Source organism: Lithobates pipiens, unplaced genomic scaffold (genome assembly GCF_037356315.1).
Source record: "Lithobates pipiens isolate NorthernLeopardFrog02 unplaced genomic scaffold, aLitPip1_a1.2 Scaffold_27, whole genome shotgun sequence".
NCBI classification, from domain to species: domain Eukaryota; kingdom Metazoa; phylum Chordata; class Amphibia; order Anura; family Ranidae; genus Lithobates; species Lithobates pipiens.
In genome coordinates, this window is record NW_027507788.1 from 104,501,834 (window position 1) to 104,573,922 (window position 72,089).

The 72,089-nt window shown below is 43.2% G+C and overlaps 1 protein-coding gene across 1 annotated transcript; it reads left to right on the top strand.

Annotated features, from left to right (window-relative positions):
* Nucleotides 1-8,265: 8,265 nt before the first annotated feature.
* Nucleotides 8,266-47,930, top strand: LOC143934039 (uncharacterized). Its single transcript, XM_077457292.1, has 2 exons — nt 8,266-8,575; nt 38,241-47,930. Exon 2 carries the CDS (start codon nt 38,293-38,295, stop codon nt 39,724-39,726), a length of 1,434 nt encoding a protein of 477 aa, XP_077313418.1. The 5' UTR covers nt 8,266-8,575; nt 38,241-38,292; the 3' UTR covers nt 39,727-47,930.
* Nucleotides 47,931-72,089: the final 24,159 nt, after the last annotated feature.

Here is a 72,089-nt window from a genome sequence, read left to right on the forward strand (position 1 = left end):
ATGGAAGAAGAAGAGGAGGGGGTGGAGGAGAGAGGTGTGTCACAACCAGTAGTAGCATTTTGGAGGCATGGTGGCAGAACAACCTCCAACACTACTGCACCTTGTCCTGCATCCTTCCCAGCTGCCAGAAGAGTGACCCAATGGGCCGTGAAAGACAGGTAACGTCCCTGTCCATGCCTGCTGGACCATGAGTCAGCGGTAATATGCTCCTTACCGCTGACCGCCCTGTCCAGTGAGGCATGGACATTGCCTTTTACATGCCGGCAGAGAGCCGGAATCGCCTTCCATGAGAAAAAGTGGCATTTGGGGACCTGCCACTGAGGAACCGCACATTGCAGAAACTCACAGAAGGGGGCCGAGTCTACCAACTGAAAAGGCAGCAGTTGACGTGCTAGCAATTTAGCCAAGCTAGCATTCAACCTCTGGGCATGTGGATGGCTGGGAGTGAACTTCTTTTGACGGTCCAGCAGCTGGGGCAGGGAAATTTGCCTGCTACAATCGGACATCGGTGTACTGCTAGCAGAGTGCCCGCAAGTACTTGGCTGTGACACACCTAATTCTACACCTTCATTCCTCTCAGTGCAGGTTTCAGAATGGACTGAAGGGCTAGTGGGGTTGGAGATCCCAGCTGATGAGGAGCAAGGAGAGGTCTGCTTTGTTCTTTGGTGTGGGTCTTTTAAGGTACGCTTGCCCATGAGCTGCATGACAGGTCAACATATGTCTGGTCAAGCATGTGGTGCCCAAGCGGCTGATGTTTTGGCCATGCGAGATACGCTTGAGACATATGTTGCATATAACAGCGGTGCGATCTGATGCACTTGTCTCAAAAGGCCCACACGAAAGAACTTTTGGAATAACGCGCAGAGGAAGCGCCCTGCACAGGCGGAGGGCATCCTGCCTCGTTGATGTGCCTCCTCCTCCTCTCTCCTATCAGGCACCCACGTGGAGTCAGTGGCCTCATCATCTCCTCCCTCTTCATCACTGGAGAAAATCTGGCACTATGCTGCAGCTGGTGGAACATGACTGCCAGATTGCTGTCCTTCTTGAGCATCTCTGCGCTCACGCTACTGCCTTCCTCTAGCTGGGTATCATCAGAGCCTTCAAAACACTGGGCATCCTCCTGGAGCATGTACCCAACACTGTGCTCAGTTGAGGGGACTCCTCAGGAGGACATGGTAGGTCTAGGAAAGGAGTGATTGATGACATTGAGACAAGGGAAGAGGATGCGTTGGCAGCTGCTTTGCTAGTACCCTGAGCCTGGGTGAGAGAAGATGAGGGGGGCACTCTACCAAGTCTTCGGCATAATGCGGCTCAACACATCCAGCTGCCGAAAATAAGGACAAGCGTGTCCCATGGCCACGTGCTGATGAGGATCCACCGCGTCCACGACCAGCACTGTTGTCTCTAGACACAGAGCCTGCTTGCCCTCTTTTATTGGCTTGTGACTGGGTAGCACTTTAACTCCTGCAGATGCCTGTATTAGAGAACACCAGCAATAAAGGGTAGCTACAGGTGTATACTATGCTCGAGGCACACAACACCTACATTAACTCCTGCAGATGCACAAGAAAAGAACACTGTCCCTGCCTATCCTTCTTCTCTCCCTGCACGCCGGAACACACTACACAAGGCCGTCATGCTGGCGGCCTTATATAGTGTGGGGCGTGTACTAAACCCCCTGAGTTATAATTGGCCATAGGCATCCTGCTGCCAGTGCTGTGATTGGCCAAGCATGCGGGGTCACAATGCATGCTTGGCCAATGAGCCAGCAATGCACTGCTATTGCACAGTGCATTGTGGGCTGTGAGCGCCACACAAATTTGGCGCGAACGACCCATAACGTTCAGAATTCGAACGGGCGAACAGCCGGTGTTCGAGTCAAACATGCGTTTGACTCGAACACCAAGCTCATCCCTATTCCCCAGCTCAAGAAGCAGAGCTCCATGTTTTAGCCTGTGAGCTATAAAAAGAGTATTTATTTATATAGCTAGTCAAGATATAGAGAGCTTTTGGTTCCATTTGAAGGGCCAGTAGTTTGTTTTTACTTCTGCAGGTAAACCAATCAAGCATGCTAAGTTAATTTGATCGGCTGTTTTTCAGCCTTCCCGGTTCTTGCTGAGGTAGCCATCCTAACATTAAAACTCACACATGGAAGCAGACCAGGCGACTAAGGATGCTGCATTTACAGCCCTGGACACTTCCTGGGTCTGTGCAACTCACAAATTCCACCCTAGTTCTGGCCCAGTATAGCTGGGATTAATAATTCAACTTTAAGGACCCCAGAACGAGAACAACAAATGGTCCACAGGGGGCAACTTCTTACGAAACAAGACTTTGGAAAAGGTGATCATTTATGTCTGCCAGACACTCTTTTCCCTCCAGCTTGACACATGGACAGTGTCATCAGTCACAAGCAGTTATGGCTGCCTTAGTAAATGAGTGTGGGATAGAGCCAGGGTCCACCACAGTTGTGTTTTTTATAACATACCACTTCTTGTTTTACCTGTTACCAAAAGCTGAACATCCCTTCCAGAGATTACAAAAAGATATATCCAGATGCATAAATCAGGATCTTGCAAGTATGTATTTTGTTTGTATGGACATGTTTTCTGGATGTCCAATGGCAAATGCTACTGCAAAGGCCACAGTAAAAAGTGTTATCAGAAGTAGTTTGTAAGTACAGAAGGCAGAATCTACAGAAAGTAACAGAGGAAATCATTTTTATATGAGAGTCCTTAGAAGTTTTGAGGTTTTATTTTTTACAACCCCTACTGTCTATAATGTAGCTGAAAAAGAAAATAAAATATAAGAAAACATTCAGGCAAAAGTTTATCAAGCCCCGAATGGGATGTTGGACTCTATCCCTATGGGATTTGGTTTGGGAGTGTGTTACTCACTTGCTTATATTTTGTCTAATCAGCTGAAGTCCTCCATTTGGATCTCACCGAGAATGTTGCTGATCTTTTAAGGTTTTTGACAAACTCATTTATGTGTTTTCTCCCCAATTCCAGATCCTAAAAGTTTATAAGGATTTAAAACTAAAGTCAGGTGACTTGTGGATTGTTAAAGAGGAAGTAAACCCTGATGAGTTTACTTCCGCTTTCATTCCCTGCAAAGGTAAAGCATAATGGACTACCATGCATCGCATAGTAGTCCATTATGTGTCACTTACCTGACACAGGAGCCAGCGATGTCACCGATGTCCCCTGTAGTCCGGCGCATCCATCTTCTCGGTGGGTCTCGCTGCTCCGCCGCTGTCATTTGGCGAAGCCGCGATGTCAGTCCCGCGCATGCGCACGGGAGCCGCCACACGCGGCATATTTGCTGTTGACGGTGCCGCGCTCAGTGCGCCTGCGCTACACAGTAGTTTCGCCATGTTGAAGTCATATTTGTATTTTGTACCTCTTCCATTTTATGTAGAATTGTCTGTGTTTACATGTGCTGATAAGTCAGCATACCAACAATTAAGCTAGAAGGCCATTCTGGCCACATGAGTGTACAGCCAGTACTCTCTAAATATGTCTTATTTGTTTTTAACATTGAAAAGTAATTTTGTAATGAAAAAGCTGCTCAGCTATTATTTTCTACACAATTAAGTTTTTGCCTCTTTGGCCAAGACTAGCTCCCCTTAAACGTGTGGAGGTTCCAGGTTAAAGCAGGTATGGTTAGTGATCAAAATATTGATCAAAAGAGAGGAGACTGTAATGGAAATTTTTAAGTTCTGTATATAATTGTATTCTATTTTATATGTATTGCACAATGCCCTCACTGTGCACATGGCACTAATAAGGTTTTCAGTACATATTTTGCATTCTTTTGAGTCCTGATTAGAATTAGCCTGCCTATGTAACGCCTCTAGTTACCATAAACCTACAATTGTAATATTAATGTGATACCTACGTAATAATGTGTATAAAAAAAACTTTATATGCATCATAATAAAGGAGAACAGTTATTAGGAAAGATGCTGAGCGTATCTTTTGTCTGTTCCCTACTGCAGTAGTTATTAATTTGGAACCACTAATCAATATGAGGCTAGGAGTTACCTATCTATATCTAAGTCAGAAACATCAACCTCAAAGAGAAAAGATAATGTAGAATCAGGATGTGCCAACACAGGAGCAGAAACAAAGGCAGCCTTGAGACTCTCAAAGGATTTAATGGACTCCGGAGACCAACTCTGTGGGTTACCGTCCTTTCTGGTCACCATAATCAGTCAGAAGCTTGACCAGAGACGAGAAGATACGAATAAATTTCTGATAATTGTTGGCAAAGCCAAGAAAATGCTGCAGAGGATGTAAACCCATGGGTTGGACCCACTGTAGGACTGCTGAAAGTTTCTCCGGGTCCATCGAAAAACCAGCAGTGGAAATGACATAACCCAGGAATTTAACCTGTTCATGATGGAATTTGCACTTTTCCAATTTACAATAGAGATTGTTCTTAGTTTCTGAAGCACACGACAGATGTGTGTGGTGACTCTCCAGGGACTTTCGAAAATATGAGGATATCGTTGAGATAAACCACCACACATAACTGCAACAAATCTGGGAGGATATAGTTAATAAATTCCTGGAAAACTGCTGGGGAGTTACAAAGGCCAAATGGCATTATGAGGTACTCATAATGGCCTGTTCTGGTATTAAATGCAGTTTTCAACTCCTCACCCTCCTTAATCCTCACAAGATTGTATGCTTCTCTCTAAATCAAGCTTTGTGAAAACCATTGCTGCCTTGAGGTTGTCAAATAATTCCGTAATCAATGGGAATGGATAAGCATTCTTAAACGTGAAAGGATTGCGACCCCTATAATCAATACAAGGTCTTAGTTCACCACTCTTCTTCTCAAGGAAACCAGCACCCGCAGGAGGCGAGGATTTGTGGATGAAACCTCAAGAGTGCGTCTGCAACATACTTCTCCATGACCTTATCCTCCAAGACTGACAAAGGGTAAACCCGGCCACGAGGGGGTATGGCACCAGGTTGAAGGTTCAATTGCACAATCATACGATCGGTGTAGAGGAAAACTACTGGCTTGAACTTTGTCAAAGACATCACTAAAATCATGGTACTCCTCCAGCAGGGAGGAGAGTGAAGAGGTGCACAGGACCTTGGCTACCTTCTGGAAGCATGTGACGACCAGGAGAGAACCTCAGCACAGAGCCAATCAAAATAGTGGTTGTGCCTCTGTAACCAACCAATAACCAGCAGAAACTTAGGTGAGGAAATAACTAGGAATGGGATTATCTCATGGTGAAGAGCCCCTATGGCCATGGACAACGGAACAGTCTCATGAGTCACATAGGCAGGCTGTAGAGGTCTCCCGTCAAGAGCCTCAATGGCAAATGGAATCACACACAGCTGCAGTGGAATCGGGTGCTTCGATACAAAGGCAGCATCAATGAACAGGCCTGCAGCCCCAGAGTCAATTAGAGCCTGTATATCGATGGACGGTATAGCCCAAGAAAGGGTAACTGGAACAAGGGGCTTATCCTTCTGGATAACTGGGGATGAAACAACTCCACCTAAGGTCTGTCCATGACCTTAAGAGTCGGGTGTTCCCTGGATGGGTAGGACAAGACTTCATAAAGTGACCTGCCTGGCCACAATAAAGGCACAATCTCTCCCTCCTCCTAAGGGCTCTCTCATCCGCAGAGAGACACATCAAGCCCAAGTGCATGGGTTCACCTTCACTGACCTTCGGGACCAGGAGGCATGGGAGGCGAGGGAGGCAAGGATGGGACTGCACAGCTTGGAGACAAATTTACAGGAGGCTTCCGCAAGCGCTCCTTAAGAGTCTTTCTCTGAGTCTGGAGTCAATGAGGATGGCAAACGTGATCAAATTCTCCAGCTCAGTGGGTATATCTCGGGCTGCTATCTCATCCTTGATGATATCTGAGAGACCATGAGAAAAAGCAGCCACGAGGGCCTCATTGTTCCAAGCAACCTCTGCTGCCAGAGTACGGTAGTCAGCAACAGTTCTCGTACTCTGTTTGATGGACATGAGGCACTTGGCAGCAGAAGCTCAGCTTGCGGGAACATCAAAAACCCTTTTAAAGGAGGCCACAAATTGAGTGTAACTCAAGACAACAGGTTTTTGCGTCTCCCATAGAGGGTTGGCTCAGGCCAAGGCTCTCTCAGAAAGCAAAGTTATCACAAAAGCTACTTTGCTTCTGTCCGTGGGAAACTCCTGGGGCAGCACCTCAAAGTATATCTCAACCTGTTTGTGAAACCCTCTGCATTGGACTGGATTGGCCCCAAATCGATAGGGGAAGTGAAGCAGAACCAGACATACCTCTTACAGAGGTAATACTAGAGGCAGGTGCCTACACAGAGACTGGAGTAGCAGTAGGGATAGCCTGCAACACAGATTGTACTGGATCTGCCACAGTGGGGGATTCCAGGTGAGCCGTGCGACCGATGAGTATTTGTAACGCCATGGCAAACTGATCCATGTGGTGATCCTGCTCATCCAATCTGGAAAAAATATTAGACAAGTGGATTGACTGCATCTTCTGAATTCATGGCCTTAACCTACCTAACCTGGTCAGAAACCATGAATCATACTGAGACAGAAGTACAGTTAAATCACACTTGCTTAATAATAAAAGTAAATAGAACAAATGTAGTCAAAACATAGCCAAAATTCGGTAACCGGAACGGATAGTCAGACAAGCCAGAAAGTCATAAAGCCAGGAATCAGCAAGCAGGATCTGGAGCCAGAAAGAATGTAATCAGTGTCCATAAGTGTCACCTCATCAGTGCGCTTCCCCATTGAAAACATCACGTATGACGAAACGCGTATAGGAGGGAACGCTGTGACGTCACCACGTGTTACGAGAGGAGGACGGGCTCTCGTTTTTTGCCACCCGGCTTGTTTTTACATGCGGAAATCGTTCGTTTTTATGTAAGTGCATTTCTATTAATTAAAAGAGCATTGAAGTTTTTTACACTATGGGAGGCTTCTTTTCTTTTTACATTATGAACGTGAAACTGGGTTACTAATAAAAATGTGGAGCGGCTTCAGTGTATGGATCGTTCGTTCCTGAGAGACAAAGTGTTTGGTGAAGGCGAGGAGCTGTCGGTGGCTTGGTACTCTAAACGCTCCTTGTGCTTTTACCATCTGGTAAGCGCACTTTTTTGTCGGTGGTGGGACACTATAGTGATAAGGAAGTGTGGAATCACTGTGGTGCGATCGTCTTCCTTCTTTGAACAGCATAAAGCTTCCATGGACTTTTCTTTATAGTTGTATGGTTTACTGATAAATATTATTTGGCGCAGCTCTCTTCCCTTATTTTCTATCTACGTTTATGTGTGTGTATCCCACAGTGGAGCAGCAGCCTTATATCTTGTGAACATTCATTTGTAATCCCCTTTTTTTGTGATCATTTGTATTTATTTTTAAGATTCATTTCTTTGATTTTTTTTGAGAAGGAAAAAAAATTTTTTTTGCTTGATATTTTTCTTCTTGCTTGATAAGTAAGGAAGAAATTTCCCTTTTTGGGGTCTCAGCGCGGTTTTATTTTCTTTTGCCATCAGTGCAGCCTATCAGTGCCGCCTCATCAGCGCCCATCAGTGAAGTAGAAAAATTACTTATTTACAAAATTTACTGACAGAAACTAAGAAAAACATTTTTTTTTCCAAATTTTTGATCTTATTTTTTATTTTATTTTTGAAAAAAATAAAAAATAAAAAAAAAACACAAGTGATTAAATACCACCAAAAGGAAGCTCTATTTGTGTGAAGAAAATGATAACAATTTCACATGGTTACAGTGTAGCATGATGACACAATTGTCATGCAAACTGTGACAACGCTGAAAAATGGCCTGGGCAGGAAGAGGGTGTAAGTGCCCGGTATTGAGGTGGTTAATGACACCCCCTGTTTGCAGATCGCAGTGTGAACTGTGAAATGGTACAAGTATTGGATCGCATAGATGAGAACACCCATGTCATCCAATTCCAGCGTGGACCAAAAAAGGGTCCTGCACCATTCTGGTTCGAACAGACATTGCATATGATCTGCACAGCAATGTGATGAGAATTACATGCAATGCCAGTGTGAGCCCAATGTTAAAAAATAAAATAAAAATTTGGCCAATTTGAGCCACAAATCTACCATATGTGAGTCTGTCCCTGGAAATCGCATTCATAAGACTGGAGCCGACAGGACCTGGAGCAGCTGTGCATAGCAACCAGTCAGCTTCTAGCTTTCATTTTCAAAACTTAACTGAACACTCTGAAGCTAGAAGCTGATTGGTTCCTATGCACAGCTGGGCCAGTGTCAGTGACTGTACACAGGAGTCATAGAGTGTGCAGAGACCGGCACTGGGGTTCCCTTCCCCCATCCAGGGACGGCCAGCATGACTCCAGCCTGTGTGTACACCATCCCACCCCGCCACCCCGCCACCCCCAGGACACGCACTGCCCGGGAACCGAAGTACGACTTCTTCTTTCCACTTGGCTTGTGTTTCCATCAGGACAGATTCCAGTGAAGCACCCTTCTCTTCCTATGTAGAATACACACTCCCCCGACCACTCTCCAGACAGCCAGCCGAGGGAGGAGGCGACAGACAGGTAAGGAACGAGGGGAGACTGGTGTGTGAGAGACAGGGAGCGACATGAGAGCCGGACACCCCGGAACACCGAGGAGGAGGAGGGGGAGGAGGGGGGCATACTGCATGGAGTATACCAGGAGGAGGCTTCACTCCATCCCCTCATTAATACAATCCATCTCCTCAGAGATCATATACAATCCTCCTCCTCATAGAGATCATATACAATCCATCTCCTCAGAGATCATATACAATCCTTCTCCTCACAGAGATCATATACAATCCTCCTCCTCATAGAGATCATATATAATCCTTCTCCTCATAGAAATCATATACAATCCTCCTCAGAGATCATATACAATCCTTCTCCCCATAGAGATCATATACAATCCTTCTCCTCATAGAGATCATATCATATACAATCTATCTCCCCATAGAGATCATATACCACCCTTCTCCTCATAGAGATCATATGCAATCCATCTCCTCATAGAGATCATATACAATCCTCCTCATAGAGATCATATATAATCCTTCTCCTCATAGAAATCATATAAAATCCATCTCCTCAGAGAGATCATATACAATCCATCTCCTCAGAGAGATCATATACAATCCATCTCCTCAGAGAGATCATATACAATCCATCTCCTCAGAGAGATCATATAGCACCCTTCTCCTCATAGAGATCATATAGCACCCTTCTCCTCATAGAGATCATATACAATCCATCTCCTCATAGAGCTCATATACAATCCTTCTCAGAGAGATCATATACAATCCATCTCCTCAGAGAGATCATATACAATCCTTCTGCTCATAGAGCTCATATACAGGTGATACTTGAAAAAATTGAATAAAATCGAGCAAAGGTTCATTTATTTCACTAATGCAAATTAAAAGGTGAAACTAGTATGCCCTGTTTCCCCAAAAATAAGACCTAGCGTGATTGTTGATGGTGGCTGCAATGTAAGCCCTACCCCCCAAATAAGCTCTATTTAAAGTCCTTGTAGGTCTTATTTTCAGGGTAGGGCTTATTTTTTGGGGAAACAGGGTAGGGATTATTTGGGAGGTAGGGCTTATATTGCAGCCATCACAGACAATCACGCTAGGTCTTATTTTCGGGGAAACAGGGTATGAGATAAACTCATTACATGCAAAGCAAGATATTTCAAGGCATGATTTGTCATAATTGGGATGGTTATGGCTTACAGCTCATGAAAACCTCAAATCCACAATCTCAGAAAATTAGAATATTACATGCAATCAATAAAACAAGGATTGTACATAGAACAATATTGGACCTCTGAAAAGTATACTCATACATATGTACTCAGTACTTGGTTTGGGCCCCTTTTGCAGCAATTCTTGCCCCAATGCAGCGTGGCATGGAAGCTGTGGCACTGCTGAGGTGTTATGGAAGACCAGGATGCTTTAATAGCGGCCTTCAGATCTTCTGCATTGTTCGGTCTCATGTCTCCCATCTTTCTCTTGGCAATGCCCCACAGATTCTCTATGGGGTTCAGGTCAGACAAGTTTTCAGGCCATCTCCTCATAGAGATCACATCATATATAATCCTTCTCCTCATAGAGATCATATATAATCCTTCTCCTCATAGAGATCACATCATATATAATCCACCTCCTCATAGAGATCATATAAAACCATTCGCCTCATAGAGATTACATCATATATGATCCTTCTCATCATAGAGATCATATAGAATCCTTCTCATAGAGATCACATCATATAGAATCCATCTCCTCATAGAGATCATATTTAATCCATCTCCTCATAGCGCTCACATCATATTTATAATCCTTCTCCTCTTAGAGAGCACACCATCTATTCTTATACAGTGCCTTGAAAAAGTATTCATACCCCTTGAAACGTCCCTCTCTAGATGTGCAAAGCTGATAGAGACATCCCCAAAAAGACTTGCAATTGTAGCGGAAGGTGGTTCTACAGAGTATTGATTCTGGGGGCTGAATACAAATGCATCCAATACTATTCAGATATTTATTTGTAAAAAAAAAGGTTGAAAACCATTTATTTTCTTTCCACTTCACAATTATGTGCCACTTTGTGTTGGTCTATCACATAAAAGCACAATAAAATACATTTACATTTTTAGTTGTAACATGACAAAAGGTGTAAAATTTCAAGGGTTATGAATACCTTTTCAAGACACTGCATGTCTTCACAGAGATCACAGCATCTCATCATATATAATTTCATATCCTCGGAAATCACAGACTATATATATATATATATATATATATATATATATATCAGTACATGGAGATCACAGTGTCTGATTTATGGGAGTGCGGTGAGATTAGGACTCTGGTACTCCCCAGGGGAGCAGTGTAGATCAGTGTTGGTTGTGCAGTGATGATAACACTACCAGAGATCACACAGGGCTCTATGTGAGTGGCTTCCCCTGCCATACAGGAGATGAGAAGATCCCCTGCACACAGTGCATTGTAGGAGGATTACTTATCTCCAGATTGTTGCCAGTGTTGTCATAGGACAGACCACACATGCTGCAATTCTCTTTCAAGGCTCATTCACAAACACAGTAGGTGTAGAAAAATGCATTGACACACAGAGCAGAATGTGCCATTGTGAATGGCACCGTGACGCACACATATGAACAATCTGTGTGTGGCAATGTGCTGCATTGCGGGGCATTTCCAGCCTTTTGAGGGGGTGTTGGACTGTGGGAGAGCTGGGCCATTTCTTTCTTTGAGAGAGACGTGGTCTGACTCTCCTGATTGCACCGACAGAGGGTATTTTAACCCTTACTGTTACACTTACCTGTTAAGGCTGAACTCTAGGAAACTTAAAAATGCTGCCTTGCAGTGGGGCTGCACCCATACTGCAATGGTTAGTCGATTATTTAGTCTAGGGGCATGGAATCTACTTGCCTGATCCTCAGTGCTGTCAGACTGGTCCCCGCAGGGCCTTCTTATCCTACGTTTCAGTGATCTTAGGTCCTGATGTCATCCAAACCAGTGAGCCCTGCATTGGACACAAAGATGCTGAGAACAGTCCATTGCCGAAGCATGGGGGAGTGCCGTCTCCTGGAGGAGCAGAGGATTAGGTAAGTAAAAGTACTTTTACTCTCCTCTACACTAAGAAAACCATTAGCCCTTGCAGTTCGGACACAGCCTGTAAGGGAGAATTTTCAGATTTCCCTGATTTGAGCTTTAAAAATGAAATTTTTACCATCGCTCCTTACAAATCGCCTCTAACCAATTATGTTAGGTAATTTTTCTGCCGTATCTGCTAAAATAAAATAAACTCGGCTAATGCCAATCATAAAATCGGATGAAAAATACAGCTTTCAGAGCGATCATAAGATAATCTGATCGTTAGTACACAGCTTTCAAGAGCCGATTACGACAATTCATGCAAAATTATCTCAAGGGACAAACACATACATTTTTCTCAGACAATACCAGAACAAATGAGTTTTGTTTAATCAGTACAATATTCGCCAAAATAATTGGAAGAGCAAGACCACGTATGCTCGGAAACAAAAGAATCCATTGCAATACAATACAACACATGACCTCATTTCCGAAGGTGTATTCTTTCGTATGAGAATTTTCATAAATTTAGTAACCTCTTCATCTTCGATATGAGACTAGCATGCAAAAAAAAAAAAAAAAAACAGATGATCATTCGATATTCTCATTGTGTGTACAAAGCTTAAAATGTTATTAAAGGCAACAGTTCTGTGCGGTGTTTTTTCACAAAGTAGGCCCGATCCTCCCATTCTGGCCCCTCCCTTCATCCAAGTGCCCCCAGAGCAACCAGTTTGCTGTGGGGGCACCCTAGCAAGCTCGCTCCTGAGCTGCTGCGCTGCAAGTCTATTCAGACACAGAGCCGCGGCTCAACCCTACCCCTTTTCTCTTGCTCGCTGGCATGCTCGATGCCATGACGCAGCCAATGGCTCCTGCTGCTGTCTCAGCCAATGAGGAGGGAGAGTTCCCAGAGAGCTCAGGCTCTGGTGCACTTCGCTGGTTTGAAATGAGGCTCAGTTGAGTGTGGGGTGGGGGAGGGGGGTGGCTGTTGCACGCAGAAGGTTTTTTACATCTGTTGCTGTCCCCTACTCTACCTTTTGTGAAGAGTCAATCCTCTTCTGGATGGATCCTGAGAAAACTCTCTGCTTGACATCCAATAAAAAGTGTCCACATCATGCAGGCAGTCATGTGGACACCTGGAGAAGGACCCTTCCAGAAGAAGACCCAACGTGGAGTGAAGGAATGGGAACCAAAAGTCATGTGACCTAATTTTTAGATAAGTAAAAGGGCTATATGGATATGTTTTATTTTAATTCCAGCGATTAGCTATAGGGTTGTGGGAAGGAGGGATTGAAGTTGGGCTTTAAATAAAGTGTAAAGTACGACTTGATTTATTACTGTAGATGCAGCCTGGCTGCTTTACAGGAATAAATCACAGGGATTCAATTGGGCATTAAAACATATTTCTTGTGTCCAGAAAAATCAAGGTCTCTGCCCAGTTGCATAGCTTGCACCTTCTGTTCGACAGCTTGCCATAGCAGACTCCTAAAAAAACAAAAACACCCTTTCCTATCTCACAATCCCTTGGTACCTTAGTTGCCTATTCTTATAAAGGGCTGTTATTAACCATACGCAAATACTTTCCAAAACATCAGTATACAAATAGGATTCTTGGGGAGCTACTGCAGTGACTAGGATGTCTGGAGGGAATTATTGGGACTGAAAGGTGTGGGGACGCAGTGGTGGATTTATTTTGATAATTTTCTGTGCATTATAAAAAGTAGTATCTCGAATAGCCCCCCCCCCCCCCATAAGGGATAATATTTTTACAATATTCATACTCTACCTTAGAATTGTAGTAAATATCTTATAGTAAACCTTTGGGGGAAAACTAATCAAAATAAAGTGGTTGTAAACCCTTACAGACCACTTTGACCTGCTGGTAAGCCTAGATTAAGGCTTACCTGCAGATCCAAGAAATATCTCCTATATCTACACGGTTTAGGAGATGTTTGCAAAAAGACAGGCACCGCTGTCTACGGCGCATGCACCATAGACAGCGGTGCACAGGCGCACTGAGCATGCCGCTGCTAACGGCAATATGCCGTTCTTGGCGGCTCCTGTGCGCATGCACTGGATTGACGTCATCATGGCTCCGGCCAATCCCAATCGCTATGATTGGCCAGAGCCACGATACCTGGAAAGAAGCTGGACGCTCCGTGGAAGAGGGGACAGCGGTGACATCGCTGGCTCCTGTGTCAGGTAAGTGACACGTTATGCGCTACTATGTGATGCATAGTAGCCCATTATGCTTTACCTTTGCAGGGAAACAAAGATGAAGTAAACCCATCAGGGTTTACTTCCTCTTTAAGAGCTATAGCAGATTGCTAATGGCTTAGGCCACATACACACTACAGTATACAACTTTTGTTGTCTGATTACCTTTATATTTACTAAAACCATGTAGTGCAAGGGCCTGTCTTATTGCACACAAAGTTAAACTCTTAAGGTTTGACCTTTATATTATATGGTTTTGGTAAATCTGAAGGAAAAAAATCTACAGAAAATTGTATAGTGTGTATCCAGCTTTACACACATCAAACGTGGCTGTTCGTGGAAAGAGGCACATCTTCCACATCCCATGTGTTCATGCCATGGCCTGCTAATGTCACTTAAGGCATCAAGCATTACAAGTGCATACTTTGCAAAGTGCTCTGTGCTTCTTTGGTGTATAAACACCTGCCCCACTCATCACCAGTGCATGGTAGACAACAGTACAGGGGATAAATCTTTTCTGTCACTCATTGGATGCTCAGCACCTTCTCTACCCATTCAGCAACTAGTGTAGACACTCTGATTTATTGTGAATACCAGCTGGTTTGTATGGAATGATAAAATTTAAGAAAGCCTGTATCTAAATTATTTTATTAAAGTGGTATAAAATAAAATCTTTCTGGCCCCCTGCAATGTAACGGCATTATGTGCTAGTATGCACTGCATACTAGCACATTATGAAAGACTTACCTGTAAAACAAAACCCTCCAGTGGTGCACTGTCACTGTCAGAGCTTCTATCTTCACCCGGTCTTCCTGACAGGTTTGTGGGCTTACCCGTTTGGTCAAATCGTGGCTGTGGTTCAGCTCCCATCTCATGCCATCCATTGAGACCACAGTGCCTTGTGATAGTGATGTCACCGGCTCCTACTGATTTGAATATCTCCTAAACGTGCACTGTTACATAGTTAGGTTGAAAAAAAGACACCAAGGCCATCCAGTTCAACCAATAAAAAAAAAAAAAAAAATAATCATACAATCTCATATACGCAATCCTATACCCATAGTTGATCCAGAGGAATGCAAAAAAAACAAAACAATAAAGCATGATGCAGTTTGCTACAGCAGGGGAAAAAATTACTTCCTGATCCTCTGAGAGGCAATTGGATATTCCCTGGACTTTACCTATAAATATTAATATCCAGTTATATTATGTACATTTAGGAAAGAATTCAGAGTCCGCCGGACAATCTGCCCGTGTGTGGGCTCCGGCGAACTTTTTCTTTCCAAAAGTCCGGCGGACTTAGAAAGAAGTTTTGACTCAAAATTGTCCGCCGGACTCGGCAGTCCGGCGGACAATCCGGCCATCTGTACGCTAGTCCGCCGGACTTTTGAAATGAACGGACTTGCCCATACACGGAGGAAAGTCCATTCATTTTGAACGCGGCTCCAGGTAGACGGGGCTAGCAAAGGAACTCAATGTCGCTGCCTTCGGCGTTTTAAAATAATTTATTGCACAACTTCCGTCTTGGGGGGGTCTTCTCGCTGGACTCCTCCGCTATCTTCTGCTAGCTCTTTTACTAGCGGAGGAGCCCGGCTTTCTTCTTCGTCGCCGCCGTCCAGGGGTCTTCTTCTGACTTTGTCGGTCTTGTCCCCCTCTTGGAGTCTTCGCGCCGGGCCCTCCCCTTTCTTCTTCTAGCTCTTTTACTAGCGGTGGCCCGGTTTTCTGTCGTCGTCGCCGCCTTCTCTTCTTCTTCTTCTTCTTCTTCTTCTTCTTCTTCTTCTCTTCTTCCTTGAGATGTTGACTCAACGCTGTCTCTGGCCGCAATGACAGGGACGCGTTGTGCAGCGACTTATATAGGGACAATGGGCGGGGTCACCGGGTGATGTCCCTGCCCCTTATGAAGTCACAGTCCTGGAGGTTCCTGGGACTGTGACATCATAAGGGGTAGGCCCATCACCCGGTGACCCCGCCCATTGTCCCTATATAATAAGTCACCACACAAAGCTTCCCTGTCATTGCGGCCAGAGACAGCGTCGAGTCAACATCTCAAGGAAGAAGAAAAGAGAAGGTGGCGACACAAGACCGGGCCACCGCTAGTAAAAGAGCTGGGAGAAGAAAGCGGAGGGCCTGGCAAGAAGACCCCAAGAGGGGGAAAAAGACCCCCGAAGTGGAAGAAGACCCCCGGACGGTGGCGGCAACGAAGAAGAAAGCCTGGCTCCTCCGCTAGTAAAAGAGCTAGCAGAAGATAGCGGAGGAGTCTGGCGAGAAGACTCCCCAAGACGGAAGAAGACCCCCGGAGCTGTGCAATAAATTATTTTAAAACCTTGTGTTGTGTTTTATTTACATTTTTTTCACCAGGTGAATGAGTAGGGGTACATTGTTCTCACATAGGGTGGGGGGCCGGTATCTGGGGACCCCCTTATTAAAGGGGGCTCCCGGATTCTGATAAGCCCCCCAACAACCAACGGCCAGGGTTGTCGGGGAGAGGCCGCAGTCCCCCCCCCCTTACCCAAAGCACCCCCCCATGTTGAGGGCACGCAGCCTGTTACGGCTCAGGAGGGGGGGTGCTCGCTCGTCCCCACCCCCTTTCCTGACCCGCCGGTTGCGTGCTCGGATAAGGGTCTGCTTTGGACTTTGGGGGGGACCCCCACGCTGTTTTTTCGGCGTAGGGCTTCCCCTTTAAGTCCATACCAGGTGACGGGGCTAGCAAGATGTCAATCTTGCCGCCGAAGGCGGTGACATTGGCTTCCTTCGCTAGTCCCGTCTACCTGGAGCCACGTTCAAAATGAACGGATTTTCCTCTGTGTGTGGGCAAGTCCGTTCATTTCAAAAGTTCGGTGGACTCCCGCCATAGTCCGGCGGTTTGTCCGCCACACCTAGTCCGCCGGAAAAGTCTGGTCGTGTGTGAGCAGGTCCGCTCATTCGGAAAGTCCGGCCGGACCTCCGCTTCAAAGTCCGGCGGTTTGTCCGCTGGATAGTCCAATAATTTGTACGTGGCATTACTGTGAAGAAGCCTTTCCGTATTTCCTCCAGACGTAAAGTGTCCCTTGTGATGACCTTAAAGCGAATAACTCGACACCAAGTTCACTATATGGACCCCTTATGCATTTTATATATGTTGATCATATCCACCTTAACCACTTCAGCCCCAGAAGAATTTACCCCTTTCCTGACCGGGCCATTTTTTGCGATACGGCACTGCGTTATTTTAACTGACAATTGCGAATTTGTGCGACGCTGTACCCTAACACAATTTTTTCCCTTTCAAGCTTTCTTTTGTTGGTATTTGATCACCTCTGCAGTTTTTATTTTTTGCGCTATAAACAAAAGAAGAGCAACAATTTTGAAAAAAACTCAATATTTTTTACTTTTTGCTATAATAAATATCCCAATTTTATTTAAAAAAAAAACATTTTTTTTTCCTCAGTTTAAGCTGATATGTTTTCTTCTATATAATTTTGGTAAAAAAATAAATCGCAATAAGCGTATATTGAGTAGTTTGCACAAAAGTTATATCGTCTACAAAATAGGGGATAGATTTTAGGCATTTATTTTTATTTTTTTACTAGTAATGACAGCTGTAGCCGAGACCCTCCTCTATAAATGTGTGGAGTTTGGAGGTCCCAGCTCCAAAGGAAAGGGGGCAAAACCGTGCCAAGCTGACCCATGTTTTGACCAAATTGGCTACTTTGCGAACTTCAGCAACCGATTTCGGGCACTTCCCATGGGTCTACGGCCACCAAAATCGGTGTGCTTGTAGAACTCAGAGTCTACTACAACTCAAAACTTAAGTTTATGATCTACTAAAACCCCCAGATCCTTCTCCACTATAGATTCCCCCAGTTGTACTCCCCCTAGTATGTATGATGCATGCATATTCTTAGCCTCCAAGTGCATAACTCAACATCAAACCTCATTTGCCACATAGTTGCACAATTAAACAGTGCATTAAGGTCAGCGTGTAAGTTGGAGAAATCCTGTAAGGACGTTCGTTATTCCACTGCATAGGTTGGTGTCATCTGCAAAGATTGAGACAGTACTTTTAATCCCAGACTCTATATAATTTATAAAGATATTAAAAAGAATGGATCCCAACACTGAACCTTGGAGTACACCACTTGATAACCTTAAATCATGGGTTGGCAACCTAAATATCCGGCCCGTCAGTGCATACACGTACATTGAATCAGGCCCTTAAGTGTAAAAAGGTTGTTGACCCCTGCCTTAGACTATTCAGGGTAAGAATCATTGACCACTACTCTCTGAATTTTGTCTTTTAGCCAGTTTTCTATCCATTTATAAACCATTTATAAACTGATCTTTTCAAGCTAAGAGATAGTAATTTTACCTACAGGTAAGCTTTATTATAAGCTTACCTGTAGGTAAAAGTTGCAAAGTGAACTTTACTACCACTATAAAAAAGTGTTTAAGAACTATAATGCGCGTACACACGACCGGACTTTCCGGCAGACTAGGTCCGCCGGTCTTCCCGAAGGACTTTCGACTGAGTTCGGACGGACAAGTCCGAACAAACGGACTTGGCCACACACAATCACACCAAAGTCCCACAGATTTGAGCGTGATGATGTACGACCGGATTAGAATAAGGAAGTTCATAGCCAGTAGCCAATAGCTGCCCAAGCGTTGTTTTTTTTCTGTCGGACTAGCATACAGACGAACGGATTTCTCGATAGGAACTGGTTTCGGCAGAAAAATTTGAAACATGTTCTATTGCTAAAGTCCATCTGATTTTTAGACAGGAAAGGTCCGATGAAGCCCACACACAATCGAATTGTCCAGCGGATTCGTTCCGTCAGACCTTTGCTTTTGAAAAAGTCCAGTGGTGTGTCTACGGCATAAGTAGGCATCAAGAGGTAACAGCACATATCTGCTTTCATCTAGTGCAGTGACAGCCAACTTGGTGTCAGTGGCAGCAATAGTAACCCCCAGCATTAGTTACAGTGGATGTAATGATAATTATATCCAGCATTGGTGTCTTTGGAAGCAGTAATAGCTATCAGCATAGGTGTCTTTGGAAGCAATAATCGCTGTCAGCCCCCAGCGTTGGTGTCATTGGATGCAATAATAGCCACCATCATTGGTATCATTAGATGCAAGAATATCCCCAAGGATTGGGGACTTTGGACGCAAATAATAACCCCCAACATAGATGTCAGTGGCAGCAATAATTGCCCACATAATTGGATGTCACTGGACACAGTACCCATTACTGGACACACAGCCTCATTCCCTACATTGGTGGTCACTGGCAATGCTATTAACCCTCCTCCTCCTCCATTGGTGCTCCGTTGCAGTGCTATTTATCACTCCCCACCCATTGCTGTTGGTCATTGGTGGTCAGTTACTTGGTCACACCCTCCCGCGCTGCTCTTTCTTTTTCTCTAAGGGCCGGTGCATACAGCGATGCGCGGCGAGGCGTCTCCGACTTGCCTCGCCGCGACCTGCACGGACCTCAGCGGCGACTTGCAGAGGACTTCTGTATAGAAGTCAATGCAAGTCGCCCCCGAAGTCGCCCCAAAGTAGTACAGGAACCTTTTTTCTGAGTCGGAGCGACTCGAGTCGCTCCTCTCAGAACGGTTCCATTGTACAGAATGGGGGCGACTTGCGGGAGCGAGGCGAGGCGAGCCGTGTCGCCTCGCCTCGCGCCGCAGTGTGAACCGGCCCTTAGCCTGGAACATTATTTGTACTATCAGAGAGAGAACACTCCGCCTGACAGTATAATCTATTTCAGTGGTGAAACACAAAGAACATTTCAGCGCTTGACATCCTGCTGCCCCAACCTAAACCCCTATGTCCAACATGCGGGCCACCATATACTGGGCGAACAAAGCCCAGCATATGGTGGCCCGCATTACTACAATAATGTACTATCCCACTCTACCTTACCACCAACATGTATAGTACATACTCAAGACATGTACCTATTGGGTGGCTGCAAACAGCATAATTGTGTTCCCACAACGCCTACTTCTGTTGCGCCAACCCCCCTACTTTTATCACAAATAATCAGTATTGAGTACATAAACGTGAATCATAACTTCCATACAGTGCTCCGAATAAACACAAATTTCTTCATGTGTTAGGCTCGGTTCACACAGGGGCGACTTGTCCAGGCGACTTCGCCGCCTGACAAGTCGCTCCCCGTTCTGTACTACGGAACCGTTCTAATAGGAGCGACTCAAGTCACTCCCACTTAGAAAAAAGGTTCCTGTACTACTTTTGCGGCGGCTTCAGGCGACTTGCATTGACTTCTATACAGAAGTCATTTTGCAAGTCGCCGCTGAGGTCGCGGCGCTGCAAGTCGTGCCGCGTACTGTGTGAACCGAGCCTCACTGTTCCTTTATATAGTGTTATATAAAAATTTTGAATATAATACACAAATAAAAATTCCTTTAAATGTCCACTATTCATGCAGTTGTGAACTGTGATTTTGTGGACACTTCCACGCTACCTTTGTCTACTATGACACTTAAAGTAGTGATTATGCACTGCTCCCCCTAAATTTAGCTGCGTGATTGAAAATGGCGCGATGCTACTCTTAAAGTTGCAATACAAAAAGAGTAAATAATAGTGGCGCACCGAAATTTCGAAAAACATATTGGCCGAAAATGGTGTTTTCGGCAGGTGGACAAAAGAAAAAAAGTACCGATAATGGAGCTGAAAAAGGGGCGGACCGTTCCACCGGGTGCCACACATGTATTATCCCTGTGCGTCTCCCCTCCCTCCTGCTGTTCTCACAAGTGTCATGAGATGCAGCCTCCCCAGTGCCTGGTAGCGCGATCTCATGCTGTATGTCAGAGATCTGAATCGCTGTGCAGCCACTGTAACGATGTCCCGCCTCCTATTGTGATAGACGGCACACTGATCCAATGCTAGGAATTAATGTGCCGTGTTTCATAGGAGGTGGGACTACGTTACAGCGGCTACATGACAATTCAAATCCAGCTCTGACACAGTGTGACATTGCATTACCAGGCACTGGTAGGCTGTACGTAATGAGCACCGGCATAGGCTGTACATGATGGACACTGGTGTGCTGCGTGTCATGGGCACTAGCGGGCTGCGTGTCATGGGCACAGGCAGGCTGCTGCATCTGATTGGCACAGACAGGCTGCTGCATCTGACTGGTAGGCTGCATCTGACAGGCACTGGTGAAGCTGCTTTGATCTCTTGTATCATGTCTGCAGTCTCTGACCATCTCCTGTATCATGTGTTCTAGAGGTACACCAAATTGAAATTTTGCCAATACTATTAGCAGCGTGTTTAAGTAGGAGATTGCATTTTTCTTGACCTTTCTTGCACCCCTAGTAAATAACATTCCTCACAAATGTGAGAATCAAAAATGAACATAACCAAATCATCCATGATGTGGGGAAAAAAGGAAAGTCTCTAGGGATATGACAGTATATATAGTTAGAACACGTCCCAAAGTGGAAACTCTTCCTTTGCTGTATATTCAAACGTTGTGGTATCTAATCACCGCCTTGCATTTGTCATCCCACCACCTTCACTACAATGTGTGGACCTAAGAATAGAGGTCGACCGATATGGGTTTTTCTCTGGCCGATGCCGATGCCGATATTTAGAAATCATGGCGGCCGATAGCCGATATATGATGCCGATTTTTTTGGGCCGATATGTTAGGCCGATTTTTATTTTATTTATTTATTTTTTTCCTTTTTTATTTATTTTTTATTTTTTAATCCCCCTTGATCTAACACACCTTTCCCACTGGGGCGTTTTTCAGGCGCTTTTGGGCTAAAAATAGCGCCTGTAAAATGCCTGCAAAATGGCTCCCCTGCAGTCTGTGTGAAAGACAGAGTGCTTTCACACTGAGGCGATGCGCTGGCAGGATCTTAAAAAAAAAAAAGTCCTGCAAGCAGCACGTTTGGAGTGGTGTATACCGCTCCTCCACCACTCCTGCCCATTGATATGAATGGGCACCACTGCCGAAGCGCATGCAATGCGATTTGGCAGCGGTGCTTCATGGGCGCATTTAACCTCTTCCTTGGCCGCTAGCTGGGTTTTATGCGCCCCACTAGCAGCCAAATAGCACCGCTAAAATGATGGTAAAGAGCCGCTAAAACTTGCGTTTTACCATCAACACCTGCCCGCTCCAGTGTGAAAGCAGTCTTCATAAGTGATACAGAAAATTTCTTACATTTAAACATTTATTAAACAAAACAAACCTCCAATCAGTTTACTTGTATGTATGATTTAGATTAAAAAAAAAAAAAAAACTATATATTAAATAAAAACAAGTAGTCAAAACTTTTGGACGAAAAAAAAAAAATGGGCTAACTTTACTGTTTTTATTTTATTTTTATTTTTTAAATAGTGTATTTTTTCCCAAAAAAATGCATTTGAAAGACCTCTGTGCAAATGCCGTGTGACATAAAATATTGCAACAACCGCTATTTTATTCCCTAGGATCTCTGCTAAAAAAAGATATATAATTTTTGGGGGGGGTATAAGTGATTTTCTGGCAGAAAATACAGGATTTTTACTTGTAAGCAACAAGTGTCAGAAAAGATTTAGTCTTTAAATGGTTAAACTGAGAACTTCTACACACAGAGATGATTTCATTCATTCAAGTGTAAACATTGTATCATTTAGTTCTTTTCTTGGCAGCCTGCCCAGAGAGGAGGAAAGTGTTTCTATGATGACTCAGGCAATTTACACTGACTTCTTACAGAAGTCATTTCAAAGTCCCACTGTAGTTCTAAATCGGCTTTTTATCAGCACAATCGGCCGATGCCGATTAATTAAAAAACGGCAAATATCGGCCGATATATCAGTCGACCTCTACCTAAGAACATACGTTACTAGGTCAGATACGCTTAGTTCCCCCTTGGGGTATAGATAGGCTACTGTCTCTTTCCATTGATCTCCTCGGAATAGTGGCACCTTCCTTGGTGGTGGTATATGATTGGTACCGCTTTAAGAGGCCTTCGCTCTCTAATCCTCTGCTTTCAGATCCTCAAACACAAAAAGTGTCCCCATAGTTTAGCACACTATAAAATGCAGTTTTAACCACTTCAGCCCTGAAAGATTTTACCCCTTTCCTGACTAGAGCACTTTTTATGATTCGGCACTGCATCGGCATAATTGACAATTGTGCGGCCGTGCAACGTTGCACCTAAACAACATTAGTGTCCTTTTTTTTCCCCACAAATAGAGATTTCTTTTGGTGGTGTTTGATCACCTCTGTGATTTTTATTTTTTGCGCTATAAACAAAAAAAAAAGAGCAACAATTTAAAAAAAATATATTTTTACTTTTTGCCATAATAAATATCCCCTCCCCCCCCTCAAAAAATAAATAAAATAATATATATATATATATATATATATATAAAATCTATCTATCTATATCTCTATCTATCTCTCTCTCTCTATATATATATATATATATATATATATATATATATATATATATATCTATATCTATATCTATATCTCTATATCCTCAGTTTAGGCTGATATGTATTCTTCTACATGTTTTTGGTAAAAAAAAAAAATCTTGATAATCATATATTGATTGGTTTGCACAAGTTATTTTGTCTACAAAATAGGGGATAGTTTATGTCATTTTTTTTTTATTTCTTATTAGTAATGGTGGCGATCTGCGATTTTTATCGTGACTGCGACATTATGGCGGACACTTTTGACACACTTTTGGGACCATTGTTAATTATACAGTGATCAGTGCTATAAAAATGCCCTGATTACTGTGTAAATGACACTGGCAGGGAAGGTGTTAACCACTAGGGGGCGATGAAGGGGTTCAGTGTGTCCTAGGGAGTGATTCTAACTGGGGGGGTGGGCTACAACTCACATGACAGCGATCACTGCTCCCCGATGACAGGGAGCAGTGATCTCTGTCATGTCACAAGGCAGAACGGGGAAATGCCTTGTTTATATAGGCACTTCCCCATTCTGCGGCTCTGTGACTCTATCACCGGGAGATGAGCACGATGTATGTGGCGTGTCTGCTAACCCTGCCAATTAAAGGGGGCGTACAAGTACGCCCATTTGCCCACTGCTGTCATTGTGCTGACATATATTGGCGTGCAGCGGTTGGCAAGTGGTTAATAAAAGTGATGCACTTACATAAAAAAAAGGTAAAATATGCCTTTAAACTGAATGGGCAGCCTTATCGGCGTCACCCGGCTTCTCTCACGTGTTGCTTCACTGCCAACGTGACTTCATCAGGTTCTGTCCAGGTTGCCCGCCTTTCTACCCTCTCTCCATTAACTCATTTGCAGGGTTGCAGTAGGTCATTGTGGATCCATGTGAAAATGCAGAGATGATCTGTGCTGAATAAACTGCTTTTGAAGTGACTTTGAGAAAAGATGATCCGAGGGCTCCTGTTGCTGTTCAGGTTGACCTTTTAAAAAACATATAGAATGTCCAGGAACACACATATTGACCACCATCAGAAGTGACCATAAGCAGAATTGGCACTACTGATATCAGCAGGTGCAGGGGCCTCAGACTGGAAGTGACCTGATGAAAGGACACCATGGAACCGATTAGAGTGCTTGTATGCAGGATGGTGGTATTGAATCAAAATCTATGCTTTTTTGTATTCAGTTTAACAAATGTTTTATTCATTTTTGGCCTGGGAAAAGTTCTGGATAGTTCAGAAGAATTTATCCAAGAAAAACACATTTCAAATCGGGAGGTCCTGTTGTCTGTCTACAAAGGAGGATTTCTCAAGACATTCAGAAGAATGTAAGAAGAAAAAATGATTTTATGCTAAAAGTTGCAGAGTCAAATCCAGTCAATTTTCACTTGTTCTGAATAAACCAATTTCCAGGTGATGCAGGAAGGGAGATTAAAACACTTTCCTTTTAGCTTGGCAGAATTATTTTTTTAAACCACTGGCTGTTGAACATCATCCAAGCATCTTAAGCCTGGTACACACTATTCGTTGTTTTTTTTTTTGTTTAACCCTATGGGTTCCAGGCAGAAAGAACAGTATATGTAATATAAAACTGCATGCAGGGCACTGGACAAAGCACTGGGGACAAAATGGATGTGAAATTATTTCATACAGTAATGTAATCTGTAAGATTACACTGTACTGTATGTATTATGATTTTTCACTACTGTGAATTTGCTGCCCGGCCCTGGCCCAATGCCTCGTGATGCTTGCAGGGAATGAAGCCCGGCACAGAGAGGCATCGGGCAGAGGACAGGGCCCACGGACACAACGGGGGGGGGGGGGGGGGACGGGCATCGCAGGATCTTGAGGACAAGGTAAATATACCGCACCAGGATCCTGCAATGCAATCCCGAGTGTGGCTCTGGGTTACCACTAATGTTGCTGAAATTTAACCCCCGAGCCAAATTTGGGAAAAGCACCAGGGAGGTTAAAATGAAGCCCTCCAGCGGCACCCGCACACCGCTGAGACAGCTGACATCTTCCATGGTGTTTCCTCCTGGGTTCACTGGCTCTGGTGCTGCAAGCGGCCCGGAGCCATGATGACGTCACTCCCATGCATGCACACATCACAGGGTCACAGCACAGGGCTCTGATGAAACAGCACAAACGTTTTTTCCTTCAAAGCACAAGCACCGATGAAGTCATCGGTGGCATATACAGTAAATATCTCTGAAAACGGTGCACGTTTAGGAGATATGTACAGTACCTATAGGTAAGCCTTATGATAGGCTTACCTAGTACGTACACACAAACCAGGGGAGTTTACGTCCTCTTTAAAGCTTTCAGGAAACCAGCAACCAAAGGCAGGTCTTTTCCATCCTGCAGACATGCAGTTTAGCAGAAAAGTCTTGTTTTGCGTTCCTTGGATATATCTGGATTGTATCTTGCAGGGGGAGAGAGAGACCTGATCGTGCCTACGTGGAAATTTTGTTTTTGGTCCTATTGCAGCATTAACAAATGTTACGGCATTGGATGTGCTAGCTATTCAGAATCTATTTGAACTTATGTCTCTCTCTCTCTGAAGTTTTCCTGTTTTTGTGCTGTATTGCCCTGGAGATCACAGAGTAAAGAGGCAGGCAGACCTACAGTGGGGATCGAAAGTTTGGGCACCCCAGGTAAAAATGTGTATTCATTTGCATAACGAAGCCAAAGAAAGATAGAAAAATCTCCAAATGGCATCAAATTACAGATTAGACATTCTTATAATATGTAAAAAAAGTTAGATTTTATTTCCATCATTTACACTTTCAAAATTACAGAAAACAAAAAAATGGCGTCTGCAAAAGTTTGGGCACCCTGCAGAATTTATAACATGCACTGCCCCCTTTGCAAAGCTGAGACCTGCCAGTGTCATGGATTGTTCTCCAATCATCGTCTGGGAAGATCAGGTGATGTCAATCTCAAAGGTTTTAAATGGCCAGACTCATCCGACCTTGCCCCAACAATCAGCACCATGGGCTCTTCTAAGCAGTTGTCTAGAAAACTGAAACTGAAAATAGTTGACGCTCACAAAGCTGGAGAAGGCTATAAGAAGATAGCAAAGCGTTTTCAGATGTCAATATCCTCTGTTCGGTATGTAATTAAGAAATGGAAGTCTTAAGGAACAGTGGAAGTTAAAGCAAGATCTGGAAGATCAAGAAAAATATCAGACAGAACAGCTCACAGGATTGTGAGAAAAGCAATTCAAACCCAACGTTTGACTGCACGATCCCTCCAGTGGCACAGGGAACATTTCATGAGTAGAAGAAAAAATGTATTCAATAAAATTGCAGTGAATTTTGGATGGTAACTTGATGCCATCTGTGAAAAAGCTGAAGTTATAGAGAGGATGGCTTCTACAAATGGATAATGATCCTAAACACACCTCAAAATCCACGGGGGATTACATCAAGAGGCGTAAACTGAAGGTTTTGCCATGGCCTTCACAATCTCCTGACCTCAACATTATTGAAAATCTATGGATAGACCTTTAAAAGAGCAGTGCGTGACAGACAGCCCAGCAATCTCAAAGAACTGGAACACTTTTGTAAGGAAGAATGGGCAAAGAGACCTCAAACAAGAATTGAAAGACTCTTGGCTGGCTACAAAAAGCGTTTACAAGCTGTGATACTTGCCAAAGGGGGCAGTACAAGATATTAACTCTGCAGGGTGCCCAAACTTTTGCAGACAACATTTTTTTTGTTTTCTGTAATTTTGAAAGTGTAAATGATGGAAATAAAATCTAACTTTTTTTGACATATTATAAGAATGTCTAATCTGTAATTTGATGCCATTTGGAGATTTTTCCATCTTTCCTTGGCTTCGTTATGCACATTAACCACTTAAAGCAGGAGTCCGCCGGGACTCCGCGTTTTTAAAAAAAAAGCCAGCAGCTACAAATACTGCAGCTGCTGACTTTTAAAATAGTGACACTTACCTGTCCAGCGCTCCCGCGATGTCGGCACCCGAAGCCGATCTCTTGATCGTCTCTCGGGTGCTGCCGCCGCCATCTTGGGTATGGGAATCAGGAAGTGGAGCCTTTCGGCTTCATTTCCCGGTTCCCTACTGCGCATGCGCGAGTCGCGCTGCGCAATAATGATGGACCCGCTGCCTCTGGGATCTGTGTGTTTCTGTACAGGTATCTGCACCCCCCTCCCCCCTGAAAGGTGCCAGTTGTGACGCCGGAGGGGAGGAGGGTTCCGATGAGCGGAAGGTCCACTTTAGGGTGGACCTCCACTTTAACAACCGGCCCATAGCTGAATGACGGCTACAGGACGGTTGTTTAACTCTGGGAGCCTGTCATATGACGTCCTCCCAGAATTCCGCTCTCGCGCGCCCCCCTGGGGCGCGCACTCGAGAGCATCTGTGACCGCAGGACCCGGCGCATCACGGTAAACTGCCACTCATCGCGGTCGTTTACCACGTGATCGCTCAGTCAAATGACGGAGTGATCACTTGTAAACAAACATGACGCCGGTTCCTCCCTCCCCCCTCTCTGTACCGATCGGGACAGCGGAGGGGGAAGAGATCGGTGTCAGCAGCGATGTGGGCTGCATCTGCAGTGCCCACATCGCTGCTCACCGAAATTTAACCCCTCAATTCCCTGCCAATACTCTGCAACACCCGCCAATACCCTGCAACACTTTGCAATGCTCTGCAACACCCGCCAATACCCTGCAACACTCTGCAATGCTCTGCAACACCCGACAATACCCTGCAACACTCTGCAATGCTCTGCAACACCCGCCAATACCCTGCAACACTCTGCAATGCTCTGCAACACCCGCCAATATCCTGCAATGCTCTGCAATGCAATACTCTGCAACGCCATACTCTGAGATACCCAGCCATACCCAGCCATAGTCTGTGATACCCTGCAATACCCAGCCATAGACACCCCCCCCCCCCTCCCGCCGCCCTCCGGTGCTTCTACCGACTCGCCAATACGATCAAAGCCAGAATCTTTTTTTTTTTTTTTTTTTTTTTCAGGCTTCCCAGCTTAGAGGTGAGATGCGGGGTCTTATTGACCCCATATCTCACTGTAAAGAGGACCTGTCATGCCATATTCCTATTACAAGGGATGTTTACATTCCTTGTAATAGGAATAAAAGTGATCAAAAAATTTATTTTTGGGGAAAAAAAAGTCAAACTAAAATAAATAAAGTAAAATGAACAATAAAATATTTTTTTTTTAAAGCGCCCCTGTCCCCATGTGCTCGCATGCAGAAGCGAACGCATACGTAAGTCCCGCCCACATATGAAAACGGTGTTCAAACCACACATGTGAGGTATCGCTGCGAACGTTAGAGCGAGAGCAATAATTCTAGCCCTAGACCTCCTCTGTAACTCAAAACATGTAACCAGTAAAAAAAAAAATTTAAATCGTCGCCTATGGGGATTTTTAAAGCGGTTTGGTACCTAAAAATTAAACTTCATATTATTAAAATCACAAGATAGAATACTTACCTAAATGAACCCTGAAAAAAAAAAAATATTCTTTACTTACCTTTTATTTCAGATGTTTCTGCTGACTTCCTGGTTGTCCTCCCGTGGGAGTAGGCGTGGTTATCGTCCTCGCAATGGTCCCTGGGAAATTTCCCAGGAATCCATGGGGGGACAATGAAATTGCGAAATCTCGTGAGATTTCGTTAGGATGCCGGTCACGTGACGAGGGTGTGTCCGAATTTGCCATTTTTAAAGTGGGCAGGCAGCTGTATCTGCCATTACCACCATTGCACACTGAGCATGTGCGAGATGAAGCGGAGCATGCTGGGAGCCGAGCGTCATCGATATACAGGAAGTAAATGCCTGTGGGCTTCAGACGCCCACACTTAAAATGGAAAATGCCAGAGCACTTTTTTTAAAGTCATCCCGAGGAAAAGAATCGTCGCGCCGGGGGTCAAAAAAACGCCGGACGTGGATGCTAAGCGAAGGTAGCAGTCGCCCACCTGTAACACAGGTAAGAAAAAAAAAAAAAAAGAGCGGAATCCCGCTTTAAGTAGCGACGTTTGGTGCCATTCCACGAGCGTGTGCAATTTTGAAGAGTGACATGTTAGGTATCTATTTACTCAACGTAACTTCATCTTTCACATTATGCAAAAATTGGGCTAACTTTACTGTGTTTTTTTTTTTTTAAGCACAAAACTGTATAAAAACTGGATAAAAAGTTGCAACGACCACCATTGTATTCTCCAGGGTGTTTGCTAAAAAAAACATATATAATGTTTTGGGATTCTATGTAATTTTCTAGCAAATAAATGATGATTTTTACATGTAGGAGAGAAATGTCAGAATTGTCCTGGGTGCTCCAGAACGCCTGATGGTGCTCCCTGCATGTTGGGCCTCTGTATGTGGCCACACTGTGTAAAAGTCTCACACATGTGGTATCGCCGTACTCGGGAGTAATAGCAGAATGTGTTTTGGGGTGTAATTTGTGGTATGCATATGCTGTGTGTGAGAAATAAATGGATAATATGACAATTTTGTGAAAAAAAAAAGTAAAAAAAACTTCAAAAAACTCACCATGCCTCTTACTAAATACCTTGGAATGTCTTCTTTCCAAAAAGGGGTCATTTGGGGGGTATTTGTACTTTTCTGGCATGTTAGGGTCTCAAGAATTGAAATAGGCCGTCAGTCCTTCAGGTGTGATCAATTTTCAGATATTGGCACCATAACTTGTGGACTCTATAACTTTCACAAAGACCCAATAATATCCACCAATTTGTACTTATTTTTACCAAAGATATGTAGTAGTATAAATTTTGGCCAAAATTTATGAAGAAAAAATTACTAATCTGCTAAATTATATAACAGAAACAAAGAAAAATTCATTTTTTTACAGAATTTTCTGTATTTTTTCTTTTATAGCACAAAAAATAAAAAACCGAGCGGTGATTAAATACCACCAAAAGAAAGCTCCATTTGTGTGAAAAAAAGGACAAAAATTTCATATAGGTCCAGTGTTGCATGACTGAGTAATTGTCATTCAAAATGTGAGAGCACCGAAAGCTGAAAATTGGCCTGCTTATTAAGGGTGTTTAAGTGCCCAGTGGTCAAGTGGTTAATACACATTTTTACCTGGGGTGCCCACACTTTCGATCCCCACTGTATAAGCAAGGATTTATTTTTTAAATCTTCTAGGACACCAATACTAAAGTATGGGTTTGCACTTTTTCAAAATCATACTTACCTAGGTAGATGCTGCATCTGTCCCTCGCCGCCTCTGCACTGAGAACCGAACACTGCCGATGGCTCGGTTCTCACGGTTCCCCGAGCAGAGAGCTGCTGCCTGTCAATCAGCAGCTCTCCTGCTCTGCTCCTCCATGCTCACTGGAGCGCTGAGCTGTGGAGGGGCGGGGAACGGCTGTCTCAGCAGGGAGCTGAGAGGCTGAGACTGTCAGTCCAGGCACCCGGTGGATCCAGACTTCCAGAGTCGGGATGATGCGGAGCTTGGACTGATTCCAGTGACATCAGCAGACATCAGACCATTCTCTGCTGAAAATGGGTCACAGGAGTGCAAAACTAATTGCACTCCTGTGACCCATAGGAGAGCCCATCCAAACAAGCTCAGGCTGGACTTCTCCTTTAAGTACTGATGCTACTGCTGGTTGTTGTTTTTTGTTTTGTTTTTTTATAATTAAGCAGCATTCATTTTAGTTAATGCTTATGTTAATCTTTTGTGTTCCTGTCCATCCTAAAGGTCACTGGAAAAGGTGTTGGCAGTAAATCTGACTTCTCTTTTAGGAGCTTTTTTCTTCAATTTGTATTAATTGGAGAACTAAATAATAAAGCCCTTAATTTATTCTGCTCTCCAGGTGTCAGAGCTTATAAAGGTCTCCCCCAGGGAAGAATGCTCTCTGCTGTGGACACAGGTGTCGGCGTACTGCTTGTTTCCAAAAATAAAACCTGTTGTTTCTACAAAGAGTCAAATACATCCAAAATGAAACCTGCATACAGAGTATAAAAATGCCTTTAAAAAGTATCCATACCCCTTGAAAGTGTCCATCTTTTGTAATCTTACAACCAAAAATGTAAATGTATTTTATGTGATAGACCAACTCAAAGCGGCACATAATTGTGAAGTGGAAGGAAAATGATAAACAGTTTTCAACATTTTTTATAAAAAAATATGTGAAAAGTGTGGCGTGGATTTGTATTCAGTCCCCCTGAGTCATTACCTTTCAGAAACACGTTTCGCTGCAAATACAGCTGCAAGTCTTTTTGGGGATGTCTCTACCAGCTTTGCACATCTAGAGATTGATAACTTTACCCATTCTTCTTAGCAAAATAGCTCAAGCTCTGTCAGATTGGATGGAGAGTGTCTGTGAACAGCAACTTTCAAGTCTTGCCACAGATTCTCAATTGGATTTAGGTCTGGACTTTGACTGGGCCATTTTAGCACATGAATATGCTATGATCTAAACCATTCCATAGTAGCTCTGGCTGTATGTTTCGGGTCATTGTCCTGCTGGAAGGTGAACCTCCGCCTCAGCGTCAAGTCTTTTGCAGACTCTAACAGGTTTTCTTCTAAGATTGCCCTGTACTTGGCTCCATCCATCTTCCCATAAACTCTGACCCACTTCCCTGCCCATGCTCAAGAAGAGCATCCCCACAACATGACGCTGCCACCACCATGTTTCACGGTGGGGATGGTGTCTTCGGGGTGATGTGCATTGTTAGTTTTCTGCCACACACAGCGTTTTGCTTTCAGGCCAAAAAGTTCAATTATGGTCTCATCTGACCAGAGAACCTTCTTGTTTGCTGTGTCCCCCACATGGCTTCTCGCAACCTACAAATGGGACTTCTTATGGCTTTCTTTAACCACTTTCAGACAGGACCAATTTGCTGGTCAAAGACCAGACCACTTTTTGCGATTCGGCACTGCGTCGCTTTAACTGACAATTGCGCGGTCGTGCGACGTGGCTCCCAAACAAAATTGACGTCCTTTTTTTCCCACAAATAGAGCTTTCTTTTGGTGGTATTTGATCACCCCTGCGGTTTTTATTTTTTGCGCTATAAACAAAAATAGAGCGACAATTTTGAAAAAAAAAACGCATTATTTCTTACTTTTTGTTATAATAAATATCCCCCAAAAATATATAAAAAAAAATGTTTCCCTCAGTTTAGGCCGATACGCATTCTTCTACATATTTTTGGTAAAAAAAAAACGCAATAAGCGATTATTGATTGGTTTGCGCAAAAGTTATAGCGTTTACAAAATAGGGATAGTTTTATAGCATTTTTATTAATAATTTTTTATTATTATTTTTTTACTAGTAATGGCGGCAATCAGCAATTTTTATTGTGACAGCGACATTGTGGGGGACCCATCGGACATTTTTGACACATTTTTGGGACCATTGTCATTTATACAGTAATCACTGCTATATAAATGCAGTGATTCCTGTGTAAATGACACTGGCAGTGAAGGGGTTAACCAGTGGGTGGCAGTGTAGGGGTTAAGTGTTCCTAGGGGTGTGTTACTAACTGTGGGGGGGTTGGGCTTTCATTTAGTGAACACTGATCTCTGCTCCAATCACATGGAGCAGAGATCAGCGTCACTAGTTGCTAGGCAGAATGAAGAAATGCTGTTTACAACGGCATTTCTTCATTTGGCCGCTCCGTGAGACGATCGCGGGGATGCCCGCGGCGATCGAGTCCGCGGGTCCCGCGACCGGACTCACGGGGGTCCCGACCAGCGCGGGAGCGTGCCGCCGGCGGCGCGCTCCCGATGGCAGGGCGGCAAATTTAAAGGGACGTACATGTACGCTCATTTGCCTGCCGTGCCATTCTGTGGACGTACATCGTCGTGCGCTGGTCGGCAAGTGGTTAAACAATGGCTTTCTTCTTGCCACTTTTCCATAAAAGCCAGATTTGTGGAGTGCACAATTAATAGTCGTCCTGTGGACAGATTCTCCCACCTGAGCTGTGGATCTCTGCAGCTCCTCCAGAGTTACCATGGGCCTCTTGGCTGCTTCTCTGATAAATGCTCTTCTTGCCTGGCCTGTCAGTTTAGGTGGACGGCCATGTCTTGGTAGGTTTGCAGTTGTGCCATACTCTTTTTATTTTTTGATGATGGATTGAACAGTGCTCTGTGAGATGTTCAAAGCTTGGGATATTTTTTTTTTATAACTTAACCCTGCTTCAAACTTCTCCACAACTTTATCCTTGACCTGTCTGGTGTGTTCTTTGGCCTTCATGATGCTGTTTGTTTGCTAAGTTTCTCTAAAAAATCTTGGATGGCTTCATAGAACAGCTGTATTTATACCGAGAATAATTTGCACACAGGTGACCTCTATTTACTAATTAGGTGACTTCCGAAGGCAATTGGTTCCACTAGATTTTAGTTAAGGGTATCAGAGTAAAAGGGGCTGAATACAAATGCACGCCACACCTTTCACATATTTATTTGTTAAAAATTTTGAAAACCATTTATCATTTTCCTTCCACTTCACAATTATGTGCCACTTTGTGTTGGTCTATCACATAAAATCCTAATAAAATACATTACGTTTTTGGTTGTAACATGACACAATGTGGAAATTTCAGGGGGTATGAATACTTTTTCAAGGCACTGTATATATTTCAACATTTATTATGATGACCACATTGGCAAGAGTGCACATATAATAATATGCTAGGCCCTGCTAAGGTTTGAGTTTAGGAAATAGATATAGGAATCACACAAAATTCGCACCAAGGAGTGACGTTCCAGACTGTTGTTTCTGGGCGGAGAAGACTGGGGTTTTGGTTTTCTCTAGGTTTTGTAATCATAGATCGGGGCCTGGAGCTTGAAGGCTCTAAAGTGTCCTTTGTGAAGCTGAAACCAGTGCCTGGGAAAATAATTGAGAGACTTAGTTCCTTTTTGTTTGCTTTTCTTCCTAATAAATGTGGGCCATGAGTTAACCTCAGTATCAAAATGTACAATATATATAAGTGAGGACACCCCTCACATTTTTGTAAATATTTTATTCTATCTTTTCATGTGACAACACTGAAGCAATGACACTTTGCTACAATGTAAAGTAGTGAGTGTACGGCTTGTATAACAGTGTAAATTTGCTCTCTCCTCAAATTAACTCAACACAGCCATTCATGTCTAAACCGCTGGCGACAAAAGTGAGTACACCCCTAAGTGGAAATGTCCAAATTGGGCCCAAAGTGTCAATATTTTGTGTGGTCACCATTATTTTCCAGCACTGCCTTAACCCCCTTGGGCATAAAGTTCACCAGAGCTTCACAGGTTGCCACTGGAGTCCTCTTCCACTCCTTCATGATGACATCACATGACATCACAGAGAGCTGGCGGATGTTAGAGACCTTGCACTCCCCAAACTTCCGTTTGAGGATGCCCCACAGATGCTCAATAGGGTTTAGGTCTGGAGACATGCTTGGCCAGTCCATCACCTTTACCCTCAGCTTATTTAGCAAGGCAGTGGTCATCTTGGAGGTATGTTTGGGGCCATTATTTTGGAATACTGCTCTGCGGCCCAGTCTTTGAAGGGAGGGGATCATGCTGTGCCTCAGTATGTCACAGTACTTTGGCACTTATGGTCCTCTCAAGGAACTGTAGCTCCCCGGTGTTGGCAGAACTCATGCAACCCCAGACCATGACACTTTCACCACCACTGTAGGCAAGACACACTTGTCTTTGTAATCCTCACCTGGTTGCTGCCACACATGTTTGACACCATCTGAACAAAATAAGTGTATCTTGGTCTCATCAGACCACAGGACATGGTTCCAGTAATCCATGTACTTAGTCTGCTTGTCTTCAGCAAACTGCAGGCTTTCTTGTGCATCATCTTTAGAAGAGACTTCCTTCTTGGATGACAGCCATGCAGACCAATTGGATGCAGTGTGTGGTGTATGGTCTGAGCACTGACAGGCTGACCCCCCAAACCTTCAACCTCTGCAGCAATGCTGGCAGCACTCATATGTCTATTTTCCAAAGACAACATCTGGATATGACGATGAACATGTGCACTCAACTTCTTTGGTCGACCATAGTGAGGCCTGTTCTGAGTGGAACCTGTCCTGTTAAACCGCTGTATGGTCTTGGCCACCGTGCTGCATCTCAGTTTCAGGGTCTTGGTAATTTTCTTATAGCCTAGGCCATCTTTATGTAGAACAACAATTCTTTTTTTCAGATCCTCAGATGCCATGTTGAACTTCCAGTGACCAGTATGAGAGAGTGAGAGCAATAACAGCAAATTTAACACACCTGCTCCCTATTCATACCTGAAACCTTGTAACACGAACGAGTCACATGACACTGGGGAGAGAAAATGGTTAATTGGCCCCAATTTGGACATTTTCACTTAGGGGTGTACTCACTTTTGTTGCCACTGGTTTAGTGATGGCTGTGTGTTGAGTTAATTTGAGGGGACAGCAAATTGACATTGTTATACAAGCTCTACAATAGACCTCATTTATTTTGTGTCATGGTTAAAGTGGAGGGCCACCCTAAAATAAAAAATGGCATTAAAATTCTTAAAAAAAAATAAAGAACAAAATATAATTTTTTCTTTTTAACTTCCCTGAAACCGCAGTTGCAAGGCAGTCTTCCTAATCTGCCTATTCCTATTCTGTGGCGCTTCCTCCTCTTTGGCGAGCGGCCCTGTTGCCTTCTGGGACATGTGTGTGTCCCAGAAAACCATGGGGCCATTCACAAAGCGCCACGCGACTGTTTGTAGCTGCTGACTTAAAAAAATAAAAAATAGCGGCCAGAATGTCCCTTTTAACATATGCTATTTGAATAAATGTTTGCTTGCAAATGTTCCATGATTCAGTTTATAAGAAAGGAAGAACTTTAACTACACTGGTGTCATTTTGGTCACATTAAATGAAAATGGTATTAATAATACCCGTAATTTCCTTTCTTAGTGCCTAACCATGACCGTATACATTTTGCTTAACCACTTGAGACCCGCGCTATAGCCGAATGACGGCTACAGCGCGGATCTCCTTTGCCGGGACGACGTCAATAGACGTGCACGAGCGGCCTGCACGCCCCCTGAGGGGCGCGCGCGGTGCGCTCTGTGATCGGCGAGTCTATGAGACTCGCCTGATCACCGATCCGAGCAAGGGGTCGATCCCGACCTCTTATCACGTGATCAGCTGTCAGCCAATGATCATGTGATATAACGGAGCTGGTAATCGGCTATTATTCCTCCTCGCACTTACAGCGCGAGGAGAAAAAAGAGCCGATCACCGGCGGCCGTGATCGGGACATCAGTCCCCATCAGGGCCAGCCCTGCCAGTGCCCACCTGCCCCCTGCCAGTGCCCACCTGCCCCCTCATCACTAAGCATAATAAAAAAATAAGTGCCCCCCGTCAGTGCCACCCAGCAGTGCCCACAGTGCCACCCAGTAGTGCCCACAGTGCCACTCAGCAGTGCCCACAATCTGCCTCAACAAAGGTGCTGCACCCCAGTGCCACATATCCGTGCCCATCAGTGTCATCTACCAGTGCCCAGCAGTGCCGCCCATCAGTGCCCAGTGCCTTCTATCAGAGCCACCTATCAGTGCCCATCAGTCCCATCTATCAGTGGTACCTATCAGTGCCCCTTAGTGCCACCCATCCGTGCCATCTTATCTGTGCCGATATTTGCCCATCAGTGCCGCCTTATCTGTGCCCATCGGTGCCGCCTTATCTGTTGCTATTAGTGCCGCCTTAACTATGCCTATCAGTGCCCACCAGTGCAGCCTATCAGTGCCCACCAATGCAGCCTATTAGTGCCCACCAGTGCAGCCTATCAGTGCCGCCTCATCAGCGCACTTCAATGAAGGAGAAAAATTACCTGTTTGCAAAATTTTATAACAAACTATTAAACATGATTTTTTTTGCATCTTTTTTTGTTTGTTTAGCAAAAAATAAAACTCCGAGCTGTAATTAAATACCACCAAAAGAAAGCTCTATTTGTGGGAAAAAAATGATAGAAATGTCATTTGGGTACAGTGTTGTATGCCCGCGCAATTGTCATTCAAAGTGCATCAGCGCTGAAAGCTGAAAATTGGTCTGGGACTGAGGGGGGTTTAAGTGCCCAGTAAGCAAGTGGTTAAGCTCCACTCTTTCCTCAACCCACAGACCCATTGAATCTTTATAAGCATTTAGATGTAGCCCATGTCGCCTTATTCCCATAAATAGGTTAAGCAATGAGCATCCATGTGTATGCTTCCATGGGTAGGCACTAGGAAAGTGAAATTACAGTAGATGTTCACAATTTTAGCATAAAGAGAAAATGAAATATATCTTCTCAGCTCCTAAGGGAAGTGAATGTTACATTACTTCAGAATGCAACACTCGGTTACTTAATTTCAACAATCAAAAATCACCATATACAATGCCTTAAAAGAGTATTCATACCCCTTGACATTTTTCCACATTTTGTCATGTTACAACCAAAAATGTAAATGCATTTTATTAGGATTCATGTGATTGACCAATACAAAGTGGCACATAATTGTCAAGTGGAAGGAAAATTATGTTTGAATTTGGCATGCACTTGTATTCAGCCCCCTTTACTCTGATACCCCTAACTAAAATCTAGTGGAACCAATTGCCTTCCAATTAGCCTGCACAGTGCCGAAGTCTGCAATGCTGCACAATGAAAACCCATGGCTTTGTGTAACAAAACTGCAAGCTTGATTCACCCCTGGCTTACACACACGTATTGGGCACTTTGTCAAGGCACCCCTGAGGAACCCAGAAGGCACCTTGGTTGAAAAAGGCTGTCTTAGATCACATGCTGTTGATGTGAACCCTCTGATCCATACTGTGATTATTACTGTGATTACATGCATACTGTGATTATTATCTCTTTATATGCAGTACTGTGATTTTTCATAAATTTATAAGAGAATATGTTTGAACAGTGATAACAAATAATATGCAAATGTTTAGTAATGGTATTATGTTGTTCTGTAGGTACACAGAATCCTTGTATCCCTTTTTAGTGTGATATATACCGTCTTAGTGAATGGATCCTGAAGGCTGGAGAATGGCTGCAACTAACCTTAAATTTCTGAACCAACAAAAAGAATTGACTCTACCAAGGACCTTACAAGTAAATCATAGTAAATACTTGTCTATGGAAAGACTAAAAAAAACAGCCATTGTAATGGCAAAGGAAGAACCTGCACAGCTGGAGAGCAGGTCACTGCATGTTGAAGGCAGAACCAGTTATAGATGTGGCCGCGTATCATTCGATCAAGGGGAAATGAACAAAGGTTATGGTGAAGAAAGCAGGAAGGTAATGGTCAATAAACATTCAGTAAACAAGTGGGTCAACCTCGGACCAGATTCTTTGGACCACAGAGAAAATGTAGCATTTATTACTTATGGAAACAGTGTACAGAACTTTAAGGCACCTTATGAAATGCAACTTAAAAAGCTGCCTACACGGAACAAGGAAATTACTTGTTCCTATATTACAAAACAGGAGAAGACACATTCACCGATGCTCAGAGGAGGTGCAAAAATCAGTGCTTCCAAGTGTAGTAATGCCAAAGATCCTGCTTTTAAAGTTTCTAAGGATAAAATCAGTATAAAAACAGAACCAATTTTAATTGAAGATGATGATCATAATAATGAAGACTCAAGCTTTTATCATGGAATTCCATTCCATCCTTCCCACAAGAGAGTAGTGAGGCTTAATAATGTGCCCTATCAGGGTGGTACAAGTCAGCCATTGAGGAGAATGAAATTAAGTGGTCAGGAGTCTTTAGTGTGCACAGCTGAGAGATTAAACCAGAAAATGCTCCATCAGCAACATATTCAATATAAGGAATTACCTGCTGCAAGTGGCAACTTTATGCAAAATGATAGCGCAGTAAGTAGCATTCAAAAAGATAAATATATTCGTTTACCACCTGAAGAACCAAAAGGGGAACTTGCTGGTTCCATGCCAAAAGACAAATCTGGAAGCTCCACCTTTAGGAGATTTCTACTTATTGACAGCCAAGGTCTGCCTTATACTGTGGTTGTAGAAGAGTCTAAAACTGCAAAAGATAATACTCCAACCAATGATTACAGCTCAGACATTACACATGTTAACGTCTCAAAGTCTGCAGCACCAAGAAAGGTCTATAAATGTCCAGTGTGCTTTCGAATATTTGAGTATCTTTCCTACCTCCAGAGACACAGCATTGCCCATTCCCAGCAGAAACCTCACGTATGCAAGATTTGTGGCAAAGCTTTTAAGAGGACATCTCATCTTACACGTCATAAGTATACTCATTTTGGTGGGAAACCTTGCCAGTGCCAAACTTGCCATCGCAGGTTTCGGGACATTGGTGAGCTGACACGTCATCAACTGAGCCATACTGGGGAACGACCTCACCAATGTGAAGTCTGCCACATGCGTTTCGGAGAGCGCAGCACTTTGCAGCGTCACATGCTTGCAAAACATTAAGAGACAAGACACCTTGGAAAGCTGTGATAAGTTCATGGCACAACAGTCACCTAACTGCAAAATGAATAGCTTTACAAAATTATTATACTGGTCCATATTTTGTAGTAGACTTTGATGGACCAAATAGGGGGTACCCTATGTTGTAGACTTGTATGGACCAAATGACACCTTAACTATATAGCACTTGCTTCCCATAAGGGAAGCCCCATATTGTTTTTTTTTTTAAACGTTGCACATAGATTTATATTACTGTAGCAATCCATTTAATAACTAACCTTGTATTCTCAGTGTAGAGTGTGCAGTTAGAACGGTGCTTCCCTTTGTTTTTACTAATGAAGCATATTTGTACATTTAAACTAAAGAAACACCTTAAACATTTTGTGAGTGTGAAATACTAGATATGCATTACACTGGAGCTCTCAGATAAGCTTGATGCCTTTTTAATGGCTAAGACACCACAAAATGAATTACATTAAGCACTTATACAAAATATTTTGCATTCAGAAACTTGTACGTTAAGGCCTCGTGTACACTGCTGTTTCTAAATGGATATTTAGGAGCAGTCGGGCAGTTTTTCCAACTGCTCCTGAACTCTCCTCTGTTATCTTATCAGTACATGTACACAGGGTCGTTTCTAGGCAGTTGAGTTTAGGGGCTTTTTTTGGAATGCAAAAAAATGGGTTCAGAAGCTGATTTTAGAGGCATTTCAAGCACCAAACACTTCTAAACGTGGTAACAAGCGTTTTTCATTTCTGGCTATTTTTTTAAACGCAAACATGGCAAAGCGTATGTTTTCAACATGGGTTACTATCTGTCAAGTTAAATCGTTCAGGAGAGGTTGTAAAAATGTCCCATGTACATGAAGCCTAAAAGTGTACTGTCGCTTATCATTTACAATACAGAATTTGACTGAATGACAAAAGCACTATTTTTAGAAGGTTTTTTGTTCAGGATGGATAAAAAACTAAAAAGGTCTTATCTCTGCAATCCTGGTATGAAGCGATGGGACCCTTTTTTCCCTGCTGCTGTGTAGAAAGCTATATCTTAAAGTAGTATTATGCCTAGTACACACGATCAGAAAATCTGATGTAAAATACAGCTTTCCAAGCAATTGTACGATAATCTGATCATTACTGCACAGCTTTTGAGAGCTGATCACGACCGTACATTCAAAGTTTTCCATTAAAAGTTTTCTTGTATGTTACCTGAACAAATCATTTTCGTTTAATCAGTACAGTAATTGTCCGAAAAAAATCAGAAGACCAAGACCACGCATTCTCAGAAACGAAAGAATACCTTACAATACAATACAACACATTACATCACTTCCAAAGTTGTATTCTGTCGTACGAGAATTTTTGTACCTTTTAGTAACCTCTTCATTTTCGATATGGAGCATGCAAAAAAAAAAAAACGGCTGATTATTCGTCCGATACTCTCTCATCATGTGTACAAGGTTTTAAACCCTCATCACTAAACTAACTACAGGTGCAAATCACTAGCTGCACTATGCCTTTTTTTTTTTTTTTATTGTGCCTGAAAAAAATGTACACAGTGCAGTCACAGATGGACCTCCTGACCATATGGTAAACACACAGGAGCATTGGTCAGTCCAAATGTCAGGTTAGAGCTAGTGAGCAGAGGAAGAGGTAGGCAAAGCTATCTACCTAGCAACCCATTATTGCGACTCTGCAGTCTGTTTTCGTGCGGCTTTAGTTGTGCTCTGGAGCGTGCACATAGGGATGATCACCAGGGAGATCCTGCAAGACATCAGAGCCACCCTATACATGGAAATCTGCCTTGCCAGATATTTAAGTTCATCTCCTACAGAATAGATGGCCTGGGCAACGTAAGTGTTTATAACACTTTATAATTCATAACTTATGGGTTTAAAATTACTTTAATAATTGACCCACAATGCAAAATCTGAAAATGCAACTTTCAGCTCTTTAATCCCAGAAAAAGCAGGACTTTTGTGGGGGGGGGGGGGGTGTCAGGAGCAAGGGTCAATATGTATTTATCCTGAACAACTCTTTATTATATATGTACATATATAAACAATATATATGTTTTTTGCTCTTTTTTTATTGTTGTTGCTTGTCCTATTCTTCTGCTACACTTATTTAAAAAAACAATAAGATGGATAGTTTACTTAAATCTGATTAATCACTGATCAAATATATACAGTCATACTGCTGCATGGATATTAGCATTACAGAAACCACGTTTTTTAATAAATTTTCTTAAACAAAATGCAAAAAAATACAGGTTAACCTTGAAATGATTTTAATTTGAGAGTCAGTCTGGTACTCTCCCTAGGCAACGGCATGAATTTGGTTCTATTCTACCATTATATTTTCTTTACTCTAATGGAAGAATTTTTTTTTTTCGCCCAGCTAATTTACAAGGGATGGGAGAAAAAAATAAGTGCAGACTAAGTGTACTGTGTTACTAGTCAAGACAAATTGCAGCTTTATGTGGGTAATCCACCTCTATTGCTGTTACAGAATATACATGCCCTTGGCAAAGTTAAAACTTCAATTGAAACAAATGCAAAAATAATTTTGATACAACAATTCCAGAAATGCAAATGAATATAAAATATTACAAAGCCTTTGATAAATATGGTTCTACTTGCACTTCTTGGTGTCTGTTCCTCCTTGTGCATTGCTTTGTAAATTCACTCAGTAAATTTAGTGCCTTGTTTGACAGATTTTTGTTGTGTACCTCAGTCATGGCCTTTGTCACCTGTAAACAAACTGGTCATAATGTGGGATCTTTGTTGGCTATATGTACCACCTCCTTATCTATTCTGTAGCAGTTGTATATCTGAGCACTGTTAGCAAATACTGCCACTTAACTCTGTATACTGTATTCTTCCTGCCATCATTGGTCACTGATTACTGTGCCATTGTCCACACTTGCGTTCCTTGGACAAATCTATTCAAGATACTAATGTCTAGAAGGTGGCAACAGTCTACATTAACCTATGAACCAAGTTGATTAAACCATCATCCATATTTTTTGTAGGGTTGCACTGATACCAAGCATTTACACGAGTACTTGTACAAGCACCTATCTCCCTGTATAACATTTCTGACAGCCGCTTCTCCTCCTCTCCCTCCCACAGCTGTCAGGGAGATCGGTGCTTGTAACTCCCCCCCCCCCACCACCACACTGAATGTCCTCTGTGTCCTCGTCCGAGTACCCCTCTGTGCTCCTATGTCCCCTGTGTCCTCCCCAAGGTCCCGATCTGTGTCATCCTCCGGGTCCACCTTTGTATTGTCCTCCATGTCCTGATCTGTCCTCCCTGGCGCTCCGGCCTCTCCTCCGGGGCCCCCCGTGCCGGAGCTGTCAGGGTGGAGAGCGGAGGAAGTAGCTGGTAAATTACATTTACTTTTTGAGAATGAACAGAGTCCGTGATCCCTGACTGAGCATTGTAAACTGTGTACAATACAGTGTACTTTAGTTTATGAATGGAGAGGAGCCGCTGTCTCCTGTCCATTCATCTTCAGTGGAGCTGAGGTTGCAGAGAAAGGGACTGGGGAATCTCTATCCTCATTCCCTTTCCCTGTCTCAAGGGAGATGGCAGGGTTTTTTTTAGACCCCTGACATCTCACCAACCCCCCCAAACAGGGGTGGTAAAAAATAAATAAAAAAATGTACTGACACCGTCCACTCCCCCACAAAGAAAGTACTGTAAAAAATATATATAAATTGTAAAAAATAATAAATTGTATAACATAAAATGAAAAAAAAAATACTGACACTGCTGCATATTAGCGCCATTGCCACATGACATTAAAAAAAAGTATTGGTATCAGCAAGTACTTGAGAAAAGTATTGGTACTCGTACTTGGTCTTAAAAAAGTGGTATTGGTGCAACCCTACTTTTTTGGTTACCATTATTACATGTCCTGATGGAAATGTGGGAGTACTGCCAGGACCTATAAAAAAGGGGTAGTCCCCTGAAAACTATTAGTGCAAAAAATATGACTACACTCACCTTTGGGGCCATATCAATGGGCTTTTGACATACTTGAAGTGGGTTTTGCATTACCATACAAGACTATGAGAATGCAAAATCTGTTTAAAGCACGTCAAAAGCTGGTTAGAAGGTGTTCACCTGAAGTTCTGATGCACATGTAAATATATTCGAAATGATCTCAGTCAAACTGATACCATCATTACAAGCCCAAAGCTCATAACTACAGGTCCTAAGCCTGACTACCTTGCTATCGTACATCACGGGACACAGGGCCACAGTAATTACTGTATGGGTTATATGGCCTTCAGGTGATGGACACTGGGACATCCTAGACAGGAAGTTCAATTTCCCATATAACCCCTCCCCTTACCGGGAGTACTTCAGTTTTTTTGCTAGTGTCTTAGGTGTTGGTCACAAGTAAAGATGTGCTGTGCTGAGCTCCACTGGAATATTCCTTGCTGGGGCAAGCTATGCAACCGGATCCATTCAAAGTGTCTTTTCCCGGCCGAATTGAATGGTACCCGGGCCTCGTGGCGAAAGAAATTAGGTTTTGCCTGTAACACTTCTCTTTTTAGAGAGCTTGACCCCGGTATCCAGTATTTGTTTTTTACAGCCATATTCCTGGTGGGGTGCTGTACAGGCCCAGGGCTGTGGATCCCCCAATTTAAAAAGGGGGCCCCAGTCCCTGAAGGTTTTCTAATGGAGCCCACCGTGAGTGGCGAAGGTTGGGTCTGTTACCATAGAACCCTGCAGCTGGATAAGGTAAGGGAGATTCCTAAGGAATTTTATCTAATTCTTGTCATGCCTATAGTCACCACTGGGGGCTGTCAAGAGCATGCTTATCAGTCTCGCTCTGTATCGCAACCTGCACGCTTCCTCCGGCCCAAGTTCCAGGTAAGATGTGGGAAAGGGGGGTTTCTCCTTGGAATGTCCCCCCCACCTGGATAGCTTTACTACAGGAGGCATTAGGGGGGGCATGGCTCAGTGGGCAGTGTGCCATGCCACTCCAACCGCCATTTCAATAGTTCCCATCGCAGCTCTTCTCCACCTTTACCCCTCCTCCATGCGATCTGGTCGGATCAGCCCGCTCGTGCGGGAAAGCTGTCTATTTTGAAAAAGATGAGGGGGGGCGTGGTGGGTCGTCGGAGGAAGGGGCGGGGCTGTGTAGCTATAAAGTGCACTTTTTTTCAGGTGCATACAGCTGAAGGAGGGACAAAGACCAGATGGGTGGCATGTGAGTGTTGGTGACACAGGCATTCCCAAGGCACATTTACTTAAGCATCAGGCTGAGCTTAATAGCAGCGGCAGTTGCTGGCCTATTGCTCAGCAGTGGGTGCATTTTTCTGGTAGTACCTCTACGTTTGTACTCAGCACTATAACCAGAAAGGGTGGTAAAAATATCACAAAAACCAAGGGCTCAAAGGGGTCACCCTAAGGACCCTCCCTCGGCAACACCACCCCCCCCCCCCTGAAAGATCTAGGGAGACTGGTCAGAGAGAGCCATCGGGGTCATCAGGGGCTGCAATTGCTTCCGACACTTCAGCCCATGTCTATATAACTGAGCAGGTTTTCTCCTCAGCTATGAGTGGATTAGAGGAAAGATTAGCGGCTTTAATCGCATCTTCATAGAGTGGAAGAAAACACATTAGGTCCCCTTCAACCACCCAGGATCCTCAAACAGAGGAACAGTGGGAGAGGGAAGAAGAATCCCCCTCAGGGGACCGTGAAGAGGCTGATGATTCCTCTTCCCAGGAAACAAGTGGGGAGGGACCTTCTTCAGCTTCACATGCGGAGAAGTTGCTGGTGCATTCTCTACTGAAATGGTCTGCTCCACATTTAAGCTACCCTTAACGGAGTCGGTTGAAGAGCCCACTTCCTGTTTGGGTTCACTAAAGCCTCCTCAAGCCTTGCATGCCTTTCCTGTCCATTTACTAGAAAAGCTTATGTATTGAGTGGGATATATGAGTGGGATCCCCAGATAAAAATTTTTTCCCTCCTAAAAAGTTTTCAACAGGCAGTGTCGAAATCCAATATTTTCAAATAGATTCGACAAAAAATATACTAAGATGTGGAGTATACAAGCAATTGATGCTGCTATATCCCCTGTGAATAAAAGTTTGACTTGTCCGGTTGACAATGCGCAAATGCTTAGGGATCCAACTATAAAATAATAGATTAATATAAGGGATAAAAATTGGAATTTCTGTTAAAAAAATGTTTCTCCTTGGCAGGTTCAGTGGCTCAACCTTCAGTGGTTGCTACATATGCTTAGAATCTTATGGTTGAAAATAATGCAAAAAGCTCCTGGCTGGTTTTCCTTTCCTCAGTGAAAAACTGTTTAGGGAGGATTTAAACAAATATATCCAAAACATATCAAGTGGGAAAAGTACCCTTTTGCCCGTTAAAAATAGTAAACGTCCCTCATTTAAATGGGCTCTTCCTCCAGTGCCAGGGGCATCAGCCTCCAGGCAGTCACTATGGCCTCCACCATCAGGTTCAAGAGGTAAACCTCAAGGTCAACCCCGGGGACAAAAGAAATCCTGGGGGAGGAAACCCACAAGACAGAACGCTAAAGCCTCTTTACGAAGGGGTGCCCCCGCTCGCTCGAGTGGGGGGGAGACTTCTGCAGTTCTCAAGGGTCTGGCAGGAAGAATTTCTAGAAAAATGGGTGGTCTCCACAATAGCTCTCGGTTACAAATAGAGTTCTTAGAATTCTCGTCTCCTCGGGTCAAAAGTCCCCAAAGATCCAGAGAAAAGGAAGTCTCTCTTTCTAGCGTTAGACTGACTTTTGTTGCAAAAAGTGATCATGGTGGTCCCCATGGAAGAGCAGGGGTTGGGGTTTTATTCAAACCTTTTCACAGTGTCAAAACCAAATGGGGATGTCAGACCACGCTTTTCGCATGGAATCAATCCGATCAGTAGTCTCCATCCTACAAGGAGAACTTCTGGCATCAATCTACATCAAGGATACATACCTGCATGTACCTATTTTCCCTTCTCACCAGAAGTATCTGCGTTTTGAAGTAGAAAAAATTAATTTTCAGTTTATAGCCTTGCCTTTCGGTCTAGCTACTGCACCTCGGATGTTTACAAAACTTCTGGCGACTGCTCGGATTCGGAAAACATGTTTTGTTTGTGTTGCCTGAAGGCCCTAGGAAAGGACAGGCAGTGTCGAAATCCAATATTTTCAAATAGATTCGACAAGTAATTATTCAAGCTTATGGCTTGAAGAGGAAGGTTCTACTTTTTCAAATCAAAGTGCACTCCACTAGGGAATTAGGCTGTTAAGCCGTTCGTGCTCAAATCTGCAAGGCCGCAACCTGGTATTCAGTCCATACATTCACAAGATTCTATCAGGTGGATGTAAGAAGGCATGAGGATATCCCCTTTGGGCACAGTGTACTGCAGGTGGCAGTATAGTTCCTCAGGTCTGATTGCACCCTACTTTTGTTTGTGTCCCCTCACCTCAGGTGGCATTGCTCTGGGACATCCCATACAGCAATTACTGTGGCTCTGTGTCCCGTGATGTACGAAAAAGAAAATAGGATTTTTATAACAGCTTACCTGTAAAATCCTTTTCTTGGTGTACATCACGGGACACAGAGGTTCCTCCCTTCTTTCTGGTTACACGTGTAATGCTTTGCTACAACACTGCGGTACTCCCAGTAAGGGGAGGGGTTATATGGGGAATTGAACTTCCTGTCTAGAGTGTGCCAGTGTCCATCACCTGAAGGCGCCATATAACCCATACAGTAATTACTGTGGCTCTGTGTCCCGTGATGTACTCCAAGAAAAGGATTTTACAGGTAAGCTGTTATAAAAATCCTATTTTATCACTGACCTGAAACAAGCATATCATCAGTGAAATTAGAAAGCATGATTCAGCTGCTTATTTCGGATCAAAGAAGTCATAATGCCTTTGCCATTGTCTGTGTGCACCTCCAGTGGTATGCATCACAAACTCTAAGAAACACTGGTGTTTTTTTTTACTTACCGCATATGGGCTTTTTACTTTGCGAGGGAATACTTAGGGCAAATGGGCTTTTCTTTGCGAGGAAATGTTTTATTTGGGTGTCCATTAACTTAGTAAATGAAATGTTCTGCTGACTTCCATCATTTAATTAATGTGCAAGCAAAAATACAGTTTATTTTTTAATTGTTCTTGCATCTGATTGGGTATTCTTGAAATAAATAAAGAGAAATGTAACCTATTGTACTATGGAAAATGTGTCTTACTAAAGGCAAACAGGCTGTTCACTTTGCAAGTTAAACCCACTTAGTTGGTAAAATGATTTTTAGAAATCCTTCATTTCAATATCTAGTTAGGGACCAAGACTGTTTGTTTTTTTTTTTTTGTTTTTTTTTATGAGCACATTTTGTTTTTTGTTTTTATTTACTTATTTACAGTGCTACAGCTAAAGCAGGTTGTACCTTTAATATAATTTACTGTCTTTACTACATACCACATTTTATATATTTCTTTTTAAAACTGCACTTGGTTGTCTAAAAATGTACAATAAAGTTTTAGTCATCATTCGTTAAATGTAGAATACACTATATATTACTACAGTACCACAATTACTATTGCTGTAAAAATACAACTATTTAACTTTGATTAACCATTTTTTGTAATTTTAGGAAAATCCCATCTTGAATTTCTTGCAGTGTTGTAACCTTTTATTGTACAATATCCCTATTGAACAAAGTTACTTCTCTAAGAAATAAAAACATTTTTTTTTAATTTTCAATATTTTTATTACAAACATTGTGGATTTTCCACTATATAGAATGCATATGAAGAACATTGTAAATACAGAGTAAAAAGGAAACAAAAGGCATGTACCAATGTACTTTACAGTTATAATTAAACGTGTCGTCTATGAAGACGACCTCTGCCATATTTCCAAAAGGGTATAGTTGCTGACTAACAATTTTTGGTATTTTTTTGCAGATACAAATGTAAAGGTGACGAGTCAGCTCAGATTTTTTTATTTTATTTTTTTGAAGCTTCCTCCACCGTGCATCCCAGCAGAGAAGGCTTTGGAGACTAGGTCAGATTCATTTGGGTGAGGGTATCAAATAAAATGATAAACTCTGATCCAGAATCGCCTCACCTTAGGACACTGCCACCATATGTGGTATACTGTCCCTTCATGACCACAGCCTGAGAAACACATTTAAGACGCATTCGGGACATAGCTAGCCAATCTGGCCAGTATGAAATACCATCTCAATAGCACTTTAACATTTGCCTCAATTATAGAAATATTGATGAGACCTTGAAGCTTCCTGGGCTATCGAGTGCCATTCGAGTGCTGAAAACTTCCTGGAGATCCTGTTCCCATTTGTCCATATAACCCTGTTTAGCTGAGGTATATGTTAGAATAGCATATATCTCTAATATATAAGTTAGGGATGCACCGAAATTTCGGCCGAAAATGCCCTTTTCGGCAGTTTGCCGAAAGGAAAAAACGGCCGATAATTGAGCCGCCCCTGGTGCCGCCCATCATGGGAGATCTATAACGCAGGAGAGCCGCCTCCGCCATCTGGTTCAGTAGAGCACCGGGAACATCACAGCTTTCATTTCAATAGCTGTGTGCTCCCCCGTCGCGCGCCGTCGCATACAGCCCCTCCCCCTTGTCTGGGGAACTGTGATAGACAGGTTACCCGTCCAGATTGGAGGGGTGATCTGTCTATCACAGTTCCCCGGACAAGGGGGAGGCACTTATGCGACGGCGCGCGACGGGGGAGCACACAGCTATTGAAATTAAAGCTGTGATGTTCCCGGCGCTCTACTGAACCAGACGGTGGAGGCGGCTCTCCTCTCTCTTCGCTGCATCACTGGCTGCAGGGGGACAACACACTGGCTACACAGGGGACAACACACTTATCTCTTTTATCATGTCGCCAGTCTCTGACCACCTCCTGTACCAATGCCGCCAGTCTCTGACCCTCTCCTGTACCATGCCGCCAGTCTCTGACCACCTCCTGTACCATGCCACCAGTCTCTGACCACCTCCTGTACCATGTCACCAGTCTCTGACCACCTCCTGTACCCTGTCCCCAGTCTCTGACCACCTCCTGTACCATGTCCCCAGTCTCTGACCACCTCCTGTACCATGTCCCCAGTCTCTGACCACCTCCTGTACCATGTCCCCAGTCTCTGACCACCTCCTGTACCATGTCCCCAGTCTCTGACCACCACCTGTACCATGTCCCCAGTCTCTGACCACCTCCTGTACCATGTCCCCAGTCTCTGACCACTTCCTGTACCATATCCCCAGTCTCTGACCACCTCCCGTACCATGTTCCCAGTCTCTGACCATCTCCTGTATAAAAATATTTTTTAAAAACAGTAATTTTCTGTATTGGTGCTGTTTCGGTATTGTTTTTTGTTTTCGGCCTAGTGTATTTTTCATTTTCGGTATCGGTGCATCCCTAATATAAGTTCAAAGTCTATCATACTTGTGGCATAAGTATTCCATAGGTGGCCTAGATACCATATCGGACCCACAAGGTAAAGTAATCAAAAAACGTGCTATCTGAGCATACTAAAAAGTGTTCCGACTCCGGAAATTGGTGCTTCTTTATCAGAGTTTGTTTTGTCAAAATTCCCCTATGGTCACAGAGGTATGCTTTTCCCATAAAAACCTTATTAGACCACCATTTGATTGTGCGGGGGATGAGGCCTGGGGGGAATTCCCTGTTTCGAAGTAATGAAGCCAAATTACTATGGGGTGATTTAAGTCTGTCCTATATGCTGAGCGAAAATGAAAGGAAAGGGCACAGGATTTGAGGCCGGTCCTTCACTGGCAGCCTCATGGCATGGGAAATCAGCCTAGACAGGCAAAAATAGGATTCCACTTTCATACAAAATGGGTGGGGCTAGAGGCAATTAAATCTGATAAGCTGAGCCTTCTGGGCTGCTCAAAATTTTTTACGTAAATCTGGGACCCCCAGACATCCTTTTTTGTTTTGGTGTAAATAATTTGCACTTATTCACCCTAGGCCTCTTGTCTTCCCAAATAAACGAGAATAACTTATTTTAAAATGCGATCCAGTCAGACTGAACCAGTGTCACTGGTAAAGTATGAAATAAATATAAAGTTCTCTGGAGGATATTCATCTTTAGGGAGTGTAGTTGTCACGTACCTGAAGTGGGTCTGAAATTATGCGGTTCCGCCTCTCTTGTATCTCCAGCCCAGGCCCCACTGAGAGTGGAATAGATGGTGCCAAGGGACAGGAGGAACACAAGTGCTTGTAGGTATTGCTTGTGGCTGGAGTTGTAAACTTGGTGAGACAGGCTGAACATCAGGTCAGGAACTGCAATGATGCCAGATAGATCAGCCGAGGTTAAAGATGCACTCCACCAGGCTTGCAGGTTCAGGATGCACAGCTCGTCTGAGCTCTCCACAGGCTTGAGACAAGAGCACACTGTGTCCACTGCATTCGGAGGTAACGTGAAGCCAAACAGGAGGCAGAAGCATAGTAAGATGGATGGCCGGAGTCAGCAACATGTGGACAGAGCGGTACCAAGGCATCAGGCAGGAGCAAGATCAGGAGTAGGCTGAAGTCAGGAATCAATGATCAAAAGCATAAATATCATAGATTGTAAGCTCCTTGAGGACAAGGACTGATGTGAATGTACAATATCTATGTGACGCGCTGTTTAAATTAACGGATATACAAGTACCTAATATTCGCCTGTGCCCAATTCTATGGGCAATAGTATGTGTATGTGTGTGCGCCCGATGTGTCAGAGCAGTTTTCTTACAATAGTCTGCAAACCACGATGGAGGGAGGAGTTGCCATGTAACCATATATGCTGCAAGACGTTTCTATAGTGCGGGATCGTTAATGGCATATAGGGAGTGCAAGGAGGGCATAAGGTTAATGTCCAAATACGGGAGAGCCTCAGATTGCTAATAAAACCTGTAGGACTTTTTAATGGCTTCTAGTGGGCTTTCCTTTAAAGAAATATTCAAAGCCGGAGATTTCTTGTGGTTAATTTTAAGACTTGAAATCCTCAAAAAGGGCTGGAGTATAACATAAAGGTTAGGGAGGGTAGTGATCAGTAACAAGATAAACATCAGGATGTCATCCGCAAATAGGGCACAGTTATGCTCCCTATCTCCGCAACCTATCCCCGTGACATCTATATGATTGCAATTTTTAACGTTTTATCAATGAGGTTGGAGCAGTCCCCATGGTCTTTTCCTGGTTTCGGTAAGACACTTATATATGGCACATTCACATGTGCTGGGAAGTAAGTACCTTGTTGAATTTCATTAAAGAAGAGCATGGGTGTGGAATCAGAATTTCCTGGTATTTCCTGTAATAGTGGCTGGAGAAACCGTCTGGGCCTGGAGATTTAGGAGAATGCAAGGTAAAACTTTTTTTTCTAGCAAAAATTGTGTTTTTTCCAATTCCTCCAATTCACATTGAGTACACACTGTAATGTTGCACCAGACATGAAAAACATTTTACTCTCAATGAATTGATAGGTGTGAAACACTAGCACAAAATACTTATGCAGAGTTTTTGAAATCTCAAACAAATGTGGCACCTTTCATTTCAATGACCGAATAAAAAAAGCCAGAGGGAGGCAAACCTGGTCATTTGACCTGTCCGAGTCGTGATACTGGCCACAATTTTGAACATGTCTCGGCTAACCACCGATCTTAACCAGTGGCTCCTTCGAGGGTGACACTACCCACCAGTCACAGATTGTATTCCAGGACCATTTTTAAGGTGGGTATTACTGATGGTATGGTAGCAAGTTCAGCCAATTCATTTTTGGTTAAACCAGTTTTGTTTTCAGCAGTTTTTTTTTTTTTTGTAGAAATTTTAGAACATGACTATGAGAAAAAATTTATAGAAGCAGTTTGACAATTCCAAGGATGTGCTTTAGATAATCTAATAACTATTTTGTAATAAAATGTGACAAATTTTCTCATAAGTGCATGGGATCCTGCTGAGCCAAAGTGCCCTAATCTCATTTTTATGTGGTAGAGGGCCATGATAAGATCTTTAACCTTTGAATGCTCATGCGACTAATTACATTCAAAGGCTCACTACAAGGTGTTTAATATGCGTACATGTGCATGCTCAGCCCTTACAAACCTGTGCAAGCTCTGGTCTGGTTGTGTGATCTTCCCTATGTCAGCCAGCAGCGGCTACAGGGGAGAGGAGAGAGCACTCAACAATGGCTAGTAAAGCCTGGCATAGTGACGTCACCCATGGGCTGCAATGGCTCATCTGTTGTCAGTGCTCCCTCTCTCCTGAAGTCACGCTGGCTGACATAGATGAGACAGATCGTGTGACCGAACTGGAACATCCTGGAAATGGGTAAATACATGCATCTTTTTTACACAATTTAGTCAACATAGGTGTTAGAAGAAGGGGAGGGACAGTAGTTAAGGTTACATTTGAATTATATTTTAAGTTATCATTTGGCATCTTCAAACTATTTATGCCATGCAGGATTCGTGTAAATTATAAATGTGTTAGTCTGGATATGCAGTAAAGCATGCTTTTTATACTCCATGTGGAACCTAGTGGGTTAATCCTCTGCATTGTGTAAAAAGGCAGTTTCATCCTGTCTTCTCTGATCCACCCCTTCTTCCACTGTCACCAATCCATCTCGTGATCACACAGAGCTTTTGGAGGCACTCTGCACATGCTCAGTTTGATGTGTATTGCTAGAGAGGTTTTTTTTTCTTGGGAGGGTGAATGTGATCAGCACAGGGCCAATCAGCACTGTCTAGACAGAGGGTCAGGGGTCCTGAAGCCTCAAAGGACAGTCAGAGTAGAATAGAATCTCCTACAAGCTTTAACCAGACACTGACAGAAGTAACAAGACTGCTATATACTGCTAATGAGAAAAAGTATTTAGCAGTTATTATTTACTAAAATATTTTCATTTCCATGTTCGGTGTAGTGTGGCAGACTAGATATAGTGAATGCAGGGTCCTGGGTTTAGTAACACTTTAGGTTGCATGCAGTAGTTGCGCAATGGTATTACCTTATTGGTTTCCTTTTTGAATACAAGTTTGCAGTGAATCTGTCATTTACCTGGAATGTTGGATTAAAGCTAAACTTCAAGAATTTAGCCACTGTTTAAAGTACATTGTTTTATTATGTGTTAAGTCCAATAAAATGCATGGCACCTTGTTTGACTTACAGTAAATCTATAATTTACAATTTACATTTTTACTGACGAGCTGGTCTCCGCTACCAGCCATAGAGTCATATGCAGCCGCTCTGCCCGCTCTTCCCCCTCCTTCTGCCTAATCACAGAGTGCTGTGTAGTATGTGCACCCATTCACAAAATACAAATCCTTCTGTGAACGGACAATGGGGGGGGGGGGGGGCAAAGCTGCTGCTATATAAGAAAATAGCTTTTCAATGGACCTAAACCATAGTAAGCGAGCAGATTTTAGAAAGTGACTGAATTCCAGGAGTTCAACTTTAGGATGTGTGTTATCCCCATTAAGCAGTTTCTCCACTACCCTGTGCCACTACATGACCATTTTATAAACTCGACCCCCAGTGAGGCACAATGCTGGAGTCTGCATGCAAACCAGCAAAATATAGCAGTTGCTATATTTACATTGACGGCTCCTCTTCCAAGTGTTGTTTAGTAATGCTGAAGATGTCATTGTGCTTTAAACAAGTATTCATACCCCTTGACATTTTCCACATTTTGTCATGTTACAATCAAAAACGTAAATGTATTTTATTGGGATTTTATGTGATAGACCAACACAAAGGGGCACGTAATTGTGAAGTGGAAGGAAAATGATGAATGCTTTTCAACATATTTTATAAATAAATTCAGTCAATACTTTGTAGAACCACCTTTGACTGCAATTACAGCTACAGTTTGGGAATGCCTCTACCAGCTTTGCACATCTAGAGAGTGACACTTTTGCCCATTCTTCTTGGCAAAATAGCTCAAGCTTTGTCAGATTGGATGGAGAGCATCTGTGAATAGCAATGTGGAAAATTGCAAGGGGTATGAATACTTTTTCAAGGCACTATAAGCAGCCTATGTAGATGTACTATATGAACATTGTAAGGAATTTAACAAACTTGTTGCAGATTGGAAAGTTACATCATCTGTTGTTTTTTTTTCTCAACATCACAATATTAAATGATGGTGATCAAATGTCTTTGAATTGGGCCATTATGAATGTTTGCGTTGACAAATGTACCCTTACAATTAGGACAGTGGATCTTCTCATGGATGTGCAATGATATAGAACCTGAAGTCTATCAGACACTGTTACATAACTCAGCAATGTCTCTCTACATAACACAGATAAATCAAAAAAATTCTAAATATGAAAATGGACAGGTGAACTGTGCACCACATATACAGTATGTCTGATTTATTACATAGCAAAGATTATGTCTTAACAGTGTTTGTGACAAGTTATCTAATAAAAACGTACATAGCATGGTTATCTCTGCGTTTACCTTTTTTATTTAGTCATAAACATTGGTAGATTAACAGAACAGTAGTAACATATAGCACACTTTCACAAATGGCAGTCATTGAAATCCTCCTGGCGGTTTAAGCACACCTCTCAAACACATACTGCCAATTTACCCTGTGCACTCCTTTCATTCACATACTGCCAACCTACCTTGTGCACTCCTTTCATACACATACTGCTAACTTACCTTGTGCCCTCCTTTTATACACATACTGCCTACTTACCAAGCATGACCATGCACCTAATGGATGCCCTCATACCTTGCACACACCTCTTTTATGTTTATACTGGCTGCCGGCATACACAGCACATGCCTCTCATAAACATACTGTACAGTCGAATTACCCTGGGCATTTTTCTTATGCCTCTAACATACAAGGTGCATTCCTTTCCTCTCTCCCACACATGGATGGTGTCGAGCCCTGCACAGACCTCTCGTGCACATACTTTGTGGGTGTGGCATGGCCAACTTGCCCTGCGCTTGGGGGTACTTTTCACAGGTAGCACGTTCAACAGTGCCTGTGACCAGGCAGGGACTACAGTTATGTGGAAAGTCTAACATTAAAGCGGGAGTCCCGCAAAAAATTTTTTTTTTAAAAGTCAGCAGCTACAAATACTGCAGCTGCTGACTTTTAAAATAAGGACGCTCACCTGTCCCAGGGTCCAGCGATGTCGGCACCCGAGGCCGAACCGTCCCTCGATCCTTGGATGCTGCTGCCGCCATCTTCGGTAAGGGAATCAGGAAATGAAGCCTTGCGGCTTTACTTCCCGGTTCCCTACTGCACATGCGTGAGCCATGCAGCGCAATCCGAATGGTCACTGCTGTCTCTCAAACCTGTGTGTGTCCCAGCAGAGGTGGGACAGGAAGAGGCATACACTCCCGTGGGAGTCTATGCCCTGCAAATATCTGTCTTAGACAGGTATCTGCACCCCCCTGAAAGGTGCCAAATGTGACACCGGAGGGGGGGAGGGTTCCAAAAAGCAGAGGTTCAATTTTTGTGTGAACCTCCACTTTAAGGCAGTTCCCCGACTTAGAGATGAGCCATCACTGTGCTCAGTAATACAAGTGCAGAATTCCTCTGAAAAGTGCTGGCTTGTACCACTACACACCTTCCCTTGATGTATGTTTGCATCAATGAGAAAGGACTAGAGCTCTTGATATTCTTACTAAAGAGGAAACAAAGGAAGATGAGTAAAATTGATAAAATTATAGGAGAGATAAAGGAGGAACTAGAAATACATAAAGAAAAAAACGAGTTTGTTGCACTCACAGCACAACTAAATAGAGATGTGACGAAGAAAGATAATTAAGTCCAGTCAAGAAAGGGTAAATAATACAGTAGGGACACCAATGATTTTAAAACCGATCAAGTTTTTAACTGGCAAAGCCAATTAGAATACATGGACGCTATATTGACCTACTCCACACCAGAAAAAAAACTGTGGGAGTACACACACAACATATAAATACAGAACATGACCGCAATCTATCCAATAGACCTTATCAACATAATGATTCAAGGGATGGGAATAGAGTAGGGACCCTAAGTTTACAGAGACCCAATGAGAGATATGCCAATTCCAGCCATCCAACTCAACAATATACAGAAACAAGACCACCAGAACATAATCAAACCCCTCAGAATGATTGGGGAAAAAAAAACATTATTGGAAAAATAATAAACCATATAATGGAAACATTAATGGTAATAGACCACAATATGAACAAAGGGATGCAAGAGGACCGCCATATGGACAATGAGCAAGAAGCCCTGCATCGAACTATGGCTATGGACACAGAGATGGGGGGGTCCACCCCAGGAAACATACCACCCCTATGAACGTAGTCCAATACCAACGTACAATTATTATGCCCCCCTAAGAGATCGTCATGAAGATGAAGGAGAGAACGTCAGACATACTATCATGACACATGTTACAACAAGTCTTTTTTAGGGAGAAACACGGACAATCACCCTCCGAGATGACGGATGAAATACGAGGAACAAGGAAAAGTCATGAAAGGAGAGGATGTTGATCAGGGAAGAGACGAAAGAGAATAAAGGGAGAGGGTATCGTTAACCTAAATGGTAAGATACTCACACAGGAAGAAATGTGTGTCCTGGATAAAGGATTGAAATACGCCCAGCAAAGAAATCTGGATAAATTCCAGACGTGCATAAGGATACAGAACTATATTAGGTCAATATTAAAAATAATATATAGCAAGTAACCAGATAAAAACTAGACCTATATTGGAGAATCAAGAGATTGTACATAGCGAACCTCGAAACAAATTGACCTTTAACCCCCCATAAATAACACTGAGGTATTTAAGAAAGTAGCGATCCAGGATCGAAAGGATCTGAAAATCAAGAAGAAAGATAAACCTAATTATATTGAGAGTGGTATTAGAAAATTTACAAAAAGGAATGATGTGCTGATAAGGGGAGGAGGAGTCATAATCCTCTCCAAAGAACAATATACAGATGAGATGTTGAAACTTCTAGAAGATTCGGATACCTATAGTTGATTATTAAGTGACCCTATGTTCAGATGTAGAAAAGAACTTGATCAAGTCATACATCTAGGACTAAAAAAGGAACATATTGCACAAAAAAGAGGCATAGTTTCTAATACCCAAATCTTGCCCCACCCCCATCATATATTTAATACCTAATATGCACAAAGATAAGGAACCCCCCCCCCCCCCCTTTAGACCCATAGTTAATGGGATAGATTCCCTCACTGCCAGAATAGGCCAGTATATAGATAATTATCTTCAGCCAGCTGTACAGGATTCTAGAGCATACTTAAGAGACACGAAACAACTGCTAAATATCTTGGACATGATACCCAATGAAGGAGGCCCTTGGATTATGGCTACAGCAGATGTATCTTCGCTCTACACTATAATACTACATCACCTACACTTCCCTGTATTCAGAGAATATACCTAGTCAAAATGTCTGCATTTCTGCTTGAAAAACAGCTACTTCTGGTACAATAGCAATTACTATCACCAAAAGACAGAAGTTGCCATGGGCGCTAAATTTGCACCTAGTGTCGCTGGACTTTTCATGGCAAAATAGGAAGATGAAATGGTCTTTTCAGACACACCCATGGAACTCTACATCTATAAAAGATACATTGATGACATCTGCATACTATGGAAAGGTGAACAAAACTAATTGGTGTACTTTCTAGAAAAAAATAAATTAAAAAAAATTTAAATTTGCCGCCCTGCCATCGGGAGCGCGCCACCGGCGGCGCGCTCCCGCGCTGGTCGGGACCCCCGTGAGTCCGGTCGCGGGACCCGCGGACTCGATCGCTGCGGGCATCCCCGCGATCGTCTCACGGAGCGGCCGAATGGAGAAGTGCCGTTGTAAACAACATTTCTCCATTCTGCCTAGCAACTAGTGACGCTGATCTCTGCTCCATGTGATTGGAGCAGAGATCAGTGTTCACTAAATGAAAGCTCAACCCCCCCACAGTTAGTAACACACCCCTAGGAACACTTAACCCCTACACTGCCACCCACTGGTTAACCCCTTCACTGCCAGTGTCATTTACACAGGAATCACTTTTATATATAGCAGTGATTACTGTATAAATGACAATGGTCCCAAAAATGTGTCAAAAATGTCTGATGGGTCCCCCACAATGTCGCAGTCACAATAAAAATCGCTGATCGCCGCCATTACTAGTAAAAAATAAATAATAAAAAAATATTAATAAAAATGCTATAAAACTATCCCTATTTTGTAAACGCTATAACTTTTGCGCAAACCAATCGATAATCGCTAATTGCGTTTTTTTTTTTACCAAAAATATGTAGAAGAATACGTATTGGCCTAAACTGAGGAAAAAAATTTTTTTTATATATTTTTGGGGGATATTTATTATAACAAAAAGTAAAAAATAATGCGTTTTTTTTCAAAATTGTCGCTCTATTTTTGTTTATAGCGCAAAAAATAAAAACCGCAGGGGTGATCAAATACCACCAAAAGAAAGCTCTATTTGTGGGAAAAAAAGGACGTCAATTTTGTTTGGGAGCCACGTTGCACGACCGCGCAATTGTCAGTTAAAGCGACGCCGTGCCGAATCGCAAAAAGTGGTCTGGTCTTTGACCAGCAAATTGGTCCGGTCTGAAAGTAGTTAAAGAATACGTCCAGAATATAATTAAAGGGTTGGACACACCACAATAAGGATCCTACTCACCTTAAGTTTTGGGGGATTGAACCACACAAAAAACACTGGCGTAAGAACCCTCAGTCGGTTAGAATCCAAATGGATTTTTATTTTGCACCCTGAGGACTAAACATTGAATTTGATCTTAACTGTTTTTTGAGCGATTTTTAATTTGTTGTATAATGGGTCACCATTAGTGGAACTTTTATTGTCTATTTGGTTCACTTACTTTATACTACGTCTTGAGACCTCTGATACCTTCATGATCCCTTAAGCAAAGATCCCTTGTACTTTTATATGTTTATATGTGATTTACTATGTTATTCTCCAAGGAGATTATGACATAATTTCCACGGGCTATATTATTATTATTCACAATTCATATAGCGCCAACAGTTTATGCAGCACTTTGCAATGTAGAGGGGGGACAGCACAATTACAGTACAGTTCAATACAGAAGGGACAGGGGGGCCCTGCTTGTAGAGCTTACATTCTAAAGGTAGGGGATGGTGATGATTCTATATGATTCTATATTTACACATGGCGCTTCATCTGTCCCTTTAATGCAATGGGATTCTCATTTTTTGAATGTCCTCTTTGTCTGGATATTAATTATAGCCCTTTTTAAAAAAAAACATTTAAACGCTTCTGCCCCGGGAGATTTTACCCCCTTCCCAACTAGAGCAATTTATGCGATTCAGCACAGCGTCGCTTTAACTGACAATTGTGAGGTCATGCGACGTTGCACCCAAACAAAATTGACGTCCTTTTTTTCCCACAAATAGAGCTTTCTTTCGGGTATTTGATCACCTCTGCGGTTTTTATTTTTTGCACTATAAACAAAAAAAAGAGCAACAATTTTGAAAAAAACGCAATATTTTTTACTTTTTTTCTATAATAAATATCCCCCAAAAATCTATAAAAAAAATATTTTTTTCCTCAGTTTAGGCCGTTATGTATTCTTCTACATATTTTTGGTAAAAAAAAAATCCCAATAAGCTTATATTGATTGGTTTGCGCAAAAGTTATAGCGTCTACAAAATAGGGGACAGTTTTATGGCATTTTTATTATTCATTTTTTTTTTACTAGTGATGGCCGCCATCTACAATTTTTATCGGGACTGCGACATGGCGGACACGGAAATTTATACACATTTTTTGGGACCATTGGCATTTATACAGCAATCAGTGCTATAAAAATGCATTGATTACTGTATAAATGTTACTGGCAGGGAATGGGTTAACACTAGGGGGCGATCAAGGGGTTAATTGGGTTCCTTAGTGTGTGTTATAACTGTAGGGGGAGGGGACTATGGGACTGTGTAGGAGAGATGACAGATCGCTGTTCATACTCTGTATGAACAGACGATCTGTCTATTCTCCGCTCCCCTCTGTGTTTACACACACAGATCCCGGTTCTCGGTGTGCCCCCAGCTCTGTGGGTGAGCAGGGGGCACACCGAGAACCGGAATCTGTGTGTGTAAACAGGTATCTGCCTCTAGTGGCCGAATATGGAAGCGGCGTAACATGACGGCGATTCACGCAGCCGAGCCATGTTGCCGCAGTACAACTGCGGTGGCTGGTCGGCAAGCAGTTAAACCGTTTCTCTTCATTCTAGCTATATAACATTTTTTATCCAGTAAAAATATTTTAATTCACCTCCTCTTTAGCTCCACATTTTTTCATGGTTGTAGTTCGATTATAATTCTATTTTCTACCTGGCCATCAGTCGGAAAATGGCCGTTGCTTTGTTTATCTTTGTTAGACCACAAGAAAATGGCTGCGACCATAGAACGTCCAGGATATCTATTGGGAAATGGCCACAATATGTTTTTATACATAGACTACAAGAAAATGGCCACTCGGTATTATTATTAGCTAACCTATTTAAGGACACTTCTTAGTCCCATTTTTAAATTTCCTGATGAAGTCACATGATCGTGACGATATGCGCTGGATTGGCTTTCACGGGCACCAGAAGTAACGTCAGGCCACAAGCTCGCTGCTCGTTTTTATCTAGTTTTTTTTACCTGTTTCATTATGTGAGTACTTTTAAACCTGCAAACTCAAATAAATATCTGTGATTACATACTTCATGATTTGGGTCCCCCCTCTCCTTTTTACTCTATGTTCACGGACCTGGGAGGCTGTCCACTGTTACTGAGGCATATAGCGATAGCCTATCATTATATATGAAGGCTATAGATCAGGCTACCAAGGCATATTAGGATATTTAGTCCATTGATGCTTCCCCTGGCAACTACCACACAAGAGAAACATCAGATGTGAGCTATTGGAGGATTTACTGACCACCGTCATTTGTTACAGCACGCTGTTACCTTACTGTAGTAAGGAAAGATAGCCACTGCACACCTGAAGTGTTTATACACTGAAGAGGATTCACATGACTTATGCACTGAAAGACTGTATTTTCACTGACTCACTTGGAGCACAGCACTTCACCGCATCTTATTTTTATTTTATTTTTTTATTTTTTCTATTCACGTGCACTGTTAGACTCTACCTCATATTTTGCCAGCATTAGCACGTTTTTATTCTATTCAATTTGAAGGTTATGCAATTATGTAGCAATTTTATGCGTTTCTATGCAATTTTGCACATAAGTTGTCACTATATATGCGTTTTATGCAATTTTGCAAATGCAATGTCACGTTATATAGCACATTAACTCATTTAGCACTTTATTTATGGTACTCATTTTTTCACTAGAGTGCAACAACATATATTTATTTTTATTTGCATTAGGAGGGATGCCGCTGAGCCCATGCCCTCGCCACCAGTCCAGTATACTTCTGTTACTTCACACCCAGTAAAGGAATGGGGTCCCGCCGTGGACCTAATGCACGTACTTATGAACTCCTTCACTCTCATACATGGTGATCAGGTCTTGGATCTTTGTAATGCAGGTTTGATTCCGTTTGCTACTGGAAACCGACCTTTAGGGAGGGAGCCAGGACATCCACCCCCTCGTTACCAGGGGACCTGTCGTCTATATCAGTTATAGCGCTAAATGACTAGTTGCATTAAAGTCTTTAGACTCTTTTTAAATAATGTTAAATGCTATGAACATTGGATGATGAGTAATGTATATGGTGTTTATTATTATTTTTTGTGGTTATCATTTATTAAAAATATTTTTTTTATTATTCTTTTTGGCCTATATGTGGTGGTATGGTGACATGGGAGACTTATACCACTATAAATAATCTCATATTGCATGATATGGGTTTGAAAAATATATATAATAAAACTTTTTTTGCTAATTTTATAATGTTTTGCTAATTGTTTATATGGTATGTATATTAATATATATAATTTTTAGGGGATAATCTAATCATGCTGTTCATAGCAACTATATGTAATTTAATTAATATGCACTTTTTTTGTTATAGTTAGTGGCGCCATTACTGCTGTCCTTAGTGGTTTGGGACATAACCGCTATTAATGCAGATAAGGCGTTATGCTTTCCTGCTGTTACAATTAAATTTTTCCTTTTTCTTTTTGATATTAAGTTCCAATACATCGGTTTATAAAAAAAACAATGGTTTGCTGCACTTAAGATGGCATGCTGTAGCTCGATATGCGGGACTCAGAACGAGGCTTGGTGTGTGTATAAAATGGTGGTGGATCAGCACGCTACCCGTTCTCCATTGAAAAAGTCATTTGATGACGAAACGCGTCTGGGGGGTACGTGCTGACGTCACCATGCCACCGAGGAGGATGGCAGTCTAGTTTGTTTGCCGCCCGGCTTAATTTTTTATGCTAAGAATGTCGAGAGCTTTTGTAAGTGCAATTCTCTTTTTTAATAAATTGGGTTATGATAGTATTACGCTATGGTCTGTTATGCCTTTCTTTTGGGTTGATACTCACCAAACGTACAGGAGATACAGAGTTTGTTTTTGCTGGGATTCTAAATCAATCATCATTTGGCTTACTTATATATCTGGCTGAGGATTTATACCGCTGTGGGAATATCTGCATTTGTGGGCTGGTCAGGGGCCCCTTCATGTGGTGTTGGTGCACTTGGTTTTGTTGTATTTCACATATCACTGGGTGTTTTTTATTCCTTATGTTTACACTTAATTCACATTTTTGTGGAGCCAAGTTTATCCAGGACCCTGGCTGGGTTAAAGCCGTCTGCTCGTTTGGCTTACATTTTGGTAAGCATGAACCCCTTAAGGTGGTGGTTGATAACAATTATCACTGTGGACTTTATTTAGCACAACGCATTTTTTTGCTTTATTTGCACTATTGATTGATTAGGTTTATCAATTTATATACTTTGTGTACTTAGTTTTATACGATCACTATTTTGGTATAATACACATTGTTTTTATACATTTTTAGTGCGGCTTCTCCCCTGCTTATTGTCCAAGTGCTGGTTGATCTCCAGATCCCCAGTTCCTTCGACAGACTGGAAGGCGCAATAGCCCTCCACAGTAGTTACGGCATGTCCTTCCGGATGTGGTGCGTCTGAAAGATCGAAATAGCCCTGAACTCAGCCTTAAGTATTTATACCACTGGTGAGTTGGCTCTCCTCTCCCATACATACTGGAGGCCATCATGCCCTGTACATGACTCTTCCCTGTCACACATACTGGAGGCCATCATGCCCTGTACATGACTCTCCTCCCCCACACATACTGGAGGCCATCGTGCCCTGTATATGACTCTCCCCTGTCACGCATACCAGAGGCCATCATGCCCTGTACATGACTCTCCTCTCCCACACATACTGGAGACCATCATGCCATGTACATGACTCTCTGGTGGGTGACAGGTCCGTCTCTGGTCACTGAGTGGGGAGGGGCCTGTCAGAGCCCCACTGATTCCTTTGGAGAGATCAGACTAAAATGCACAGCATGTCCGTTTTCATCACATCTCAGCCGATCCTATCCGCCAAGACATTGGAGAATGTATCGCCATACGTCTGATTTTAGTGGATCACATCTCCGCTGACATCTGTCTCCCCATAGGAGTCAATGGATGGCCCACTCGGATCTGCCTGAAAAACGAACAGGCAGATCCGAGCTGGCTAGTCTCCTTATTTTTTGTTTCAAAATAACAAACATGTCATACTTACCTACTCTGTGTAATGGTTTTGCACAGAGAAGCTTCAATCCTCCTCTTCTCCGGTACCTTTTGGTGCTCCTGGCCCCACCCTACTGCTAAGTGCCCCAGGGGGCATCATATACATATGAATGCCGCCTCTATTTACATATTAGTGCAGCCGCTCCACTGCTATTTACATACTAATGCAGGTTATTTTTACATGTAAACACAGGGTCTGCAGATGAGTCATCTGTACACGGCAATAGGGCAAAGCTGGGCATCATTTGTAACAGGACTTCATATTGACATATTGGGATATAGCATGGGGCTAAAACTTTAAGAAACTAGGGAATTTAAACTGGGATAGTTGGCAACAATGATGGGGCCCAGGGCAGCTGCCCCTTTTGCCCTGCCTTAAAGACAGCCCTGAGTGGGTGACATCATCTTCCTACATAGAGGTCACAGAGTATTCCATTTCTCCCAGGAAGGCACTGAGAGTTGGACATCTTGCTGGAAGGAGGATGCTGCCACTCTCACCTATGTGCTGTGCGTGGAAGCTGGGAAAAGGGAATATGCTATCTATTTTTTTATCCCCTTACATGCTTTTTAAAAAAAAAAAAAACATCTTGGTGGTTATGTAAGGAGGGGGGCAACTGTATATTGGCTAACACCTTTCAAGGGTTTTCCTCTTCATCAGAGCCTTGGAGAGCCAAGTCGAATCTGTGTTTTAAAATGTATGAAAATAGATAGAGGAGGCTGGATGGGTAGTATAACAATACATAGGTGGTATAGTTTTGTGGGCAGATTCTCTTTAGGCTGTAGGGGTTATCTTTCCACATCACAGCACTCTCAGCACCGTAGGAATGGTGTATACATCTAGGGTCATCTGTTTGTTGTTGGTGGTCTTGGAAGCCTGGTGGTTGGTTCCAGTATTGCAGCCATGGCTCTACAAGTGGGTATCCACATCGACAGGGACAATTCTGCAACTCAGCACGTTTCAGTGTTTTTGATTTGATTAAATTATTGAATAATTTGTATTATTATTATTTGTTAGAATTATTTATAGTTATTTATTATATTATAATTTCTGATTTCATGTTTCAAACTTTATCATACCCGGGATGTCTACTAGACTCTTGTTTGGATAGATTTAAGTGAGTTATTTATAAGAATTACAGGCCTACAATATAAAAATAGTACCGCTTTAAGCACCTAAAATCTGAAATAATCATACTGCCAGGGAGGTTATTAAGGACACGTGTTGCATTCATTCTGCTGACACATTCTGCTGACACATAAGGCCAGCCATACACACTGCAAATTTCTTTCTTGCAACCACAGTGTTGATGCAAGAATCCCTCCTGTCAGGCCATTGTCTTCTCCTAGCAGGCAGGGAAAGCCATGCCCACCAGAAGAAGACAATAAATATCGCTAGCGGCTACAGCAGCCGCTAGTGATAACTCAAGAGAATTGAGCAGGCTAGTTGTACCCAAGTTGATTGATCGATCGTCACCAAAAAATTCTATTCAGTCTCATCTGAGCATAAAGCCCCATACACAATATCAGTTTTTCTGCTGAGTTTTTCCTTCAGATTTAACAAAACCCTAGGTCAAACCTTAGGTGTTTCAATTTGTATGCAATCAGACAGGCCCTTGCACTACATGGTTTTGGTAAATCTGAAGGAAAAACTCAGCAGAAAAACTGATAGTGTGTATGGGGCTTAACATCTTTTTCCATGTGGCCTCAGAATCTTTAAGGTGCATTTAATGTGGTCAGATGAGACTAAAATGTAATTATTTGGCCTCAACACCAAACAATATGTCTGGCGGAAATCCAATACAGCTCACCATCCAAATAACACCATTTCCACAGTAAAGCATGGAAGTGGTAATATCCTGTTATGGGGTGTTTCTCTGCGGCAGGGACTGGAGCAGTGGTGGCCACTCCATAAGGGACAAAGGGCCCTGCCCCCCTAATCTACATGTGGGGCGCCGGACACATGGATTCCAATGTTTTTTGTTTTTTGAAGGACATGATTAGAACCGGAGGCTCGAATAGGCTTCAAAAAAGGGTGGGCTTGGGGCGCAGATCACTGTGCCCTGAGCACACCCATTTGTGTGACAGTAGCGAATGAATATTCGCTATTGTCTTTTTCATTCACTTCCAGGCCAATCAGGAAGCCCATATTGGCCATGGAGTCTTAGGACTCTTAGGGGGAAGTTGGAAGATTGCTTCCATCCATCGGCCGCAAGTGGGTGTGTGGGGGTTTGACCGATGCCGTCAGTCTCCCCCCCAAAATAGTGAGCACCAGGCGCCACTGGACTGGAGCACTTGTCAGGATAGAAGAAAAATGGATGGGGTAAAATACCGTCAAATTCTTGAGGAAAATCTGCTGCCCTCTGCTTGAACGTTGTTAATGGGAAAGAAGGTTTACCTTTCAACATGACAATGACCCAAAGCACACAGCAAAAATTACCACACAGTAGTTGAAGTAGAAAAAGGTTAATGTCGTTGCATGGCCTAGTCTGAGTCCAGACTAAACCCAGGTTCACACTGACAGCAGGATTGAAATTGTAGTTCAGCTGAACTCCCGCAATCTCATACCCGCATGTCAGTCCCAACTTGGGGGTGATTTCAGAGACATCTGTGCGATTTGCTGCTCAGATGTCTATACAAATCACAACACAAAGTTGCCAAAGGTAGTATAGAAATTACTTTTGGGAATCTGTGTGGTGCCGCAATGTCGACGTCGCACCGATTCAGAAGGTGCCACTGCCGGCAATAGCTGTCGATTTGGCATGCATTTTGACATGCCAATTTGCATGACAAATCACTGTAATGTGAACCTAGGCTCACACCCCAAATTTGTCGAATTACTTGAAGACTGCAGTTCACAAACAGTCACCATCAATTTTACTGAATTTAAGCAGTTCTGCAAAGAAGAGTGGGCAAATATTGCAAATTTTAGATGTGAAAAGTTAATAGAGACATATTCCAACAGGCTAAAGGCTGTAATTAAAGAAAAAATACTGACATAGGGGGTGTGATTCTGTTTTAGAATGTTTGTTTTATTTTTTTCCGATATGTTTGAATTATATCTTTCACTTGTTGGTGTTAAAAATTGCCCTAGTAAATACAGTTGGATAAAAAAAATGTGTCTGTCTTCAGTTCAGGCTGCAAAGCAACAAAATTTGATTGTTTTAAAGGGGAAGGGGTAGTGATTCTTTTCTATACCTACTGTATGTGACAAAAGATGTGAATTGGTCAGATTTGGGCACAGGGGGGGGTTCTCTAACGAGAGAACTGGAACAGTTAATTTTCACTAAGAAAGAGAATTATTCTTTAACCTTGCACGTGGAATGGACATATTCAGATGGGATTCATTGGGATTCATTGTTGCTATTGTTTAGGATAGAGCAGGGGTAGGCAACCCCTGGCACTTGTGCCGCAAACGGCACTCGGAGCCTCTTTTGCCACCACTCGACTTCGTCCCCATCAGCAGAGCAGCACAGGGAAGTGTCAGTGAGACACTAATGCATTCATTCCAATCTCAGATTTCCCCACACTGCACCTGCACTGAGGGGGAGGCACTGTTTGTAAAAAATGGGAAACATTGGTTTTCTAACTTTGCTGTAGCTGCAATCGTCAGCTATTGTGATGGGGAAGAGATTGGGTGCAGTTCTGCTAAAGGGAAGGGGAGGGGTCCCAGTTTACAGGAGGAGGAGGACTGTCATTGGCCACTACTAAAGCCAATCACAGTCCTGCTAGCCCCGTCCACCATCTGGAGGAAGATGACTCGCTTGGTTGCCACTTCCAATAACAGAAAGAAGGGATTTCACTGTGATTGAGAAAACCCCAATCAGGTGACAGTTTGTGGAATTACTGTTGAGCTTCTGGGGACTATTATTATTCCTGAACCTTTGCGTCACTTACTACTGAACTTCGGCACTCTGTGTCCCTTTAAGCCACAGTCAGTATTCAACGCAATGAAAATAACACCCAACTTTTGCTGCAGTGCAGAGCGCCACACTTTTTCTCAGCTGCAGGTTGCCAACTTATGATCCTGCACACAGGCCCACTGCTTTCAGAAAATACCCCAGACTTGGGCTCATCATTGCGCATCCATTCCAGATGCTTGTATGTGACATCACATATATCACATACAAGCATGTGGGTTGGATGCAAGAGGTGTATCAGCAGGATAAGTGGGCCAGGACAGGTAGATGTGTCTCACCTCTGCTTCCTTTCACCACTCTGCATATCATAGATGAGAAGAGGGTGCAGAGGTGGAGCAGATGAGTAGGAGGGTACAGCGGTGGGGAAAATTAGCAGGAGGGGTTCAGAGGTAAGACAGAAGAGCAGGAGGTACAGTGGTGGGGCAGATGTGCAGGGAGGTACAGTGGTGTAAGAGATAAGAAGGGGCTTCAGCAGTGGGACAGTAGAGTAGGGGGTACAGTGATGGGGCAGATGAGCAGGGGGGTTCAGTGTTGGGCCAAATGACAAGGGGGTTACAGTGGTGGGACAGATAGCAGGGGGGTCCAGTGTTGAGGCATATGAAAAGGGGTGTCAGTGGTGGGACAGAAAAGCAGGGGGGTAGAGAAGTGGAGCAGATGTGAAAGCAGGTGTATTGGTGGGACAGATGAGCAGAGGGAACAGAGGTGAGACAGATGTGCAGGAGGTACATTGGTGGGGCAGATGAGAAAGCGGGTTACATTGGTGGGGCAGATGAGAAGGTGATTCAGTAGTGAGACAGAAGAGCATGGGGATACGGCGGTGGAGCAGATGTGCAGGGAGGTACAGTGGTGGGGCAGATGAGAAAAGGGGTACATTGATGGGGCAGATGAGCAGCAGGGTTACAGTGGTGGGACAGAAAAGCAAGAGAGTGCAGTGGTGGGGCAGATGTTCAGGAGGTACAGTAGTGGGAGGGATCAGAAGGGGCTTCAGCCATGGGACAGGAAAGCAGGGGGTACAGAGATGGGGCAGATGAGCGGGGGGTTCAGTGTTGGGGCAAATGAGAAGGGAGTTCAGTGGTGGGACAGATTAGCAAGGGGGGGTTCAGTGATGGGCCAGATAAGAAGGGGGTTACAGTGGTGGAAAAGATGATCAGAAGGGGTTCAGTGTTGGGGCAGATGAGAAGGGGGTTAAGCGGTGGGACAGACGAGTGGGGAGGGGGTACAGTGGTGGGGCAGATGAGCAGGGGGTACAGATGTGGGGCAGATGTACAGGGGGGTACAGTGGTGGGGCAGAGGAGAAAGGGTGGTACATTGGTGGGACAGATGTGCAGGAGGTACAGGGTTGGGGCAGATGTGCAGGAGGTACATTGGGGGGCAGATGAGAAAGGGGTTTACAGTGATGGGGCAGATGAGCAGATAAGTTCAGCGTTAGGACAGATGAGAAGATGGTTCAGTGGTGAGACAGAAGAGCATGGAGGTATGGCAGTGGAGCAGATGTGCAGGGAGGTACAATGGTGGGGCAGATGAAAAAGGGGGAACCTTGGTGGTGCAGTTGAGCAGGGGGGTTACAGTGGTGGGACAGAAGAGCAGGGTGGTACAGTGGTGGGGCAGATGAGCAGGAGGTTACAGTGGTGGGACAGAAGAGCAAGGGGTTACAGTGGTGGGACAGATGAGCAGGGGGTACAGAGGTTGCGTAGATGTGCTGGGTGGTACAGTGGTGGGGCAGATGTGCTGGGTGGTACTGTGGTGGGGCAGATGTGCAGGGGGTTACAGTGTTGGGGCAGATGTGCAGGGGGTTACAGTGGTGGGGCAGATGTGCAGGGGGTTACAGTTGGTGGAGCAGATGTGCAGGGGGTTACAGTGGTGGGACAGATGAGCAGGGGGTACGGCGGTGAAACAGATTTGCAGGGGGGACAGTGATCTGAGGTGTGAAGGTGCAGGAATTGGGGCTGATCTGAAGTGTGGGGTTGCAAGAATTGGGGCTGATCTGAGGCCTGAGAGTGCAGGATGTTAATTTCTTACTACTACTGAAGTAGTTTACAGCATTTACTTTTATAAAAAATCCTTTTTGCGATTTAGAGTGTGAAGTTGAAATTTTTTTGTAATAAAATTGGCACTCTCAAGTTCTTTGAAAATATTTTTCCGCACACTGTGCTGAAAAGGTTGCCTACCCTGGCTGCTTTGCAGACTCCTACTTCATAGAAGGACTTTCAACATCACTGGCTAGATCCCTGAGAACTGGAGGAATAGATGGAAGCCATATCCCGAGCTACCGGCAAGCGTAGTGTCGGCTTCACACCAGTGCAGTGGCTGAGGTGATCGTTGGGAGCGGTGAGATTTAATGTTTTACACCTACCGGCTGGGAGGAAGGTATACACACATACACTCACCTGCCCCCTAGTTACTTACCTAACTGCCAGCATAGGTAGTCTACAGCCTCAACAACTTGCCTTGTACCAATAAACTCAGTGAAAGAATTCCTAAATAATCATTTCCTGCCTACTTTCTAAAAATTGCATTACCACCAATTTGCTGCTTTCTTGTGTCTGCAATCCATGAACTGTTTATGAATTTTCAAACTTGCTCTAGTAACCAATTGCCCTTACTATCTTCCAGTACTGTGGCAACACAGATTATTGGATGGGATTCCAATCTCTTGTTTGACTTTCGTGCAATATCAGCATACTGCTTTTGAGAAAATGATCATTTATACCTTTTTAGGTATTATCAGTGACTTTTACTAATCGCATAACATCATTCATGGGGGAGTGCACGCATGTTTGTGGTGGCCATATGAGTCTGTATACAACGTTGTCTAATTTTAATGAAATTGGTGGAGGTATTTTCTACTTTTGAATTTGCTTTTGGGAATTTTTCTATTATTTCCTCTTGTTCTTGTACCCCTGGGATAGAGCAAGCCATGATTATTTGTAAGGATAAGTGCAGTTTTGAGAGCACTTATCATTCTTGTACCTCCTGCTTTTCCACAGCACATTCAGTATAGATCAGGTTTACCTACAGTCCTGCACAGTCAGCCTGGCACCACACAGCCTCTACGGAATTATTTAAACCGGTGACTTTGCTGTCAGACTGCAGATTTGCTCTCAAATGAATCAAATAGAAGCTGTGAAGTTCATTTAGGGAGTACCACAATCAGCCTCCCTCTTCTGCCTCCACAATTATCCTCCCTTTACCCTGTTTATACTCACTTTCCACTTTATTCTACTGGTGGTCTATGATCAGCTTCTGTATACATTGTTAGCAATCAGAACCTTCCCTTCATATCCTCCTGGTCTTTGATCGGTCATACTCCACTCTCTTACCTTTCAGGGCCCAAAATCAGTTTCTATTCTGCCTTCACTGCTGATGTTCAGCTTCCACTCTCCACCATCCACCATCTGCAATGATCACCTAAGGCTGGTCATAGATTCATAGATGGTTCAAATCTCAGCCTGTTTGGCAGGAAAGAAATTTGCTCCATGTATGGCCTGCCTTATGCTTTGCCTCTTTTATGCCCCTCTAGTTCACAATCAGTTCCCATTCTACACACTCTACCACCTTCCCTTTAGTCCATAATAATCTTCCATTCTGCCTCCTCTTCTTCCAACGGTCTATGATAACCCCTCCCCTACAATCCACTTTTCCCAGTGTAAATAT

Excerpts from the sequence above, each read along its gene's own strand:
- LOC143934039 (XM_077457292.1), top strand. The coding sequence starts at position 38,293 with ATGGATCCTGAAGGCTGGAGAATGGCTGCAACTAACCTTAAATTTCTG.